The sequence below is a fragment of the Dioscorea cayenensis genome, chromosome 10 (assembly GCF_009730915.1).
Source record: "Dioscorea cayenensis subsp. rotundata cultivar TDr96_F1 chromosome 10, TDr96_F1_v2_PseudoChromosome.rev07_lg8_w22 25.fasta, whole genome shotgun sequence".
NCBI lineage: Eukaryota > Viridiplantae > Streptophyta > Magnoliopsida > Dioscoreales > Dioscoreaceae > Dioscorea > Dioscorea cayenensis.
Genome location: NC_052480.1, coordinates 1,204,948 through 1,277,036, shown reverse-complemented (window position 1 = coordinate 1,277,036; position 72,089 = coordinate 1,204,948). Strand labels below are relative to the sequence as shown.

The window sequence follows — 72,089 nt, the reverse complement described above, 5'->3', positions numbered from 1 at the left end:
AAGTATATATACATATATATACATGCAAATTTATACATGACTCTCTTTTACTAATCATAGTATTACACAAAACAATGTTATCTCACATACATCCAACTGCTCGCTAACATAGAGTATAAAATTCAAAGTCAGAACGAATTTTATAAGGAAATCAAGATTAAAACCAGCAACATTGCAGAGCGTAGGATTAACAGCTAATAACCACATTGCAAAAGATTGAATTAACAAGCATTTAGAATTATACTGGCAAATTAAACATATATTTTCTACATACCATTAAAACCAGAACCACATCTCTTTAATAAAAACTAACACGGGTGCCCTTTGCTTATCCATATGAGTTTATCACTTTAACATAAAATAGGACTAACTAAACACTAATATTATTAGATAAATTTAATAATATATATTATATACTACAATTAATTAATTAATTACTAATTAATTAATAAATATAGATATATATGATAAACAATCAAAAATTATTGAAATACACACACTTTCATATCTATATACGTGCAAAGAAAACAATAAAAACAAACATTAAAAAGAACAAAGAAAACAAAAACAAAAGAGTACTAAAATAGACAAAATGATGCCAACATCTGAGATATGTGTGTATTGGAAACCATTACATTAAATAGCTAAAATTTAGTAACACATGAAATCATGTCTAAAATCTATATCTTATAAAACTAAGTACAAATAAAGGACAATTAGATAATTACATATGTACAGAAAAGTTGAGTTCTGCGGGACCCACTGGTTAATGTACGGGTAATCGATGCACAAAATTACTACATATATATATATATATATATATATATATATAGTATATATACATATATATACAGGACACTCATGCAATTGGACAAGGAAAATAGCACGGGACCATTTTGCATGCAAAGTAAATTGACCAAATCGCCTAAATTTAGTCGTCGATTTCCATTTACATTTAAATAGCATTTCATAAATATTAGGGAAAACACAGGAGCAGTAATGGACAAGACATGTGGCGTGTAGTACATGCATGCATGTGACCAAGGAGTCGTTTCTACAAGTTTGATTTTTACAATGTCTTTGAGATGAACATATCATATTCAATGCTAGCATCTATCTCGTATGTGTTTATTCCGGATTTTATAAGGATTCTCGAGCACAAACAAAAACCTGCACTGGTTTCATTTCATTTTTATGTTTTTACTAAATTTTTTCAATAAAAAAGGCCACTTAGGCCATATGTGTATATGTGCTTTATAAACAGAAACAACAAGCAGTAGTCACCATATTATGTATAAATTTCCTCCGTCCACAAAAATAATCAAAAACTCTTATCCATAACCATCAAAAATAATATATATTTAAAAAATGAAGTGGCTAGAATAATTGCATCTCTACTCATTGAAATATATATGAAATATAATGAGAAACAAAGTTTTTTTTATTATTTGTTTGTCTCTGTCATAAACAACAATCTCTCATATACGATACAAGGACCATTTTTTTTTTTTTGTCTTTTTCAAAATCTTTATTCTAAGACCACATATATTTTAAATTATAAAAAAAATAAATATAAAAACTTAAATTGACAAGGAAAAATAGCACGGGACCAGTTTTTGCATTCAAATAAATTGACCAAATCACCCCTAAATTATTCGATTTCCATTTACAATTAAATAAAAATTTGTTAAATATTAGGGGAAAAAAAGGACAACCTCTCCATCTGACACCTTGTAATGGACAAGAAAAAAAAAAACATGTGACCAGTAGTACTGCATGCATGTGACCAAGAAGTCGTTTCTAGATGTTTGATTTTTACAATGTCTTGAATGAACATTCATTCAACAGCATGTCAGCATCTCTCTTATGTTTATTTCGATTTTATAGATTCTTTTACACAAACAAAAACTCATTTGTTTTATTTCATTTTATGTTTTTACTAAATTTTTTCAAAAAAAAAAGGGCACTTAAGCCATATGTGTACATGCTTTGCATGAACCTGAAACAACCTAAGCAGTAGTCACCGTATTGAGTATAAAATTTTCTCCATCACAAAAATAATCAAAACTCTTATCCATAAATCAAAAAATAATATATATTTAAAAAAATGAGCTAGAATAATTGCATCTACTCCATGTGAAATGTATATGAAATATAATGAGAAACAAACTTTTTTTATTATTTGTTTGTCTCTGCCATAAACAACAACCTCTCATGTGATACAAGGACCACTTTTTTTGTCTTTTTCAAAATCTTTATTCCAAGACCACATATATTTTAAATTATAAAAAAAATAAATATAAAAACTTGTATGAATCCAAATAAATCACGTGTGAATTATGTTAATAGAGATAGATATGAAATAGAGATCTAAGCCACTTGTTAACAAACTTATTCATGTTTTTTGTGATTATCAAAACAATTAATTATTCACAAAACCAACCATTCACTAAACATGAGTAATAAAAAACTTGGAAGAGTTAAGTTTATATAAAAGCAAGATTAAACTAACATTGCATGTGGATTAATAACTATTAATCAATATTAAAAGATTGGATTAATAACTATTTAATTATTTTATAATTAAATAGTTATTTCCCATATATAATTAAAAAATAACCGATGCGAAGCAAGGAAATTGGCCTACATCGTGTTATATATATTTTATGACTCAGCTCAAAGTCCTTTTTTTTAATTTTTTCTTCTTCTTCTCCAATTTACTCCTTTTCTCCCTTCAAGAACATATCACACACTCTCAAAGTTTGCTCCTTTTCTCCCTTCAAGAACATATCACACACTCTCAAAGTTTGCTCCGAGTACTTTGAATATTTTAATGCCAACTCATGACTATAACTAATCAAAGTTTAGGGAATCTAGCATAACAAGTTAAGTCATGTTTTTGTTACAGGGCGGCAAGTGCATCGCTGTAAGAGAAGGTGTCGAGGAATGACATGCGAGTGGTGTCACCAGTGCCATGATGAGCTACGATTCTACAGTGATTTAATTGATTGAACTTACGTATCAGTGACGGTTTAGAGTCCTCGTAATGCGGCTGACAGAAATATTCGGAGCTACGGGTGAGCGCGGAGAATGGAGCGATACTACATGGTATTTTAGCCAGATGGTGTATCTGCTGATGGCTACTGAGCCTAGGGTTTGCAGTGCCCTCTTTCATGGTTCCTCGCCATAGAGTTAAGCATATAATTATCCTCAAAATCATAATGCTCTTTCGTCTAGACAGAGCTCACAGCTCAATTTGTGCGATAAATTATCGCTCAGCCGTGGCATTTGCAATCTGCTTTTGATTAATAAGCTGACTGATTGTTTTATCGTTAAATAGTTATTTTCTATATATAATTTATAAAGCTGATCTTGCGAAAGCAGGGAAGTTAGCTACACGCAGTAGGTATTTGTCTTTTACGCTGACTCAGCTCGAAAATCTTTTGATTTTGTTTTTCTTCTTCTCCAATTTATTTCTTTTCTTCCTTCAAGAACATATCCACACACCTCTCAAAGTTTGCTATGAATACTTTGAATATTTTAATACTCCAACTCGCGAGCTATAACTAATCAAAGTTTTGGGAATCTAGCATAACAAGTTAAGTCTTTTTTTTTTTTTTTTTTTTTTGCAAAAGGCGGCAAATTGCAGCTTTATAAAGAGAGTGTCGAAGGAGACAGATTATACGGTGGTGTCTCCACGAACTGGAACTAATGCGATTATAGTGATTTAATTCGTAAAAGCGTCATATAGGCGATTAGAGTCTCTTATATGCGCACGCAAGAAAATATTTTAGAAGAAGTGAGCGGAAAATGAACAATCTACTATAGTATTTAAGCCGATAGTGTATACACAATATTACGAACTAGGGCTTCGGTATGCCCACTCACCATTCTCATAAAATTCATATATAATTATACTTAAAATCTATAATTCCTTTGTTCGATCTTCTAAAGGCGTCACCCACCCTTAATTTGTCGAAATTAATAGTACATTCTTATTGACTGCTCAAAATCTTTCTTTTGATTTTCCCGCTTTTCTTTATTTTTTCTTTTCCCCAGATGAGATCGCGTACTCACGATGTTTCGCCACTGAAGAATTTTCAGTTACTTTAACACCCACTCGCATCGTTAGTCAAAAGACTCAAACTTTGGGGATCTAACATCAAAGAGTTTAAGTCATACACAATCACAAAAAGAAACTGCAATATTTTCTAAAACCAAGCTGAATTTAATGGTGCCACCTTCGCCTTTCAGAGCCATAACAACGTCATAGCAAGGTTTACATATACTGTCCAAGTGAGACTAATTTGTTGGTTGATCGAAAGAGGACTTTGATGTCTTTGTCTCTAAATCTTAATTAGATGTGACGGTGCCAGATTATTAGTTTGGCGAGCTTTAATTAGACTTGCACTTTATGCCACGCTCTTCTTAACTGCTTGACCTCTTCTTACTCCCAGATTGTTCTTCTCACTATATTACAATCAGGACGCAAAGGTTTATGGTTTACAGTCGATGCATAGTAGTTTCAAGTTGGTTGATTGATATATGAAATTAAGGGAGAAGCTTTGCTGCGTCTGTCTTAGTTAGGTACAAGCGTGAGGAGATTGTTATTTATGGACTTAATGTTTGGCATTTATGATGGTTATGCTGCTTCTTCTTCTTCTTTTACTGTTGCTGAGAAAGATCAAGATGAGTGACTACTTCAGGGTTTAGCCCAGTAAACTGTATAAAAGCATGGACGTATGTTTGGCTCTGGAAGTGTCTTGTTGTGTTTTGTTTTGTCAGCATAATTATAGTGTACTAAATATAAACAGTCTAACGCTCTCACATATCTCTTAATTTGTATTGCTTGAATAAATGAATCCGCTCTTTTGGGGAGAAGCTATTTTCATTATCCTGGCTGTAAAGAGCTCACTTTTAATGTGTTTAAAATGACTAATGTTATTTTTACTAAGTATAGACGAAAACTTTCTACAATTCATTAATAATCATAATTTTTTTAAGAATATCAAGGTGAATAATTAGGACCATTAAAAAAATAAATGAAATAAAATAAATTAGTTTTTATTTTTAAGAGAATATCTATAAGTCAAAAATAAACATAAAGGGAGACGCTGTTGATTAATGTTCATTCAAAACATTGAAACTTGAGAGACAAACTTTAAGTTATGTGTATGTATGTGTACACATTCACATTGAATCATTGTGAGATGTGTTAGTTTTCAAAATACTCTACTTTTATATTTATTTACTTTGTGGATCTCCAGTTTGATGTGGTTTTAGTTGGGCGGTGTTCGGTTTTGGTTACTTTTTGTGTGAGTTTTGCGAATTTGTGAGATAGCATGGCCGTGATTTGTGGATCCGAGGAAGATAAGTAGAAATTCGGATGCTTGAGCGAGTTTGGTCAATTTCACAGCATGCGTTACTATTGGTCACATGCTTTTCTCTTATCCATTTGCAAGGGTGTCATATTGAGTTGAGGAAGTTGTCCTTTTTATGTTTTTCCTACTATTTTTGAAATATTTTATTTAATTGTATCGAATAATTCAGAGTGATTTAGATCAGTTACTTGCATGACAAATGGTTAACACGCTCCTGTCAGTTAAGTTGTCAGATGCAGATATATAACTACCTATTAATTTCTTCCCATTCAACCGAGCCCCTTCACTTTGATGGTTTTTGGCATTCAATGGCGCCCACACCATCGTTTTCCTCTCTCTCAATGCATATATATATATATATATATATATATATATATATATATATATATGTTATAATGCCGACTTGACCATGAGTTCGGTTTCTGTTCAAAACCAGTCGTTCTTCATAATAATTCAATTCTGATTAATTAAAAATATAAAATATATTATATTATATTTTACATTTGTTTTATTTATTATTTGAAAAATATGAGGCTAGGCCCAGATTTGGATTACGATTTTGAGTCATAGAATTAAAACCCGATAGTGTCGATTTTGATTTGATTATGAGGGTTTAAACCAAATCGAGAATATATTTAGTTTTAAGTGAATTAGCGTCATATAAGTTAAAAAATTCGATTAGAATTAGTTAATAATTTAAAATCTATAAAAATTTATATTAACTTATAAAGTTAACCTCCCCGTTCCTTTTAACAATAAAATCAATATATAAATTTATTACCTTTTATTTTAATATATAAAATAGTATAATGTAAATAATATCATATCGTATTATATTATAGGAGTATTATATACTTACCGATAACAACAACATAAATAAATAGATTTTTGTGCCTTTTATTTTTAATATATAACACTTATATGTACTGTGCATACTATAATATTATATATACATATATTATATACTTAGGAATAATAACATTTTTATAACAAATAATCAATAAAATAGATTTATTGATTTTTATTTTTAATATATTAAATAGTATAATACACATAATATCATATTATATATAATTTTTATACTCTAATAATAACATTATTATTTTATTTTTATGATTTTATCTATTTTAATTATATTTTTGTTAATTTTGTTTTTCATAAATACATAGTCAATAGATACAGTGATATAAACATGATTTGTGTATTTTAAAGTTGTTGTCTTCGTCTATTTTTATTGTTTAATTAAAATGAGTATCATATACATGTGTGTGTCAAGATAATATTTTTCTTTTCTTCTTTTCAATTTAATTGTTTGGATGGTCCCAAATCATGGATGTATGGATTGCCACATCAATGCCATAAATATTCTGTTTGAGAGATATACAAATGCATATATATCTTTTATCTAAACTTTTTAATAGGAAGGGACCAGCAAAAATTAAAATAGTCATGGTCCTCAATGGACCATTATTGTCAAGGCAATATTGTGTATGAACATACCAAGGAAACTCTAAAACTATGATTAAATAACTCCTTAAAAACAAAAAACATATTGCCATATCTTGGTTTTTAAAAATCTCATCGACATTTTATTACGTAAACAAATAAATATAATTAATTTTTAATCATTAATACTATATTTAATATAGATAAAAACTTAAATGTGAAAAACTATTTATATTTGTTCTTTAACACATTATAGAGCAGATGCTATTATATATATAGAATACATAGATATATAGGCTTGGTGTAGGAAAGGAGAAGGATTGGATTTTAAGTATAATTAAATTAACTTTTTTTTTTTTTGGAAGTTGAATTACTAGTTTTGGCCTTGCATTATGTGGTTTTTATTTTTATTTTTATTTTTATTTTTTTGACATTTTAAATCTATATATCGATCAAAATAAAATTAAAAATTACACCAAGATATCAGGCCACTAAGGTACCTTTCGTTCTATCCAATTGCATTAAATGGTGTTAAAAAAAACAAAGCATATGATTCATTTTTCTTATTTATTTTTCTCTTTAAAATATTATATTAAATATATATTTATCCAAGAAAATCCAAACTTTTATTCATAAATAAAAAAATAATATAAGTTTTTTAATAAATGCAATGAGTTGAAATGGTCTTATCTAACACATGTGAAAATGGACAAAATATTCAAAAAATAATGATTTATGTCGTATTTTTTGTCTTTTATATATTGATGAGTCTTGAATAAGAACCCCACTCGATACAATATATATGATGTAAAAAAATTATTATTCGTGGAATATTTATGTTTTGAATTATAAAACCAAAAACTTAATGCATAATAAATTTAATTAGCATAAGTCCAAGTTAATCAAGTATGAATTAAGTTAATAGAGGTATATTAAATATAGGGATCAAAAGCTACTCATCAACCTTCTAAATTGTCTCTCACCAAATATCAACAACATCTTTTTCTCTAAGTTTTAATAAAAAGAGCATTTTTGGTTACCTATTTCTTACTATTGTTTGGTAATTAACATTTTTTTGTGTTAGATTTGTTTTGAGTTGTCTTCTCTCATTCCAAATCATACAAGATGTTTTATTAATAATTTGAGATTGTCGGCAATGCACAATTCACATTATATGGGTTGGGCTCTTTTCGAGTGAATGCAAACAAATGTAATAAATAAAAAACTTTGAACTGAAGTGACAACTTTTTTTAAAAAAGTGAAACAAATAAAATTAATTATTTTAGAATTAAATAAATATATTTCTAAATGGAAAAACAAAGAAGGATCAGAAGTTTATGGAAACTAAATCCAATGACCAATAAAGACTTGCTAAGTAAATTTGAAAAATGTGAATAAGCCACAATATTTAAGCATGATCTTTGATTCTAATTAAAGCAGGGAGAGAAATAAAATATCAACTCTGCTAGACTAGTTTAAGGTCAAAAGTTCTATATTTTTTTAAAAGCATCAAATGAATAATGGATTTGGAGGATTTTGATATATTTTTAAAAGCATCAAAGTTCTATATATTTTTAAAATTCATATTTCTTAACTCTTTAAATAAGGAGGAGTCATATACTTATTTGCAGGGGCAGAGCGACAGGGGAGGGGCTCCCACACTGTCGCGAGAGGGTCTGTCGAGCCCGAATAGATTTTTAAAAGTTCGATGGCCAAAATGGAAATAGCTTTTAGTTTAAGTAACTATTTCGATTGGTTTTACCTTTAAAAATAATTTTAGGAAAAAGAAAACAAGAGTTCTTGAATTAAGTAAATTTATTTGTTTATTTTTCAAAATATGGATAAAATTGGAATTTTCATAACAAAACATGTTAAGGTTTTCCGCGCACAAGGAGTCAAGTACCCCATACTAAAACACTTGGGATGTACACACGTTTTCTTTTTTTAAAATTCCAACAGATTTGACAAAATTGCCAATCATTAATGTTGTGACATTCTTACTTTAAATTTATAATTTAAAAATCTAATTAATTGATATATATTATTTTTAGGAGGCAACTGCGGCTGCTTCATTCCTTGTATATCAATAATCTAAGGTAAATGATCTAATTAAATATATTCAAGCGGAAAAAGAAGAAGAAAGAAGCAACATATACGCATAATTATAATAGGAAGAAAGAAAGAAAGAACACATAATAAATAACAAGAGCAAATTAAATGCTTTTATTGAGGCTAGAGCAAGCTTAGCACTTCCTCCACATCCGAAGATTAAGAAGATGCACTAGCTAACTGATCATACAAGCATGCAAGCAAGGAAGAACAAAGAAGCACAGAACATACATAGTAGATAAACAAAGAAGCATAACTGCATGAGTAGAAGAAACTAGTCCTTAGTTATGTGAACATGCCTGGACCATGCATGTCCATCTAAGCAGAAGTGATCTAAGCAGTCACCATCTTGATGTTCTCAGTAACAGGACCAGAATAAGGAGGAATATTACGGACGTTAATCGAAACTCCATAAATATCAAGCCCACCATAATAACGAAGAACAAGAACGTAATATTTCTTCAATTCCGCAAGAGCTCCACCAGTCCACTGTGTATGAAGTTCGTTTGACTCATCATAATATAGAAGAGGAAGCACTCCTCTTCTCGTAAGATATAGAGAGCAGATACGTGGTTCAGCACTGCTACTGTTTGAATTCCATATATTTATTCCTGTCGTCATATGATTGACAGAGAGTGCACAGTAGCGAGTAATATAAACTGAAACATCCCCATTAATTGCAAGACTATTATTATCATTTGCATTGCCACTTTTATCATCAGGAGAATAAAGAACGATACTTGAGTGTGCTGCCCGGAGATTTTTATTTTTTTAGGGGGTCTGTGGGTCTTCAGGTTTGATTTTATTGTCCCATAAGCGAGGGGCTGAAGATCCCAATCCCATATTTTTGTGGTTAGCAAAGCGTATGTTCCATATTTGCCAGCAGTGCCCAAGGTAACAGGCTTCTTCCTCTCATTAGAATACTTGATAACGAGTTGGCCGAAATTGTTAATTGTGAGATAACAGCCTTCTTCGTCGGTGGGCGTGTTGAAGTCGATGACCTTGGAGGAGCCATTATCGTACTGATCGTAATAATAAAGTCCACAATCATGCGTCAGGGATAAAGTATGGTTACTGATGGTGATGTTATAATTGCTGCCGAGGTAACCGCTGGTATCCGAGAACAAGGCTGTTGGCTGTTGCTGGGCTTGGGAGGAAGATGGGAGGATCAGAAGAATTAGGGCAAGGAATGGAAGGAGATGATGGTGAGCCATTTTGGTTGGGTTTAATTTGGTTGCTTTGGAGTTTTTGTGTGTTTGAGATGTGAGGTTGTAGGGGGGTATTTATAGATGGGAGGAAATTAAAGGTGATTTAATTATAATAGCTAAATCACCGCCCCAAGTGTAGGAGATTGAATGATTGAGGGGTGATTTGGTCAATTTACTTGCATGCACTACTAATGGTCACGTGCTTTTATTTATTTATTTATTTATTTATTGTCAATTTATGGTGTTGTATTTTAATTGAAGTTAGTGGTCCTTTTTTGTTTTTTCCTCCTTTTATTTTAGAAAATATTTATTTAATTCTAAAACAATTAATTTTATTTGTATTCAATTTTTTGTTTAATTGTTATATATAGTCACATATATTGGTTCTAACAGTTGTTACATTTGTTGGTTGGATATTAAAATCTTAATTAACCCATATATATATATATATATATACATATGTTATAGATATATATATCATATATCCATACATTTTTAATTTTCTCCAACTATATCTTGTATCATTTAAAAATGAAAGAAGATCAGACAAGGCACATCTAAAAAGCAGTCATTAAATTACAAACAAAAATAATGGGCAACTAAAATAATTATTTATTAAAAATTACAAAAATAAATCTTGTTGATATTGTATCAATGTCATTTTAAATTTAATAGATGCAAAGTGGCTTCAATCCATACTTTATGACAGACAAAAAATAAAAAATGTGGTCCTTGTATTGGATAAATTGTTTGACAGACAAAAGTATAACAAAAAAAAACCTCACTATATTTTTTTAAAAAAAAAAAGAATTATATTTTTCAATGTATGGGTAAAAGTTTTGATTATTTTTTCAATGGAGAAAATTTTATGCTCAATATAAAAGAAAAAAAAAATTTGTATCATATGCTTTGAAGGTCATTGTAATTGAACAATTTAATGTGATTGGATGGAATGAAAGGTATTCAAGTGGCCATGTTTGCTCCTTTCATTTTTAATTTGTATTTTGATTGATATATGTACATATAGATTTAAAATTTACAAAAAAAAAAGAAAAAAATCTAAAAAAAAGAAAAAAAATCTAATAACCACAATGCAAAGCTAGAACTAGTAATTTAACTTCCTTTCTGGAAAAAAAAAATCATATTTAATTATAATTAAATTTTTTTCCAATTTTCTGAAAAAAACATTCTACTCCTAATTTGTGTTATTTATCTTTTATGGCTAACTCAAAATCTTTCTTTTGATTTTCCTTCACTTCTTCTTTTTTATTTTTCTTTAACTTTTTTTCCTTCAAAATTAAATCACATACTCCCAATATTTGCCCTGAATGTTTTGATTACTTTAATACCAACTCATCAATAATTAATCAAAATTTAGGGAATCTAACATAAAGAGTTAAGTAGTACACAATCACAAAAAAACTGAAATATTTTCTAAACCCAAGTTAATTTAATAGTGAGTTTTTTTTTGAAGGTATAATAATGATTCAAAGGTTTACACGTTTGTGAAGTGATTTGTTGGTTGATTGAAAGGAAAAGCTTTGTGTTTGTCTTCTTAGGTATAACACTGAGATTGTTATTTATGAACTTAGTTAGGCTTGGTTGGCTTTATGATGGTTCTTCTTCTTCTTTTGTTGAGCTTGTTCTTTAAAGTATAATAATGATACAAAGGTTTATACATATGTGAAGTAGTGTGTTGATTGAAAGAAGAATCTTCTTCTTCTCGTTCAATGAGCATTCTCAATATTTTGCCTTGAAGAGGATTCCAACCTCCACGCTCTTTAGCACGAGATTTTGAGTCTCACGTGTATCATTGATTGAGCATTCAAATAAAATATATATGTCTAATTTAGACTAGACACGAGTATATTCTTCTATTGAGCTTGTTCTTTAAAGTATAATAATGATACAAAGGTTTATATGTATGTGAAGTAGTTTGTTGGATGACTGAAAGAAGAAGCTTTATGTTTGTCTTCTTAGGTTATAAGGGTGATGAGCTTGTTATCTATTGACTTGAGACTTAGCTTTTATGATGGTTATGTTGCTACTTCTTTTTCTTCTTTTTTACTAAAGCTGAGAAGATTAAGATGGTGACTATTACTTGAGTTGTTTTATGTTGGTACAAAGCATGTATGTGTTTGGCTTAAGTAAATTGAAAAAATTGAGAAAAAATTAAACATCTAATTAATTTTAAATATCTATTAATTTGTATTGCTTGAATAAGTCAATCAGTCATTGGAAGCTCATGTTTATTATCTTACTTAAGAGCTCAAAAACCTTAATGTGTTTGTTATAAGTAATGTTATCTTTAACAACTATTACATGAAAGACTTCAGAACTAAGTTCATATTTATGACTTAATGTGTTTTTTGGTTACTTTTTTGTGTGAGTTTGCGCTGTATGATTGCATGAGTATTTGTAGATCCGAGGAAGATAAGAAGAAATTGAATGATTGAGGGGCGACTTGGTCAATTTCACATGCATACAGTACTACTGGCCACATGCTTTTCTCTTGTCCATTTCAAGGTGTCACACTGAGAGGTTGTCCTTTTGTTGAGCTTGTTCTTTAAAAGTATACTAATGATACAAAAGGTTTTACATGTATGTGAAGTAGTTTTGTTGGTTGATTGAAAGGGGAAGCTTTATATTTTGCCTTCTAGGTATAAAGGTGATGAGATTGTTATCTATAGACTTGAGACTTAGCTTTATGATGGTTATGTTGCTGCTTCTTCTTCTTTTACTAAAAGCTGAGAAGATTAAAATGGTGATTATTGCTTGAGTTGTTTCATGTTCGTGCAAAAGCATGTATGTGTTTTGGCTTAAGTGGTTTTTTTAATGGAAGAAATTGATTAAAAATTAAACATCTAATTAGTTTTAAATATCTATTAATTTGTATTGCTTGAATAAGTCAATCAGTCATTGGAAACTATTTTTATTATCACACTTAAGAGCTCAAAAAACTTAATGTGTTTGTTATAAGTAATGTTATCTTTAACAACTATTACATGAAAGACTTCAGAACTAAGTTCATATTTATGACTTAATGTGTTTTTTGGTTACTTTTTTTGTGTGAGTTTGTGCTGTATGATTGCATGAGTATTTGTAGGTCCGAGGAAGATAAGTAGAAATTGAATGATTGAGGGGTGACTTGGTCAATTTCACATGCATACAGTACTACTGGCCACATGCTTTTCTCTTGTCCATTTCAAGGTGTCACACTAAGAGGCTGTCCTTTTGTTTTTTTTCTAGTATTTATGAAATATTTATTTAATTGTAAATGGGCTACATTGATTTTTGTGGTGTCAAATGACCCCACAAAAATTTTGGAAATATTTAAAATATTATATATGTATTAATTATTTTTGTGAAAATTTGTAAATTGACCAATAAGAATAGAAATTTAGGGGTTAATGTGCATTATGAAAAACTTATGGGTTATTATATAAAAATTAAAATTAAAAAGACCCATATAACAACTTTAGAAAAATATAAAAACTGAAATCATTTTGTCTTCATTATTATCAATATTTTTCAATCTGCTCTCATATCATATTGCTTTAAATAATTCAAAAAATTAAACTCTTGATCTTTGATATGGGTTTTTAACCATCCAAACTACATCAAATAGTTTGATTAAGTTCGATATGAGTTTTAAATTTTTAGACTTTTGAATTAATTTTTTTAATATAAGTTTTTAAAACAAAAATGTTTTTATTATTTAAAAAATTTTATATTGTTTTAACGTAATAATTTTATATATCTTTGTACAGTTTTACGTGTTTCTTTTATATCATACGTGAGTGATATTATACTTATAAATTGAGACGATTTAATAAATTGTCATGCCTGCCACTGCATGCTTGATGGTTCTGACCACCTCGTCTTACGGAGATCTTAAATATCTTTCTTCGGGTTTTTGTCTATTTTTAACTAATTTATATAAATTAAAAATTAATTAAAATTAATTAGTAATATAAAATTTATAAAAATTATATTCACTTTTTCAATAATTTTTTTAAATTTAAAAATATAATTTAAAAAATATGTAATTCAATATAATTTATATTAAAAATTATAAAAAGTATATTAAATATAAAAATAAATTTGATATCTAATACTTCATAAATGTTTAAAAATAAACCAGTAAAAAATGATTACATGAGGGAGTATATTATATTGTATATACATATATTATGTAATTGCGAATAATAACATTTTTATTTATTTATTGTTTATTTATTTTTTTTTTAACAATAAAATCAATAAATAGATTTATTGATTTTTATTGAAATTTTACAAAAATAGTATATTATTCAGAATATCATATATATATATATATATATAATATATAATATATATATATATATATATATATATACTTACTAATAATAACATTTTTCTGCATTATTTTGTCTATTTTAATTATATTTTTTGTTATTTTTATTTTTCCATACATATATAGATATAGACATGATTTTTGTGTATTTTTAATTTTAATTTTATTGTTTATTGTTTTCCATATATATATATATATATATATATATATATATATATATATATATTGTTTGTATGTTATATCATTAGTTATTATTTTATTAAATTTATCTAATAATATTAGTGTTTGGTTATTTTTCAATTTTGTTTTTTCTTTTTGTTAATTCTTTGTTATAGTCACATATATTGGTTCAGCACTTGTTACATTTGTTGGCATTGACATGAAAAGATCTTAATTAACCCATACATACATTAATGTGATTGAATTTTTCTTTCCTGATAGTCTCCAACTATGTTGAAAAAAAATTACATAATTTAGAATAAGAAAAGATCATTCAAAACACATCCAAAAAAAAAAGTGCCATTAAATTAAAAAATAATAATAATAATAATAATAATAATAATAATAATAATAGACAACTAAAAATGCTCTTTTATTAAAAAAATTAGAGAAAAATCTTGTTGATATTTTTATCGGTGACATTTTAGATGGAGGACAAGTGGCTATGGTTTGTTAGTTTCATTTTTTTAATTTTTTTATTTTTGATTGATATATAAATTTAAAAATTTACAAAATTTAAAAATCACAATGCAAAAGTTTAGAACTAGTAATTTAGCTTCTGGAGAAAAATCATATTTAATTATACTTAAAATTATTGATGTCTCTACACCTAATTTGTGTCATTTTATCTTTTCGTGACTAACTCAAAAATCCTTCATATTTTTCTTCGTTTTTCCTCTTCAAGATGAGATCACATGCTCCCAATGTTAAAAATTTTAATTACTTCAATATCAACTCATCATTAATCACAATGTAGGGGATTTAATGTGATTGGATGGAATAGAAAAGGTATCCAAGTGGCCATGGTTTGTTACTTTTCATTTTTAATTTTTTTATTTTGACTGATATATAGATTTAAAATTTACTATATTTGATTGAGGGGCGGTTTGGTCCAATTTACTTGCATGCACTACTAATGTTCACGTGCTTTTTATTTATTTATTTTTTTCTTGTCAATTTATGGTGTTTGTATTTTTCATTAGAGTTGTGTTCCTTTTTTTAGTTTTTTCTCCCTTTTATATGTTTAGAAAGTATTTATTTAATTTTAAAACAGTTAATTTTATTTGTATTCAATTCTTTGTTTAATTATTATAGTCACATATACTGGTTATGTAGTTGTTACATTTGTTGGCACTGACTGGGAAATTAAAATCCTAATTAACCCATACATACATTGTGTTTAAATTCTCTCTCCAACTATTTTTTTTTTAAATTTTGTACATATAATTCAGAATGAGAGAAGACCAGACAAAGAATATCTAAAACAAATTAAGGTACTGTCATTAAATAAAAAAATAAAAAATTAATGGGCAACTAAAATGCTCATTTATTAAAAATTAGTGAAAAAAAAAATCTTGTTGGTATTTTATCAGTGCCATTTTAAATTGGTGCCAAGTGGCTTCAATTCAATCTATAGTTTATGATAGACAAAACATAAAAAATGTGGTCCTTGTATTGGGTGGGTTATCTTGCTTTGTGACAAATAAAAAATACCTTAAAAAAGAATTTTATTTCTCATTATATTCCATGTATATTTCACATGGATTAGATGTAGTCTTTCTACCTCACTACATTTTAAAAAACAAAAAAATATTTTCAATGTATGGATAAAAGTTTTTATTATTTTTTAAATGGAGAAAATTTTATACTCAATGTAAAAGAAAGAAAAGAAAAAAAAAAACGTATCATATGCTTTGAAGGTCACTGTAGCACAATTTAATAAGAGTGTGAATGAGTATAATATTCATACCAGAATTTGGAGTAAGACTGAAAAATATTTCAAACCAAAAGTAGTTGACCAAACCGAAAAATTAATTTAAAAACATTTTTATAAAATTTCGGTTAAATAACAAATTTCGGTTAATAACCGAACCGAACCGAAAAATTTTGGTTTGGTTAATTTCGGTTTTTCCTCTTATTCGGTTCGGTTCTCATTTTTAACGAAAATTTGGTTCGGTTAACCGATAATTCGGTCCGGTTCGGTAACCGAACCGACCGATGCTCTGCCCTAGTTTTCCCCCTTTTATTTAGAAAATATTTATTTAAATCTAAAACAATTAATTTTATTTGTATTAAATTTTTTGTTTAATTGTTATAGTCACATATATTGGTTCAAACAATTGTTACATTTGTTGGCACTGGGAAATTAAAATCCTAATTAACCCATACATACATACATTGTGTTTGAATTTTCTCTCCAACTATTTTTTTTAAAAAAATCTTGTACTTATCATTTAGAATGAGAGAAGATCAGTCAAAGCACATCTAAAATAAATCAAAATACTGTCATTAAATAAAAAAAACAAGAAATTAATGGACAACTAAAATGCTCATTTATTAAAAATTAGAGAAAATAATCTTGTTGGTATTTTATCAGTGCCATTTTAAATGGATGGCAAGTGACTTCAATACATATTTTATGATAGACAAATGAAAAAATGTGGTCCTTGTATTGGGTGAGTTGTCTTGCTTTGTGACAGACAAAAATATAACAAAAAAAAAACCTTACTACATTTAAAAAAAGAATTATATTTTTTTCATTTATGGATAAAAGAAAAAAAATCGTATTATATGCAAAGGTCACTGTAATTGCACAATTTAATGTGATTGGATGAAATGAAAGGTATTCAAGTGGCCATGTTTGTTACGTAAGCATGTATGTGTTCGGCTTATGTGTTTTATTTTTATTTATTGAAGAAATTGAGTAAAAATTAAACATCTAATTAGTTTTAAATATCTACTAATTTGTATTGCTTGAATAACTCAATCAATCATTAGGAAGTTGTTTTTATTATCTCACTTAAGAGCTCAAAAACACTTAGGTGGTGTTTGTTTCACCGGATTTGGAACTTCATGCAGTTAGAATTACAAAATCATTGAAAATTCTTTGTTTGTTTAGATGGATTTGAAAAAGTTAAACGAGTTTGAACTACAATGAAGTAAGGATTTGATGGATTTTGAACTACGTCCAATTTGGGCGTAGTTCCAAGTGCAGGAGTTTAATTTATAAAATATGTCTCACATGATTGTCACGTGAGGTTTAGATGTTGATTATTTGATCATTATTATAGCCACTTATCAAATATATATGGTAGTAAATATTCTGATTTTGTTAACAGTTTAAATATATTTAAAAGTGTTATTTTAAATTTGAATCCTCTATAAATAATATCCAAACAATTATTTTAATTTTAAATTTAAAAAATATATAGTTTTTTTATCCTAAATTAGATAATTTATCATTTTTAATTATTTAATTATTTTATTTTTTTAATGAAAATATGTTATGGGTTATTCCAAAGAAGAAATTTATTAATTTAATATATTATTTTTATCATAAAACTATACAATATATGCTTATAAATATTTTTTAGGGCTAAACTAAATTAGAGGGATAAACATAATATATTTAACATAAATATTAGACAAATGAAATATAATTACTGAAAGATACTCATTTCTTTATGGTTTGATATTTTTAAAAATTATTTTATTGATTATAAAAATATTTATATAAATTAAACTAATACAACCAAAATTTAATAATAATAATATATATAATTGTTTATTTTATAATTAATAAATACTAATGATCATTGAATATAAGATAATCTTATATTAGATGACCATATATCAAATCCATATATATAAATCCCTCCAACCAAACACAAAATTTTATAATTCAGTATTTCAACTACATCAAACCAAACACTAGATTTAACACTCCTTATATTTTTAAATACAATAATTACAACTACATTATAATTTGAAATCCATTGCATTTTCAACTATATCTAACCAAACATTACTTTAATGTGCTTGTTATAAGTAATGTTATTTTTAACAACTATTACATGGAATTGACTTCAGGACTAATTTCATATTTATGACTTAATGTGTTTTTTGGTTACTTTTTGCTGTGAGTTTGCGCTGTATGATTGCATGAGTATTTGTATATCCGAGGAAGATAAGTAGAAATTGAATGATTGAGGGGCGACTTGGTCAATTTAACATGCATGCAGTACTACTGATCACATGCTTTTTTCTTGTCCATTTCAAGGTGTCACACTGAGCGGTTGTCCTTTTTTTTCCTAGTATTTATGAAATATTTAATTATTTATTTAATTGTAAATGGAAATCGAATAATTCAGGGGTGATTTGGTCAATTTACTTGCATGCACAAATGGTCACGTTCTTTTTTCCTTCCCTTGTCAATTTAAAGGCCAAGGTTCTGTTCGGTTTGGTCTAGGTTCAAAACCGCTAGTTCCGTTTTATAAACTATAGAACCGGAATCTAACCGTAGTTTTAAAGTTACGGTTCTAAGTTCGGTTCCAATATAGTTCTGATTCCGGTTTGGTTCCAAATAATTTGGTTCCGATTAATTAAAAAATATAAAAAATTATAGTATATATACTTTAATTTTAAAAAATAAAAATAGAATCGGAACTGACGGTTTGGTTCCGGTTCGATTCGGGTTTCGGTTTTCAACTCATAAGAACCTTAACCGGAACCTTAAAGTTCCGGTTCAAGGTTTCGGTTTGGAACCGAAATCGTTATTACGGTTCCCGTTCAGTTCCAATAGTGGCTGTTATGGTTTGATTCTACGCTTCAAACCGAACCGGAATCAGGTCTAGTCATATATATATATATATTAATGGCTTTTTGTTTTTTTCGCATTCTGTGGCTCCCACACCTAGATCTAACCACGGTTCAGTTCCGGTTTAGTTTAGGTTTGAAACCGCCAGTTCCGGTTTTATAAACTATAAAACTGAAACCGAACCGTAGTCTTAAGGTTCTAGTTCTAGGTTCGGTTCCAATACAGTTCTGGTTCTTGTTCTGCTCTAAATAATTTGGTTCCGATTAATTAAAATATATAAAAAAATTATATTATATATACTTTTTTATTTAAAAATAAAAATAGAACCGGGATTGGCAGTTCGGTTCCGGTTCGGCTCGGGTTTCGATTTTCAATTCATAAGAACCTTAACCGTAAACCTTAAAGTTCTGGTTCAAAGTTTCGGTTTGGAACCGAAACCGTTTTTATGGTTCCAGTTCAATTTCAATAGTGCCGGTTCTGGTTTGATTATATGGTTTGAAGTGAACTGAGGTCTTGTCTACCCACAACACCACCCATTTTCCACTCTCTCTCTCTCTCTCTCTCTCTCTCTCAATATATATATATTATAATGTCTTGAGTGGTTCCCAGGCCACCACATCTTCTGGATATACTAATGTCTTCTCTATGTTTTTTTTCCATTTTAACTAATTTATATTTCTATTTTAACTAATTTATATGAATTAAAAATAATTAAAAATTAATTAGTAATATATAATTTATAAAAAATAATATTAATTTTTTTCAATATAACCCTAGTTTAAAAATATAATTTAATAAAATGTGCAATTGAATATAATTTATATTAAAAAAATTATAAAAAAATATATTAAATATAAGAAAATAAATTATCTAATGCTTCATAAATTTTTCTAAATAAACCAGTAAAAATTATTAACAAAAAGCCAAAAGGAAGTATATTATATTGTACATATATATATTATATATTTACTAATAATAACATTTTTATTTATTTATTATTTACTTATTTTTTTAACAATTAAATCAATAAATAGATTTATTGCTTTTATTTAAATTTATAAAATAGTATATTATTCAGAATATCATATATATATATATATATATATTATACTTGTTAATAATAACAATTTTTCTGTATTATTTTGTCTATTTTAATTATATTTTGTTTTTTTTTCCCATACATATATAAATATAGACATGATTTTGTGTATTTTAATTTTAATTTTAATTTTTATTATTTTCCATACATACATGCAATATATATATATATATATATATGTGTGTGCTTGCGCCTGCCTATGTATATAATATTGTTTGTATGTTTTTATCATTAGTTATTATTTTATTAAATTTATCTAATAATATTATTGTTTTGGTTAGTTTTTTTCTTTCTAATTCTTTGTTATGGTCACATATATTGGTTCAACACTTGTTACATTTGTTGGCAATGCCATGAAAAGATCTTATAATTAATTAACCTATACATACATTGTGATTGAATTGTTCTTTTGCTGATAGTCTCCAACTATGTTGAAAAAATTTACATCATTTAAAAATGAGAAAAGATCACACAAAACACATCCAAAAACAAAAAGTGTCATTAAATAAATAATAGAGCAACTAAAAATGATCTTTTATTAAAAAATTAGAAGAAAAAATCTTGTTAATATTTTATCAGTGACACTTTTGATGGATGACAAGTGGTTATGGTTTGTTAGTTTAATTTTTAATTTTTATTTTGATTGATATATAGATTTAAAATTAAAAAAAAAATCTAAAAAAACACAATGCAAAGCTAGAACTAGTAATTCAGCTTCTGCGGAAAAATCATATTTAATTATACTCAAAATTAATGATGTCCTACATCTAATTTGTGTCATTTATCTTTCATAACTAACTCAAAATCTTTTTTTAAAAAAAAAAAAAAATTTTCCTTCACTTTTTCTTTTTTTATTTTTCTTCTTTTTCCTCTTCCAGATGAGATCACATGCTCCCAATGTTTGCCCCAAAAATTTTAATTACTTCAATACCAACTCATCATTAATCAAAATTTAGGGGATCTAACATAAGGAGTTAATTCATACACAATGACAAAAAAACTGTAATATTTTCTAAAACCAAGTTAATTTAATAGTTAGCTTCTTCTTCAAAGTAATAATAATGATGATGCAAAGGTCTATATACTTCTGTGAAGTGGTTTATTGGTTGATTGAAAGGAAAAGTTTTGTGTTTGTCTTCTTAGGTAGTATAAGGGTGAGATTGTTATATACTAACTTAATTAAGCTGGCTTTTATGATTATTCTTCTCTCTTCGATCTTCTTCTTCTTGGGATTGTTCTTCAAAAAGTATAATAATGATGTAAAGGTTTATTATACATCTGTGAAGTGGTTTGTTGGTTGATTGAAATTAAGGAGAAGCTTTATGTTTGTCTTTTTAGGTATAAGGGTGATGAGATTGTTATTTATGGACTTAAGACTTGGCTTTTATGATGGTTATACTTCTTCTTCTTCTGAGAAGATCAAGATGGTGACTCACGGTTTGAGCTATTTCATGTTCATGCAAAAGCATATAAGTGTTTGGCTTTAAGTGTCTTATTCTTTTTGTTTATTGGAGAAATTTAGTAAACATTAAACATGTAACTGGTTTTACATATCTATTAATTTATATTGCTTGAATAAATGAATCAGTGTTGGAGAAGTTGTTTTCATTACCTCACATAAAAAAGCTCAAAAATTTTTATATGTTTAATATGAGTAATGTTATCTTTTTAAAAAACTAAGTTTACATGAAATACTTCAGAATTCATTAATCATCACTAATTTATTTTTAAGAATTTTTAAATTACACTTATGTCTGTTTAATTAGGACCATTAAAAATAAAATGAAAATGAAATAAAAATGAGTTTTTGCTTGTGTAAGGGAATCTATAAAAATCAAAAATACAAACTCTAAGTTATGTGTACTTATTCATTGTGAATGTGTTACTTTTCAAATTAATTCCTTTTTTTTTAATTTTTTTAAATTTATTTACATGGATGTCCCAAGTTGACGTGGTTTTTTAGTTGGACGGTGTTCGGTTTTTGGTTACTTTTTTGTGTGAGTTTGCGCTGTAGGATTGCATGGGTATCATTTGTAGATCCGAGAAATTGAATGCTTGAGGGGTGATTTGGTCAATTTCACATGCATACATTACTATTGGTCACATGCTTTTCTCTTTCTCTTATTCATTGCAAGGCGTAAGATTGATGGAGAAGTTGTCCATTTTTTTTCCTGGCATTTATAAAATTTTTATTTAATTGTAAATGACAATCGAATAATTCAGGGGTGTTTTTTTTTCAGTCGCTTTCACACCACCCATTTTCTCCCTCTTTCTCAATATCAAATACTATTTTATATATATATATCTTATAATGCTTTCAGTGGATCCACCACCACCTCTCCTGGAGATATGCTAAAAATCCTCTTTCTCTCATAATTTTTTTTATTGTCTATTTTAATTAATTTATAATGAGTTATTTATTAAAATTAGTTAATATTTAAAATTAAAAAATTATATTAATTTTTAAAATTATTCTCATGTAAAATATAATTTATTAAAATATATAGTGAGTAGCTTTCTAATTTTTTTTACTTGTCCATTTAAAAAATTTAAACAATTTAGAAGAATTCTCACTTTCTCTTGTGTGAATGTATCCGCATTTTTTGCTTCTCTCATGTTAAGAAGTCCAATGCATGGGGCTGGTTACTCTTTTAAATGTATATCATCAATAAATTGTAGACAATAACAATTATAAGTGAACCATTCTTTAGAACCATATATGCTAAACTGCATTGCAAAAATTTATTCTGAAAAATGTAAAAGAATTCCTATTTTATTGTTTCGGTGCAACTGGTGTCTCTGAGTGATAATTAAACACCATATATATGAAAACCTAAGAATTTGTCAAGATGTCGTCAGAAGGAGCGCTTGTGTGAGGTAACATAACTTGATCAACTAACAAGGACACTAACAGTCTGCAAGAAAGATATTTCCTTCAGTGTTTGTTTATACAATGGTAAACTTAATTATTAGTCCTTTCATAAAACTATTTGTGATGCAGATCAAAAATGCCTTTCAAATACAAATAACTGAAAAAGGCTTGAATATCAATATATTCAAAGAATAAAAGTTATTATGTGAATAATGATTTATGCTAAACCTCAGGTAATATATTCAAGTTGTCCATACCTTCATAATCTCCATAAAGCAGGAGTACCATCTTAAAGCCTGTATATCACATCCATACCTTGTCACTTAAAGATGATAAATACCTTCAAATCCTTTTTGATATTCCGTGAAAGCACAAAACAAAATCAGACTAAAACACCCCAAAACAGCAAAACTACGTTAGAGAAGCAGATAAGATGACTAACTAACAATAGCCATAAAAACAAGCAGGTACACTGGTGTTTATTGGTTCATAAAAAATAACCCCTGAGATACTCAACCCATCAATTTACATAAAACTTAATTTTATGAAAAGATGTTTAATGTATGCTTGCCTTTGTGTGTTCAAAACGCATTGGTATATACACACATATAAACCACTAGTCAACAAAAAGTACAGTCTGAACATCAAAACACTCAAATCTCAGATAATTTTAGCTACACTTTTATATCAGCATAAATGAACACTGGAAACCTTAAAAAACAAGCTCCTGCCAAGAAGAAAAGATTTACAGGCCACAATCTTGTAACTCGTGAGGTACTACTTATCTTGAACAACTATCAAGAAAAATACAATGTTGCTTTTCTAGAATGTACTAACTCATGTCAACCTCCAAATTGTAGCCAGAAACATGGATGAGAATCATAATTAGTATAGTGGAATTCACAAGACGTTGAATTGCCTCATCTTTTTTCTTCAAGAAAATACAGGGGGAGAGAACCACACCTAATCACTAATCAAGAGAGTGAAACCTAGAATGAGACCACTCTGAACTCTGAGAATGAAATGAGACATAGTCCAATGAAAAGTGTCCGTATAATTTAAATAAAAAAATTATCCAAACCCAAATAAACCACAAAATCATCACTTGTTATAAGAACAGAATTCCAATACTAACAAATATAAAATTTAAACATATGACCTCAATAAAATTAAGAAAAATAAAAACTTAATGGGGTAATATATATATATATATATATATAAATTGATGTGTCATGTAGTTAAATCCCCTAAATTGAACAATACTAGAATTGGAGTATTAAAAAAATAATACAAACTTAACGCTTTTAGGTATACCATAAATTAAAGCATTCATTAGCAATTAGTTGCAGGACACAAATACATAAAGCCATGGAAATGTGGTAAAGAGCACACAAACTGGCTAAAATACTTCAGACTTATCTTAGAATATTCTGATAAATGTGGATGATAGACTTAAAACGCATGCATGCATGCAACATCATGATCATTGCCTGATAAACGGGTTTATCTACAAAATATGATTGACCTGATAAATGCGGTCATTTACAATCACCCAAAAATATGAATGGAACTAAGATTCGTGATCATGGAAACATGCACACACTGCATGCACGCACAAACTACTCATGATCACTGTAACGGGGTTATCTACAATTATTCACATAAAAAATAAAAATAAAAAAATAAAAATAAAAATAAATAAATTTGTGGGAACAAAAACAAAGGTTCAGGATGAAGGAAAAACGGTCATGCACATGACAAACAATATTCATGTTCCACGTGCAATAAATGGTGGGTTATTATTATTCACAATTTCTCAAAAAGTAGAAATGAAAACAAAAGAATCATGATGGAATGCATTAAAAAATGAAGGAGAAAGCCCCAGTAATATATCAAGCAACATAGACCAGCATTAGCTAATTAAAAAGACAAAAAGAACAAACTACATAGCAGGATAGTGGGAAGTTCTCAACTCTTGATTCTTGAGTCAAGATACCACATAATTTAACATGATAAAATCACAAACCTGTACACTGCTGTTGACCGGACGGCCACAAAAGCGTGCAGACCTTGTTGTGTTCTCATTTAAGACAAAGCTAACCGCCTCCTCGCCCTCTGAGTATAAAATGCACCGTCACCAAATCAAGAACCAAGGCTATGCAATTCCATGAGAATAAAAGAAGCAGCAAAAACATAAATAAATACATAAAGGAAGGTGTAAACAGTTCACCCTTGAAGAAGGCATCCCAGACCAAGTCCAGGGGAGTCGATTCTGCTCTATGAAAAAAATACATACTTGATGCAAAACTGCAAAACCATTGAATCAAAACCAAACTCGTGATGCAGAAGCTCAGCAAGAGCATTGCCAAAGATATTCCTCAACACTCACAAGAACTCCTCCCCTTCATGTCTCCTTCCCACTGTCGATCAAACCTAAAACCACTCATTCTCCTAAAGAATTAACACAGATCTTTAAGTAACATTCAAAGATGAAAACCCAAAATAAAATTAAAAACAAATAAATAAATAAAAAGGAAATCCGATCATTTCAAGTTAAACATAAATCCGGGAATCAAAGAAACGAGTTCAAGAAGGAAACCCTTAAACCCAAGAGCATCATAGTGTTAAGATTTGATTGCAGGTATGTGCGACAGGAGCATTGGAGGCAACAGCTGGCGAAGGTCATCAAGTATGGAGTGCAAGGCCTTAGTCTCATACAAACTAGGAGACCTTGTGTGTTATAGTTGGAGAAAATAGAAAAAGCTGTAAATTAGGAGGTTGTAAATTAAAAAAGTTATTTTTGGTAGTTATTCAAAATTAGGATGATTTTTTTGATTTGTTAGAATAATTTTCTGATTTGTTTGGATCCCATAAATTGTGGGATTAATTTAGGGTTAATGTGTGTATATATTCGCTGCCCATTGTACTCCAAAAATCAAGAAATCAATTCCAATTCTTCTCACACTTTCTATTATGGTACTGTAGCTTTAGGCTCTTCTCTTTCTTGGGATTCTTTTTCTTCTTTCGAGTAGCCTTCATTGTTGCAGTTTCTCGCCTAACAAGTCCCTTCATCGCTGCACTGTGTTTTCCAAATTTCTAATTTGAATTCATGGCAATATCAGAGATGTCTCGAATCTTATGTTTTTGAATAACCGGAAGAATCTGTCCGATCCCAGACCAAGGAGAACTTTGTAGTATTCGGGGCAGCATATCGACTTAATGGAAGGAAGTATCTTAAGTGGTCTCAATTGGTTCGAACCATTCTCAAAGGCAGAGGAAAAATCAGCCACACCAACCTGGATAGGAATGATCCACTTTTTGAAGCATGGGATGAAGAAGACTCAATGATTATGGCGTGGCTATGGAACTCGATGATCCCAGAAATCAGCGATACATGCATGTTTTTGTCAACCGCAAAAGAGATTTGGGATGCAATTCAGCAAACCTACTCCAAGGCAAAGGATGCTGCCCAAGTTTATGATGTGAAGGTGAAAACAATGGCTGCAAAGCAAGGGAACAAGAATGTTACAAAATATGCAAATCAATTGAAGTCTCTTTGGCAGGAGCTCGATCACTATAGGGTGATTAAAACTAAATGTCCAGATGATGCTGCAATTCTCAAAGAATTCATTGAACAAGACCGGATCTATGATTTTTTGGTAGGACTCAATCCTGATTTTGATCAAGTTAGGATTCAAATTCTTGGAAAACCAGAAATTCCCTGCTTTAATGAAGTTGTTGCAAAAATCCGGAGTGAGGAAAGTAGAAGGGGACTAATGCTTGATTCCCCGAGCAATGATGTCTCGGTCATGGTGGCAGATGGTAATAGCAATCTCACCAGAGAAGTACTGAAGAACAAAAATTCAGAAAATGGGAAGTTAGGATAAGGAGGACCTCAAAATCGTGATAACTTGTGGTGCAGCTATTGTAAAAAGTCACGGCATACCAAGGATAGGTGTTGGAAACTCCATGGCAAGCCACCAAGTCATGAATGGACACCAAGAGAGGAACAAACAAGGGCTAGAAGACATGCAAATGTTGCTGCAAGTCAAGAAACAATAGCATTTCCACAAGAATCTAGTGGATTCAACCATGAAGATATTGAAAGATTAAAGACTGTCATCAATAGCCTGGAAAAATCCTCAGGTACTTGTTCCTTGGTGTCTTCAGGTGAGTCTCCTTTTTCTACTCTTGGGTCATGGAACCAGGTGCACCAGACCATATGACCAACTCACCTAGTTTCTTCCTAAATTACACCGCATGTCCAAGTAATAGAAAAATTGCCACAGCAAATGGTTCCTTAATAACCGTGGCTAGTGTAGGAGATATTAGAATAAATTCATCACTCACCTTAAAAAATGTTCTTCATGTTCCAACTCTGTCTACCAATCTTATCTCTATCCAAAAATTTACCCAAGACTCAAGATGTAATGTGATTTTTCATCATGATTGTTGTGTATTTCAGGACAAGAATTCAAGGAGGATGAATGGACGTGCTAGAGAAAGGAACGGCCTCTACTACCTTGACATATCATCCCGATCCGACATTAACAAGGGCAGCAGTCTACCTTATTCTCTAATAACCAACCGTTCTTCCTCTAACAAAGGAAAATTTTGGCCTTATCATCATCGCCTTGGCCATCCCTTATTTAGAGTTTTACAAATCTTGTTTCCTTCTTTGTTTCAAGGTCTTGATGTAGGACAATTTCATTGTGAGATGTGTGAACTAGCTAAACACAAGCATGTCTCATTTCCAATCAGCAATAAAATAAGTATTTTTCCTTTCCATCTTATTCATAGTGATATTTGGGGGTCTTCTAATATTCCAAATGTTTCTGGGGCAAGATGATTTGCTTCATTCATTGATGATTGTACTCGTGTTACATGGGTGTTCTTGCTTAAACAAAAGTCTGATGTCAGTCGTGTACTTCCTAATTTCTTTTCCTTGATAGAAAACCAATTTGGCGTCAAAATCAAGAGACTTAGGCATCCAATGCCAGGGATTATTTCAATCGAATTAGTCCCTACTTTGAGGAAAAAGGAATAGTGCATGAGTCCTCTTGTGTTAACACCCCTCAGCAAAACGGAGTGGCAAAAAGGAAAATGGGTCACCTACTCGAGACAACTAGGGTCTTGTTATTTCAAAAACAAGTACCAAAGTCTTTTTGGGGGGAAGCAGTCCTTATTTCCACACATTTAATCAATCGATTGCCAACTAGAGTCCTAAAATTTCAAAGTCCCATGAAGAAACTTTCCACCTTTTACCCTCACCTACAAATCACAAATAACTTTGTTCATCGGATATTTGGTTGTGTGTCCTATGTTCACATTAATAGTCACAATAGGGGAAAACTAGACCCAAGGGCTCTTAAATGCATCTTCGTCGGATATTCCTCCACACAAAAAGGGTACAAATGTTATCATCCTCCCTCCAAGAGATTTTATGTTTCCATGGATGTGACTTTTCATGAACAAGAGTCTTATTTCCCTCATTCTTATCTTCAGGGGGAGAGTTCAAAAAGAGAATATAAGGATAGTTGGGGATTTGAAGATTTTCCTAGTACCATCACTCAATCAAAAGACAACGCCACTACCATCACACCTGAACCTCAACCTACAAAACCAATACACAAGTCAAGCCTAACCGAGAGTCCAAGTCCAATCCTTCCTTCACCAATTGAACCTAAACCAGTCCAAGACCAATCTGTCCTTGAAGATGTAAGATTTGGGAAGAACAAAGTGTTTACAAGGCAGAAGATGGCTGCTCCTGGACCTAGGCACAATCAAGTAGCCAATCCGAAACCCAACAATAATGAGGTCACATCTTCTGACTCACTCTGAATTCTACTTACCAACCAAAATAGACCATCAAAAGGATGATCAAAACCTTCCCATAGCAATTAGGAAATGAACCAGAGAATGTACCAAATGCCAATTGTACCCTCTTGCAAATTACATTTCATTCAAACACTTCTCACCCACAAATAAAGCCTTCTTTGTCAACCTAAACATTCTTGTCATTCCACTCAATCTATCCGAGGCATTATCCAATGTAAAATGGAAACAAGCCATGAATGAAGAAATGGAGGCCCTTGAGAAGAATAGAACATGGGAGTTAGTAAAGCTACACGAAGGAAAAAAAGGCGGTGGGATATAAGTGGGTATATACGATCAAATATAAAGCGGATGGGTTAATTGAAAGACATAAAAGGCGAGACTCGTGGCTAAGGGTTATACTCGGACTCTACAATATAGATTATCTTGAGACATTTGCTCCAGTTGCAAAGATGAATACAGCGAGAATCTTATTATCATTGGCAGCAAATTATGGCTGGGCTTTGGAGCAATTTGATGTGAAAAATGCTTTTCTTCAGGGAGATTTGTCGGAGGAGATCTACATGGATGTTCCACCAGGTTATGAGAAAAAATTGACTGGACATACAGTATGTAAGCTGAAGAAAGCCTTGTATAGGCTCAAGCAATCCCCACAAGCGTGGTTTGGAAGATTTGCAAAAGTCATGATTGCTATGGGTTATAAAAGCAGTCGAAAAGGATCACACTACATTCATTAAACATTCAACTTCAAGAGGAGTCACGAGCACTTCTAGTCTATGTGGATGATATAATTGTGACGGTGATGACGATAAAAGAAAAACTGACTTCTAAATCACTGCTTGGCTAAAGAGTTCGAGATCAAAGCCCTTAGAAAACTAAAATACTTCCTTAGAATTGAGGTTGCTCATTCCAGGAAGGGTATCTTCATTCTCCCAACGCAGTATGTGTTGGATTTACTAAAGGAAAGCTGGTAAGATAGCGTGCAAACTGCTGCCACTCCCATTGATCCGAATCTCAAGCTTGGTCTAGCTAAGGAAGATCTTTGCGGTGAGCGAGAAAGATGTATCAATGTCTAGTAGGGAAGTGCTGCTGCGTTTGCTCTCATCCCTCACAAAAAACACCACAAGATAGATGAAAAAGTTAGAGAAGTGCGTGTTTGTAGGCTATTGTGCGAGAGGCCAAGGCTTACAAGCTCTACAATCCAATCACCAGCAAAGTAATAACTAGTAGAGATGTGTTTCATGAGGGATCTCATTGGAAGTAGGAGACAAGTGTTCAAAGTGGGCCAGTGATTGCTGTTGAAGATGCAAGTAATTATCTTGCTGAAACTATTATCAATTCAACGTCAAATTTAGACAACAATGGAGCAGCTCGTGACAGGGTTTGGAATTGTCAAAGAGAGTTGAAGATTACAAACTACACCCACTGATGGGTCCCCTCCAAGAAAAGGCAAGTTGTTGATAGATGTGTATAGCACTTGCACATTTGTGTGTGATCCAATTAAATATGCAAAAGCAGTGAAGCATGAGGCTGGCAGAAGGCCATGGATGCAGAGATATCGGTAATCACAACAAACACCACCTGGGAGCTATCCGAGTTACCACACTGGGAAGAGAAGCGTTGGGTCTCTCATATGGGTCTATAAAAGCGAAATGCATTGATGATGGTCAAGTACAAAAGCTAAAAGCCAGACTCGTAGCAAAGAGGTATTCTCATCAATAAGGAGTTGATTACAACAAGGTTTTCTCACCGGTTGCCGAACTACAAACTGTGAGGATTGTGCTTGCATTGGCGGCACATGTAGGCTAGCTTGTATTCCATTTCAATGTGAAGTCAGCCTTCCTGAATGGGAAAATTGAGGAGAAAGTATTCATTATTCAACAGGAGGGCTATACAATCAAGGGAGAAGAACATCTGGTCTACAATTAAGAGTAAGAACGAGCATACTCTTTACAAGAAAGGACTTGAAAATGGAGAGATCCTGCTTATAAGTTTGTATGTTGACGACATAATCTATACAAGCTATTCCTCGGTTCTTCTTGAGCAATTCAAATCCGACATGATGAACATCTTATTAGGGTTATTAGAACACCTGCACATGTTACATGTATTAGTGATGTTACTCCTTTTCCCACACCTTCTAATATATAACTATTGATCATCAATAAGCAACAACCTTCTTCTTCTACATGGTAACAGAGCCTTAAAGGGTAACACCAATTCACTCACGATCCTTAACGCCGCATGCAGGCCGGATTCTGCCCAAAGCTCCTCCTTCGACATCGGCAACATCATCAACAATGCCGACGTCGCTATCATCAACCAAGATTCGGCCACCTACAAGCTAGATCCAGCAATCTTCTCCTTGCCTTCAATCATCTCTAGATCCGGTCATCTCTTCCTAGATCCGGCCTAATTCTTGTATTCTCTCAAGATCTGGCTATCTCCTCATAAATCTGGCCATCCTCATTCTTGTCTTTCCCACTATAATCCTCTCAAGATCCGACCACCCACAACCTAGATCCGGTCATTTACAAACAAGATCCGATCATCCATTCCGGTGCCATCAATCTTCACAACCGGTAGACATAAGGTTTGAAGTCTCCTAAAAAAACAAACAAAAAAAACAACAATAAACAAAAACAAAAACAAACAAAAATATCAATTTTCTTTCTTCCTCTATTCCGGTCATATATATATTTCTATATATAATTTTGTTTCTTCTTTTCATGTTTGTTTTTCTCCTTGTTCAAAATATTAAGGTTTTCTTTAAGGAAACAAATATATATTAAGTTGTTGTACTTCAGTGTATCTTACTAGATATTGTACTCATCATGTCTAATATTAAAAAACATAGTGTTTCTACTACTGTCTCTTCAATTTCTCCTATCTTCTCCACTTCACAGGATCAGCGGCATTCCATCATTACCATCAATGTCAGTGCTCAGGCTCCTCTCAAACTTACTTTTACAAATTATGTTGCATGACGTGCTCAATTTAACTCTTTGTTAATTGGGTATGGTCTGTTGGGCTTTGTTGATGGCACACATCCATGTCCATCTACTACTGTTACAAGTACTGATTCCACTTCATCTGTACCTAATCCAGCCTTTGCACTCTGGGTTGGTCGAGTTCAATTATTTTTTAATACCATCATTGAATTAGTCTGTCCTACTTAGTACCATTTATTGCATCCTCTTCCTCTGCATGTGATGCTTGGAAAATCTTGGAAAAAACTTATGCCTCCCCGTCTCGTGGTCGTATCATGGAACTTCGCAGTCGTCTTGCTAACCTCTCACAGGGCACTTAGACGATCACTGCCTATATGCAGGACATCAGAACCTAGGCAGGACATCAGAACCTGTATCGACTTCTTCACTCTTATGAACAAGCCCGTTGACTTTGATGATCTCTTAATCCACATTCTAAATTGGCTTGGTCCAGCATACTCCAATCTATCTCATGCTCTTCAAGTTTGAGATTCACCTATTGAGATCGAGGAACTGTTTGAAATCCTACTCAACTATGAAGCTCAATTACGACTTCTGAATTCACACCAAGTTACTCCTGCCACAGCTTTCACTACTTCTACTAGGCCCTCTGGATTCCAATATCAGCCCACTCATACTCCTAGACCTCAGTTTCATGGGTCATCGCCGCTAGGTCTGACTTCATCATTTCACTCACCCGTGCAGTGGGGGACTCGTCCTCCTACTGCATCACCTTGGTCAACACCACAGAGATATCTTGGTAAGTATCAGATATGTGGCACTGTTGATCACTCTGCAGTCTCAGTCACAAGCTAACATGGCTACTTATTATTTGCACGTTACTTCATCCGACTGGGTACTTGACTCTGGTGCTTCACACCACATCACCAATGATCTAAGCACTCTCTCTTTGCATTCCCTTATTCTGATTCTGACAGCATTGTTCTTGGTGATGGTACATGTCTTTACATCGCTTACTCTGGCACTATATATTTACCCATCTCTTTTACAACACTTATTTTAGATAAATTTTTACATGTCCCAGCTATGTCTATAAATCTACTCCTGCCTTGTGTGCTACTTATGATGTGACTGTTGCATTTGTTGATGATTGCTTTCAAGTGCAAGACTGTTGCACGGGGACAGTTATGGTTACGAGTCAGTGCCATGATGGTGTTTATCTTTTGGCCAAATTATCTTCTCAATCATCCACCACCCACGATGTTAAGCTTTATCATCTGTCGTGTCATCTTCTCTTTTGCAATGGCACAACCGTTTAGGCCATCCTTCCATTAAACTTCTTAAAAAAATGTTGTCTTCGTTTAATGTTTCTTTTCTTCAATCTGCTTTCAAAACTTCTCTTGTTCTTCTTGCAATATTAATGAAAGTCACAAGCTTCCATTTCCTTCGTCTTCTATTACCTCTTTTGCTCCTCTTGATGTTATTTATTCTGATGTTTGGACTTCACCTATTCTTTCTGTTGATAGCTATAAATACTAAGTTATATTTGTGAATCACGTTACCAAATATATTTGGTTTTATCCCCTTCAAAATAAATTTGATATTTACTCTGTTTTATTACCTTTAAAGCTCTTGTTAAAAATTATTTCTCTTCCACTATCAAAACCTTGTTTACAGACAATGGCGGAGAATATGTTGCTCATCGCTCACTCCTTTCCACTAGTGGCATCACACATCTCACCACTCCACCACATACACGATACACCTAAACATAATGGCTTCTCTGAACGTCGCCACCGACACATTGTTGAAACCAGCCATGCACTATTACATCGTGCCTCTCTCCCAACAACATTTTGGTCCTATGCATTTGCCACAGCTATATATCTCATTAATTGAATGCCAAAGAAGAACCTCTCTTTTTTGTCCCTTCCAAAAGCTCTTCAACAAACAGGAGTTGTCCGCTAAATTTTGTGTTTTTGGTTATCTTTGTTTTCCATGGTTACACCCTTACAGTTCTCACAAACTATCTCCTCGATCTCATCCTTGTCTCTTTCTTAGTTATTCTCTCACTCAGAGTGCTTTTTCTATGCTTTGATCTTTTTTATCATCATGTTTTCGTTTCGAGACATGTTCAGTTTGTTGAACATGAGTTTCCATATCCATCTTACCAATCCTCCACCCCGGACTCCCTACTCAATACTACCTCATAGCTTCCCGTACCACAATTATCTTCGTCTGACTGTTTGGCGCCAAGTGATCCGACACTTCCTTCTCCATTTACATCACAAGTGGCCCCAGCCCTGGGTGTTGAGCGTGCCTTATCCGATGCTTCGCCAAACACCGTCACTATTCCTCTGGCTTCTCCTACTCTTGATACCTCTAACTTGGAGCCCACACCTTAATCTCGTGGGAATTCTCATCCTATGATCACTAGGCTCAAGAATTCCATCGTAAAAACTAACCCCAAATATGGTCTTTATACTGTAGTTTTTGGTGACATTGAGCCTTTCACTGTCTCCCAAGCAATGCAGAATCCACTGTGGGCACAGGCCATGCAGGATGAGTATCACGCTTTTCTTCGGAATAACACTTCGGACCTTGTTTCTCCGGATCCAACACAAAATGTTGTTGGCAACAAGTGGTTTTTCCGCATCAAATGTCATCCTGATGGCTCTATTAACAAATACAAGGCCCGACTAGTTGCAAAAGATTTCATCAGCGTCCTGGCATCGATTTTCATGAGACCTTTAGTCCGGTTATCAATCCTAATACCATCCATACACTATCAGTGGCCTCTTAAACAACTGGATGTCCATAATGCCTTTCTTAATGGGCATCTTACTGAAGAGGTGTTTATGGAACAACCACAGGGTATGATTGATCCTCAAATCCCTCACCATGTCTGTCGCTTACGCAAAGCTTTCTATGGTCTTAAACAGGCTCCGCGTGCTTGGTATAATGAACTGACGGGCTTTCTGCATTCTTGGTTTTGTTACGTCTCGAGCTGATATCTCACTATTTATTCTTATCCAGAATCATCACATAATCTACTTTATGGTATATGTGGATGATGTTATTATTATAGCCAGTGATTTATTCTTGGTCAACCATATCATTCATCACTGCTTGCCAAGTTTTTGTATAAAAAGACCTTGGCACTCTTACTACTTTTTGTGGTATTAAAGTTCTTCCAACTTCTCCTGGTTTTACTTCTTACTTAGCACAAGTACCTTATTGATCTCCTTTTGCGACATAACATGCTTGATTCCAAACCATTTCCTACACCTATTACTGTTGGTGCCTCATTATCCATATCTGATGGATCTCTAGCTACTAATCCCACTCATTTTTGACAGGTCATTAGTGGTCTTCAATATCTTCGCATGACTCGCTCGGATATTTCTTATGCTGTGTAAACTTTCTCAGTTCATGCATGCCCCATCTAAAACTCATTTGTGTGTTGTTAAGCGTCTTCTTCAATATCTTAATGGCACTCGAAATCTTGGGATTCACTTGTTATCTGACACGCCTCTTACACTTCATGGTTACTCGGATGCTGATTAGGTTGGTGATCCTAATGACCGTACTTCTACTGGAACTTATGTTATGTTTCTTTGTTTCAATCTAGTTTCTTGGCGTTCCACCAAACAACACATCGTTGCCCGCTCTTCTACTTAAGCTGAGTATCATGCTATTGCTATTGCTGCTGCTGAGTTACAATGGATTCTATCCTTACTGAGCTTAAGATCCTTGTGTTACATGTGCCTATTATCTACTTAGATAATCTTGGGGCTACTTATTTGTGTGCTAATCCAGTCTTCCACACTCGGATGAAACATTTGGCTGTTGATTACCACTTTGTTCGTGATCTTGTTCAGTCTTCAACACTTTTCATTGTTTATGTCTCTTTTGCTGATCAACTTGCAGATGCTCTCACCAAGCTTCCCCCATGGCCTAAACTATGTGTTGTCACAAGATTGGTGTTACAGAAAGTACACCATCTTGAGGGGGTATATTAGGGTTATTAGAACACATGTACATGTTACATGTCTGAGTGATATTATTCCTTTACCCACACCTTGTAATATATAACTATTGATTACCAATAAACAACAACCTTCTTCCTCTACACACCTTTGAAATATCTGATCTTGGTGTAATGAATTACTTCTTAAGCTTAGAAGTGAAGCAAGAACCTAAAGGGATATTCATTGGGCAGAAAGGTTATGTGAGGGAGCTGTTGTCTTTACTCAATATGAAGGATTGCAAACCCGAGAGGGAGGGAATGTATAAAGACATGCCCCTGCTTGATAGTATTCACTATCAGTTGGTTCCCCCATTTTTCGCACGTAGGAGATCAAGACACAGCCTCATGGCTATGAAGGATTGCAAACCTGTGAAGACTCCAATAGGAGTAAATGAAAAAGTGGAAGCTGATGTCTGTGATGAGTTCATTAATGCAAGAATGTATAGAAGTTTAATAGGCAAGCTACTCTATCTCACCCACACTTGACTTGGCATAGGTTATGTTGTGAATTTCTTGTCAAGATTCATAAGCAAACCTATGAAGACACATCTGGTGGCAACTAAGCATGTAGTGAGATACCTTACAGGATCAGCTGGGCTGGGTTTATGGTATTCAAAGGGAGATAAAATGGAACTGGAAAGCTTCTCGGACAGTGATCGGGGAGGATGTTTATCTGATCGCAAGAGCACCTCTGGTTTGTGTTTCAAGCTGGGTTCTAGTGTGATTTCCTAGGGTTCAAAGAAGCAAGAGATCGTTGCTCTCTCCACCACTGAAGCCGAGTACGTTGCTGCTACTTCTGCTACTACTTCTGCTGCCTGCCAGATCACGTGGATTAGAAGAATTTTGCAAGATTGTGGTATTGTTATTACATCCCCCACTACACTGTGGTGTGATAATCAGTTGGCAATAGCCATTGCAAAAACCTAACGCATCATGAAAGGACCAAACATATAGATGTTCGTTTCCATTTTATTCAGGGGTTAATTACATATGGAGTGATGTCACTACGCAATTGCACAACCAATTAGCAGCTAGCAGATATCTTCACCAAGGCTCTTCTAGTTGAATCTAACGTTGCTTCAGGAAGCAGCTTGATTGAAGGTATGTGCGACAGGAGCGCCGGCGGCAGCAGCTGAAGGTCATCAAGTATGGAGTGCATGGCCTTAGTCTCGTACAAGCTAGGAGAGCTTGTGTGTTATCTTAGTATTAATGTTTTGGTGTACTGTTTGCTTTATTATGTTAGCCTTTCAATAGAGGGAAAGCATTAAATACTTAGAAAATCTCTGTACTCCATAACCAACCAATAGGCAGATAGTTTGAGTATGCGAAGTTATTGAATGGTTACTTTTTGAATATATATAATGATGAGTTATAAGCTCAGTGGTTGGTTGGTTCAACTTTACAAGATCCTCTCCTCTACTTTGTTCCTTTGACTGAGAACCAAAAAAAAAACCCTAAGCTTCTTTGTATCTTTTACTGAAAATCCAATTCAGGTGTTGATTTGTTTCCTTGCGCCTCATCATATAGATCAGCGAAAAAAACCTTGAGATCTAACCTATTTTTCAGAGAAGAAGGAATCCATGAGACCATAAAGATCATTTTAGCCTCGAAATCTTGGAAGGGAGTAGTAGCACCACTAGGGTTCATGGAGAACAAAAAAGAACAAAAAGCCTTGGTGTCGAAGAAAAAGAAGCAAAGCTTGAGAGCAAGAACGAAGTGTGGCTTCTTCTGGACGGTAATCAAAAAGCGCGCGGGCGATGTGGAGATTATATATAGATGAAGCGCCATGGAGATGAATCAAACGACCAGCAGTTCATCTCTTTCTAGTGGCAAATGATGTAATTACCCCTCATATTATTCAATGAAGAACTTGAATTTCTTATATTAATCGGCATGTAATTTGTTAGTCTGGTAAATGTTAATGATACCTTATTGTGATCCACCAATTGGTAACTAACCATTTGCAAAGCTTATCACCTCTATATATACATATATAATGATATATATATATAATGTTGTGTTTCTATCTAAGGTGGACAATCTTGGTTGGAAACCACCAATCAATTTATTAGAGAACTACATTGTAAGTGTAGGGATGGCAACGGGTCGGGTCGGGTTGGGTATTACCATACCCGTACCCGTACCCGATACCCCGCTAGTATTCCCGAACCCGAACCTGACGGGTTTTAAAAACCCCAACCCACACCCGCACCCGATGGGTAATCGGGTACCCGCGGGTATACCCGCCCCCGCCCAAATATTAAAAAAATTAATAAAAAATATATTATTTTTATAAAAAAATATCTTAAAAGTAATTATAATTTTTTTATAAAATAAAATTATTATAAAATTACAAGATTAAACAAAGAGGAAAAATAAAAAACCCTAAATTGTTAAGTTGTAGAACATATTAGTATATATATATATATGTATATATATATATATATAAATATTTTAGTAATTTTAATTTCGGGTCAGGTATGGGTTCGGGTATTAGAATTCCCATACCCGCACCCGCACCCGTTTCATACAAGTCGGGTTTTACCCGAACCCGACCCGAAACCCGGTCAAATCGGGTTTTACCCGTCAAACTCGGGCCAGGTCGGGTCGGGTCAGGTATGGGTATTATTGCCATCCCTAGGTAAGTGCATAGGTTTCAGTAAAAAAAATAAATAAATACTATATTAGTCATTTCATAAAACTATTTGTGATGCAGACCAAAAAAATACTTTCTTGATTCAATCTACTGAAAGGCTTGAATATGTACAAATTCAAAGAATAAAAGTTATAGTGTGAATACCTTCGATAATTTCCATAAGAGCAGGAGTACCATCTCAAAGCCTGTATATCACACCTATCCCTTCCAAGTACTCTTCGCTGATAAGTGAAAACACAAAACAAAGCCAGACAATGGGAAAAAAAATTGGCTAGACAAGATTATGAGAAGCATATAAGATGACAAACTAACAAATAACAAGAGCTATCAAATAACCAATATTCCTCATGGAATTAGCCCTGCCCCGCTCAACCCATCAATTTACGTAAAGCTTAATTTTATGAATAGATGTTTAATGCATGCTTGCCTTTGTGTATTCAAAATGCCTTGGTATAAGCAGCACCAAATTGCACATGTATACACACATATAAACCACTAGTCACCATGAGTCTGCATATTAAAAACCTTATATTAAGACCAAATCTCAGATAATTTCAGCTTATAACTTCTTTATATCAACATAAGTAAACACTGAAAACCTTAAAAACAAGCCTCGACAAAAAAAAAAAGATCTACAAACTACAATTTGTTAAGGCATTACACACCTTAAGCTACTACCAAAAAAATACAATGTTCCCTTTCTAGAATGTACTAATGCAAATTTAAATTGTACAAAAGTACGGATAAAAATCACAATTAGTATAGTCGAATTCATTGGATGTCGAATTGACTAAGCCATGCCAGTGGGCCTATCTTTCTCTTCAAAAAAGTTCAAGAGAGAACCATACCTTATAAAGAGAAAACCCTTATGAAAATTGAAAGTGCAAATGTAGGGGCCTGTTTGTTTTGAAATGATTTTTCAAAAACTCATTTTATGCTTTTATTTATGAAAAAAACATGATTTATAAAACAAATTTTTTAAAATAAAAACAAGAAAAAATGTTTGTACAAAATAGTTGAACTGTTTTCATATTTTATTCCCAAACCCAAATGCAAATATTGGTCTCATAAGAATGGGGGCATAAAAAGTATTAATTCTTAGTAAATATATAATGAACTATCAACGTTTGTGTTAAGTATATATTTACATAAATACTGTAAATATAGTCCAATGAAAAACTGTCTGTAAAAATTTAAATAAAAACTATCTAAACTCAAATAAACCATAAAATCAACACATGTTGTAAGATAGATTTTCAATACTAACAAATATAAAATTTAAGCATGACCTTAATAAAATTAAGAAAAAAATAAAAAAACTTAATGAGGGCATATATATATATATATATATATATACATATATAAATTGTTGTCTCTTGTAACAAATCCTACTAAATTGAACAATACCAGAATAGGACTAATTAAAAACACAAACTTATGTTTGTCAGTATTTTTTTCTAAACAAGCTAAAAAAATGAAATATTTTTCTTAAAAACCAATTTTTTTAGAATGAACTCAATAAACAATTTTTTTAAAGATTTTTATTTTTTTAATGGGTCGAAAACAAAAATAAATAGGTGGTAATAAATAAGGCCCAAGTTGTATATAAAAAAATGAATAAAGCACAAATCGGATATTTTTACATGTCTAATCACAAAAAGAAATCTTACATGAAAAAAATAAGTAGACAAATTTACAATTATTTGAACTAATTTAAAATGTAACAAAATAGGCTATAATGTGCATAGCAAGCAACATATGAATCTTGAATTAAAATAAATTTTCTTCATCTAACCTTAATGTAACAAGAGATTCAAGGTGAGTGGTTCAATGAAAAACAAATACTTACAATAAGATGATGCTGTGAAAACTTTGGTGGTGATCTCCTATCATAATTCAGAAACAAATGGCCATTAGAAAACAACAGCTAAGCCAATAGCCAATCAAGATAAAACCATTATTAGCTTGGATAAAACCTAGAGACAACCTCTATATAAATGCCAATCATCAACTTCATACATAGTTGTACATTTCAAAGTCCCTAAGATGGATAATATATATATATATATATATATTTACGGTATAAGGTTAAACAAGTAAATGTCAGAAACATCTCAACACCATGAAACAACAATTACTCTGCGGCGCACAACCAACAACCAACACACAACCAACTAGAGGTTTAGACACATGCATTCAAGAATAACCCATATCAAGGATTTTTTTTTTATAGCATATAAAAGCAGAAATACTACCTCAGACATTTTCCCCACTTACAGGATTAATACATTCATTTTTTTCTTTTACAGAAAATAGAACTAAAACTATGAAGTTCAACAATTCCTTTAAGGCATTTCAAAAAAAAAAAATCAACAAATATTTTGCTGAAAAGAGGCACTGTGACAAATAGAAGAATTTGCAAATAAGCATGCCATGTAACTGAAATATGATGAATTCGTGCTTCAATAAAACTGCAGTTAATAATCTGAATGGTTTAGCATGATTACTGAAAGGGAAAAAAGAACATCTACCATTTCTGATGAAGATAACACACCTATCATATACAAAAGCAAATCTATCATCAAATGGATCCTTTAGTGTATTTCTAAGCAAAATATGCTCTGCTTCAATCATGCTGGTACCACCTCATTATATCTGTCCAGAGATTAAAATAAGTTTAAAAGGAAACATTAGTCAGAAAGGACAATGTAATATGCCACAAAGCATTCATTGGCAACAAGTTGCAGGACACCAACACATCAAGCCATGAAATTGTTAGTAAAGAGCTCACAAATTGGCTAAAAAATTTCCACTTATCTTTGAATATTCTAACAGATATAGATAATAGACTTAAGACACACCCAAAGGCAATATCATGATCATCGCCTGATAAACGTGGTTATCTGCAATTACCCAAAAAAAAAATGAATGACCTGATAAATGAGGTCATCTACAATTACTCAAAAAAAAATATGAATGGAACTATGATTTGTCATCAAGGAAAACATGCACATGTATGCACGCGCAAGCACAAACACACTAATCATGATCACTATAATAGGGTTATCTACAATTATTCAAAAAAAAAAAGGAACAAATCAAAGGTTCACGATCAAGGAAAGAACGATCATGCACATGACACAAACAATATTCATGTTCAATGCATAGACCAACATTAGCTAATTGAAACGAAGAATTATGATGGAAGGCATTAAGAATGACGGCAGAAAGCCGCAGTAATATATCAGGCAACATAGACCAACATTAGCTAATTGAAAAGACAAAAAGGAAAACTACATGGCAGGGTAGCAGGATGCTCTCGACTGTTGATTCTTGAGTTAAGATACCACATAATTTAACATGATAAAATCACAACCCTGTACAATGTTGTTGACCGGACACCATAAAAGCATGCAGACCTTGTAGTGTTCTTATTTAAGACAAAGCTAACTCCTTTTCGCCAAATCAAGTACCAAGGCTTTGCAATTCCACGAGAACAAAAGAAGAAGCGAAAACAAAGATAAATACAGAAAGGAAGGTGTGAACGGTTCAAGACATCCCAGACCAAGACTAGGGGAGCCGATTCCGCTCTATGAAACGAAACGCAAATCCATACCTGATGCGAAACTGTAAATCCCTTGGATCAAAACCAAACTCGCGATGCAGAAGCTTAGCAAGAGCATCGACAAAGATTTTCCTCCGCTTCATGTCTCCTTCCCACTCTTGATCAAACCCTACAACCACTCATTCTCCTCAAGAAAAATCACAGATCTTCAAGTAACCATCAAAGATGAAAACCCAAAATAAAATTAAAAACAAAAAAACGAAAAGGAAATCGGATCATTTCAAGAAAACCAAACATAAATCCGGGAATCAAAGAAACGAGTTCAAGAAAACCCTTAAAACAATGAACATTATAGATCTAGCGAGAAAACCCTGAGATAATCTGACCTGATTTTCGGAGAAGAAGGAATCCGTGAGGCCATGAAGATCATTTCAGCCTCGATACCTCGGAAGGGACTAGGGTTCATGGAGAACGAAAAGGGACGAAGAGCCTTGATGCCGGAGAAAAAGAAGCGAAGCTTGAGAGTTGAGAGCAAGAACGAAGTGAGGCTTCTTCTGGACGGAAACCAAAGAACGTGCGGGCGATGTGGAGACTATTTATAGATGAAACTCCAAAGAGATGAATCCAACGGCCAGCAGCCCATCTCTTTCTTTTATTACCAAGTGACGTAATTACCCCTCATGTTTCTCGATGATGAATTTAAATTTTAAACGGGATTTATAAGTGTTAATGTTATTATTATATTAATCAGCATGTGATTTGTTAGTCTGGTAAATGTTAATGATACCTTTAACATTTGCGATGCTTATCACCTATATATATATATATATATATATATTAATCAGCATGTGGATATATATGTCGGAAACCATCAATAAATTTATAACAGAAATATATAGTAAATGCATAGATTTCAGTCAAACAAAACAACCTACATGCTCTTGTATGCAAAGTTGTATAGTAAAACCATGGATGCAATTGAAAACATTCCCATTAAATATCCCAAAAAATATGATGAAAGCTTTGATTTTTCGCCAAAAACATTGGCATTATCTTAAATGCCTTTATGAACATCCAGACTATCAAAATACAACCTCAAACATTACCCAATGTCCTTAATAATGGACTCTCTCTGTCCATGACTCCATACCAATCATTCAGTCCTATATAGTATATACTCCTCCACCAACTCATCACTCAAACCCATTCTAAAAACCAGAAAAACCAATAAATCTTTTATCCACTCACATCCATCACGGGAACACCAAAAAAAAACGACAACTTCACGTGACCACATCTCTGCGCTGGATCTTGACCCAAAGTCCACGTCCAGGAACCCCTGCATGTAATACAAACATCATGTAGTACCCCGGCGGCGCCACCTCCGGCGATGGGGGCGCTTTAACCATCACCTCATAAACGTACGGCGCCACCTGCTCATCCCTTTCTCCTTCCAACACCACCACTCTTTGGTTCATCCCAAACGAGTGCGTGCCAAAGCGTCAGCACCACCACCACCACCTCCACTACCTCTCCTCCCACCTTCCTCTCCTTCACTGTAAACCCTCACCCCCATCTCCTCCCCATACCCCACCACCGTCGCCGGAACCTGTCCGGACCCCTCCCTTTCTCCGGCCCACACTGCCACCACCTCCGGCCGGAGACCATCAAGACTCGCACTCAAATACGGCGGGTGAAACGCCTCCAAGCTCAACTCCGTCGGGAACATCACGTTGGTGAAGTTATAGCACACGTGCGGGTTGCTCCCGCCGACGAGCACCCGTCCGTACGCGTCCAGAACCGCCGACAGAGTGATACAGCCTCGGTATCGGAGACCGGTTCATGAGCCCGAACCGGTTTCCGGCCGGTTTGTTTGGGTTGTAAAGAACCGGGACGGTGACCGGGTCTCTAGCCAGCTCCCACCCGGCCGTCCCCGCCTCCGCGCCATTCACCAAGAGCACATCGCCTGTCGGAAGGACAACCATGTCGCCCATCACACGTGCGGTCGGCATTTCCTCCATGGCCCACGTGGGGTTCTGATCCAGCGGATAGATCCTCTCGCACGTGCGCGCCGCCGGATAGAACGTGCCGTTCAGCACTGCTTGGAAGGACCCGCGAGGAGCGCCGCCGCAGATAAGGATCTCCGGGGAGTGAGAAGGTGGACGGAGAGGGAGCAAGACGGATGAGCCGGAGCTTGGGTAGTTTCTTGGCACAGTGTCGGGGATCGCCGGAAGGTGGCGGAGAGGGTAACCATTGTGGGAGAGGTCGAGGAGGACAGCGCGCGTGTTGGCGAAGACGAAGAGAGTACCGTCCGGGAGGAGATGGACGAAAGGATAGAGGTTGTTCTCGGCGTCGGCGTCGCGGGTTTCGTCCAAGAAAGGGAAGGACGTTAATGGCCGGATGTGATCTTTAGGGAAGAACTCGTAGTTGAACTGGCGGCGGCCGCCGACGATGATGACTCGGCCGTCAGGGAGGAGTTGGTTGGTGGAGTACCAGCGGCGGGCGGAGAGATAGGCGGAGGTTTCGGACCAGTCGGAGTCGGAGGTGAAGAGACGAATGGTGTGGTCGCCGTCGTTGAAGCCACCGGACTGGAAGAAGGAGGAGTTGGGGAGGAGGGAGCCGGAGGAACACCAGGTGTCGGTAAGGATGGAGAGAGGATGGAGAGAAAGGGAAGGGAGGTCGAGGAGGATGGAGTGGGCGGTGCAGTCGGTGGTGAGAGCGAGGTCGGAAGGGTCTTGCCGGCAGTGGCCGGCGGGTAAGAAAGATGTTGGAAGGGCCGAAGTCGGTGCGGTCAAAAACGAGGAGCTTGTCGCCGGGGAGGACCTGCATGTGCATGGCTGAGATGCCGAGGCTTGACTGGAGTAGCTTCCAGTTGCCGGCGATGGACGGAGGGTATTGAGAGTAGGAAATGGATGGGAATGTGGAGAGAAAGATGAGGGAGGAGAAGAGAGGAGATGGTGGTCGCCATTGGAGGAGGGGGAGGGGAGTTCAAAGTATGATATAGTCCATTGTTGGTCCTAGATGGAATTCACCTATTCGGTAAATAGGGGGCACTTTGTTGGGTACAACCAATGTTTTGAAACCCGGACCGGACCGACCGGTCGGACCGGTAGAACCGGGAACCGGCCAGCAGCCCGGTCCGGTTCAATATAAATCATTGACCGGGTGTTGACCCGGTCAAACTCGGTCAAACCCGCCGAACCGGCCGGGTTGACCCGAACCGGGTTGACCCCGGTTCTAATTTTTTTTATTTTTAAACTTTTAAGTTTAAGTTCTTTTTTATTCTTTTGAGTTTTGACACAGCCTCCTCAGAGCTCCTCCTTCACAGCCTCAGCAGCATCCCTGCATCTAGTGATCACAACCCACTCCATATTACAGCTTCACTTGGATATACTGACTTAACAAATGAGCTCATCATTAGGAACCCTCATCTTGCTTTAGAGCTCAACCCCAGAGGTCTTTCAGCACTGCACTTGGCTTCATCTAATGGCCACCTCGAAATAGTTAAGCTTTTGATCATAAAGATTGGCTCTTATCTTTGTTTTCTGAAAGACAAAGATGGAAGTTACCAATCCACACCATAGCCATGGAAGCCAGAATTGACATTTTGGAAGAACTCTCAAGGTATGTCTAGAGTCAACAACAACACTCACATACCAAAATTAAAGCATCCTCCACCTCGCCGTTCAGTCCAACTCCTTTGAAACACTTGAGTTCTTAATGAAGAAGCTAGAGGTTGATGATGATTTTATGAGATTTTGAATCTCCAAGATGACAAAGGCAACACCATCTTACACCATGCTATAGCCAGAAGACAACTCTATGTATATATATATATATATAATTATATTGATGCTTAATTAGTTAATTGGTTCATGGATTCATGGCTTTCTTACAGAGTCTATTCAACAAAGAAGGGATAGAAGTGAATGCAAGAAACCATACAGGTTTGACGGCGCTGGACATGCTGCTGGAGTCACCGAGCGAGCACGGGGACTTGGCACTCGGAGAACTGATCCATGCCGCCGATTGTAACACATCATGGGAACACCTGGTCTATTGTTTTACCATTTTGTTTTTATTTATTTGATATCATGTTATAAAAGATGTAGTTATTTTCATTTGTTTGAATTACCCTTGAAATAATGGAATACATGTGAGCTTGGATAATTGATACTTGTATTAATATATATATATATTACGTCATCCGGTTTAACCAAACCGGATCATCCGGTCCAACCGATTGACCCATGACCCAGTTGTTTGGCCGGTTCACTTTCCGGTCCGGTTCTGAAAACATTGGTCAATGTTTTGAAACCCGGACCGGACCGGCTGGTCGGACCGGTAGAACCGGGAACCGGCCAGCAGCCCGGTCCGGTTCAATATAAATCATTGACCGGGTGTTGACCCGGTCAAACTCGGTCAAACCCTGCCGAACCGTCGGAGTTGACTCGAACCGGTCAATTTCCCCGGTTCTAATTTTTTTATTTTTTTAAACTTTTAAGTTTAAGTTCTTTTTATTCTTTTTGAGTTTTGACACGGCCTCCCTCGGAGCTCCTCCTTCACAGACCCTCAAGAACATCCCCCGCATCTAGTGATCACAACCCACTCCATATTACAACTTCACTTGGATATACTCGACTTAACAAATGAGCTCATCATTAGGAACCCTCATCTTGCTTTTAGAGCTCAACCCCGGAGGTCTTTCAAAGACCGCACTTGGCTTCATCTAATGGCCACCTCGAAATAGTTAAGCTTTTTGATCATAAAGATTGGCTCTTATCTTTGTTTTCCGAAAGACAAAGATGGAAGTTACCAATCCACACCATAGCCATGGAAGCCGTAATTGACATTTTGGAAGAACTCTCAAGGTATGTCTAGAGTCAACAACAACACTCACATACCAAAAATTAAAGCATCCTCCACCTCGCCGTTCAGTCCAACTCCTTTGAAACACTTGAGTTCTTAATGAAGAAGCTAGAGGTTGATGATGATTTTAATGAGATTTTGAATCTCCAAGATGACAAAGGCAACACCATCTTACACCATGCTATAGCCAGAAGACAACTCTATGTATATATATATATATATATAATTATATTGATGCTTAATTAGTTAATTGGTTCATGGATTCATGGCTTTCTTACAGAGTCTATTCAACAAAGAAGGGATAGAAGTGAATGCAAGAAACCATACAGGGTTTGACGTGCTTTGGACATCGTCTGCTGGAGTCACCGAGCGAGCACGGGGACTTGGCACTCGGAGAACTGATCCATGCCGCCGATTGTAACACATCATGGGAACACCTGGTCTATTGTTTTACCATTTTGTTTTTATTTATTTGATATCATGTTATAAAAGATGTAGTTATTTTCATTTGTTTGAATTACCCTTGAAATAATGGAATACATGTGAGCTTGGATAATTGATACTTGTATTAATATATATATATATATATATTACGTCATCCGGTTTAACCAAACCGGATCATCCGGTCCAACCGATTGACCCATGACCCAGTTGTTTGGCCGGTTCACTTTCCGGTCCGGTTCTGAAAACATTGAAAATTATCATCAATCCACTCCTAAGTATTGTGGGAGATAAACTCTCTTGGATACCCTAACTAGAGGAATGCCCACTATCCTCTCGAATTGCGGCAAGTCTATTCTAGGTGGGAATTTCTTCTCGTCATGTAGCAATACAAGATATGATAGCTAGGGCTTTCACCTCGTTACCAATCAAGGATTCAATCATATAATTAAACTCAAATAGATATGATTCCAAATAAGAAATCAATTAAACAATAAATATCTAACAACTAAATTCAAAGATAATAAACCCTAGAGTTTAACTATGCCCAAACATCTACAAATTAGCCCTCCATTAATAGAGGTCAAGCATTCAAGATACAAGAATTAGAGGAAAACATGAGATCCATGAAAACCCCTTATTTCAATTCCTAGGATGAAGAATCACTAAGGAAGCTTCAACGCATGCCGTCAAGATGAGCTTGACCGGTACGATCTTCAATCCCCTTGATTGTAGGACTAAATTTCTCTCCAAATCGCACCTTAAGTGTTGGAGATTCAACCCTTTTCTTCCTCAACCTCGCCTCCAAGAATCATCCCCAAAAGAATAGAAAGATAGAATAGAGAATGCCCTAGAAATCCTCATAAGTTCTATTTATACCCAACTGCTTACGGGCTGCTTACGGGTGTAAAAACTAGGCTGTAAGGGAGCTGGAGAAGATAGTCGCAAGCCTTACAGGAATGCTTACAGTTGTAAGCCCCATCCGTAAAGTCTTCTATTTGTGTTTTGGTCCAGCTTATAGCAATATGTGCTGGACCTTAAGCTTTACTGTTCTACTTCTTGTGATTGCCCTTATAGGCGTATGCTAAACTCTTTTGGATAGTCTTTACAGGGATCCTTACGGGTGTAAGCCTTGCCTGTAAGATCCTTTGAATTGGTTATGAATCCCTCTTACAGGCATAAGCATGCCCGCAATGTCTTCTAGAATTGACTTATGGCTGTAAGGCCGACCGTAAGCTGCTCGTAAGCCACCCAGTTTGTCTTGTCCTTGTTCTAATGATGCTAAGAGAGCTCTAATTTATCGTTTGAGGTCTAAAATTCTTCTATTGGCTTTCTCCTATCTTTAAGCACTACCCTAAGCCTGTTAATAGAAAACATATTGTATTTAGCATCAAATTCCACAATATTGTTCTAATACATATCAATTAAGTGTACAAATTGATATGAAATACATGAACATTGTACACTCATCAAATTCCCCCACACTTAATATTTTTTCTTGTCCTTAAGCAAAATGGAATATTACAAACCAAGTGGAGGAAGTGCACGAAAAAAGTCCACAAATAGTGAATATTCTATTCACGATTATCATTGTGTGTGTTACAATTATCTACATCACTTTTTTTGACCTAGAATACTTTTAAAAGCAAATAATCACATAAAAAACACTTCTTATGCACAAGGTGGTAGTTTCACACATCTCCCAAGGTAACCCTTTCACGTGAACATTAACGAGCGGTTTTCACACTTAAGAGAGGTAGCTCTTTCCACATCTTTTACTAAAAAAAATACCGTAGCTTTCACTCACCTAAAGAGGTAGCTCTTTCTCTCATTAGGGCATATATAGTATTTGTAAAAAAATTTCTCCACAATAAGTGCAATGAATAAAACTAGAAAAAGCCTAACATGGTCTAAGTTGCTACAATAGAAAAGTTGTGTGCTCTAATTAGGTGAATAGCCAAGAATAAAATGCACATTAAAAAAATATAGAACTTAAAATGGAACAAACTCGCAAGTGTCCACCTTAATACTAAGAAACTCCTCTACATTTCAAATACACCATCATAAGTCACACTTGGCATGTAATAGAGTCAGCAATGAAACTTAGGGGGTAGTGAAATTTGTTTCCTCCCCCGGTTTACAAATTTGAAATCATTGAAGCTTGGAACTGGCATAGTGTGTCCATTGTTGTGACCAAGTAGTTTAGGGAGTCACTCAAGGTCAAGAATTGACCAAGTGAGCATCCCCTCTATAATTGAGGATGGTCAGTGTTGAAAATAAGTATTAAAGCTTTGATGGTCAGTGTTGAAAATAAGTCCTGCGAGGCATAAGGGAAGAACATTAAAGCTCAACAAAAATAAAATAACAAAACAAAAAATAAAATCCACTAATAGTCTCAAAATAAGTTCAAATTAGGCAGGACCAAACATTGCCAGAAATGAATACAATGTCTGAGATGAAAATACAAAATGAAATAAAAATTAGTGCTCAGCTACGTCAGATGGTGCTGAAAACAAAATGTAGGCTTGCAGGCTTCTTTGAGGTTTATAAGGGCTTAGGGGTTAGCAATACCCGAGAGCAACTGGCCGTTGAGAGAGTCCCTGACGAGGACATTAAGGACCTCAGCGGCTGGTGATCACTAGTGGAGAAAGAGTGGCAGACTGCAAAGAAGGTCGAGGAAGTCCGGGAATCTGTTTTACTACCCATCAAGATTAACAATGTTAGCATATTGGCTTTATTTATTAATTATCTAATTTTATGGGTATTATAGTCTTTTTATATTTCTTGTTTAGTTTGGCTTTATATACTCTTTATTTTGTACTCATTATGATTTTCTCACCTTGCAATATAAAAACCCTAATTTTTTTTCTCCTCTTCTTCCCTTTGATCTCTTTGCACAAATTCTTCTTCTAGGTTTGATTTATTTATCATGGTATTAGAGAATCTAATCCATTACACAACTTTCAATGATCCATTGCAAATTTGATTTTTTGACGTACCTGATTCGGTCTCACGAGGTTCTCATCAATCTAATTTGCATTTACATAGTCTAGTTTCTGTCTTTGCGTCAATCGATTTATATTCCTTTAGACTATGTTTCTCTGTTTGATTGGTAAATAATATCCTATCTCTATTTGATTGGTTGGTATATTTGGTGTATTATTGCAATGGCTGGTGAAAAAGATGATTCGCTTCAGTCAATTAGTGTGTAATTGAATGGGCATAATTATTCATATCAGAGTTATGTGATGAGAAGTTTTTTGAAAGGAAAATGTATATGGGGATATGTTTCTGGCACTTTTTCTAAACCTTAGGGGATGAGAAATATGCAGATCATATAGATATTTAGGATGCTTGTAATTCAAAAATCATCACTTGGATAAACAATTCTATATTGCAATCAATCAATAGGCATCCAACTTGCAAAGTATGAGATAGCTAAAGAGGTTTGGGATCATTTAGAAGGATTGTATACTCAGTCTAATTTTGCAAAGCAATATCAATTGGAGATAGATATCCATGCTTTTTAATAGAATAACATGAGTATTCAAGAGTTTTATTCTGCAATGTCTAATCCTTGGGACCAATTATGTTTGACAGAGTCTGCTCAATTGTGAGATTTATACCATATATTGCTGGTTATGAAGAGCAACGTTTTGGTCCGTTTCTAATGGCTCTTCGAGATGATTTTGAAGGTCTTCATGGCACTATTTTGTATCACAATCCACTTCTGTTTGTTGACTCTGTAGTGAATGAGTTATTGGCTGAAGAGATCCGCTTGAAGTCATGAGTTGATAAAGGAATTCTTCCTTCTCCTAATTCATTAGTGTTTGTCATTTCTCCTAGGGCTCCTTCGAATAACCAAAGCAAGCCTCAAGCAAAAGTCGGATATGATGAATGTAGTTTTTGCAAGCAAAAGGGTCATTGGAAAGCATAGTGATCTAAGCTACTGAACATAACACAAAAAATGAAGCAATCTGCCCTTATAAATTTGGTAATCAGTCACATCAATGATTTTTTAGACCTTCATCACCGAATATGGCAACAATTGTTCTATAGATTTAGGAAGCACCCAAACTTCTAATACTATAGTCACCAACCTGAATGAGCAGTTTCAAAAGTTTCTTGCCTCACAGCCACAAGTCTTGTCAATCTCTTCTAATATAGGTTTGCCCTCCAGTAGCAAATCAGGTATATCTTCTCATATATGGGTCCTTGATTTTGGAGCTTCACATCATATGTCACCTAATTTCAATTCTTTTGTATTTGTAAATTTTCCTCCATGTGTGTCTATCATGATTGCTGATGGTACTCCTTTGCCATTAGCGAGTGTTCGTTCAATTTGCAAGCCTAACTTGTCTCTTTCAGATGTTTATCATATTCCTAATCTTTCCTTGAATCTCATCTCTGCTGGTCAATTATGTGATTCAAGTTTCTCAGTTTCATTTACTACTTCTCCTTGCTTTGTGCAGGATTCACTTTCCAAGAAGATGATTGGAATGGGCCATAGGCAAAAGGGATTATACATCTTAGATGAGTTGAGAGTTTCTGATATTGTAACTTTGATTGTTGACCTATCTTCCTTTCGTTTAAGTTCTTCTTCTTTTTCTTCTTCTTCTTCTTCTTCTTCTTCTTCTTCTTCTTCTTCTTCTAGTTTTTACTTATGGCATTCTCGCCTTGGACATGTTTCTACTTCTCATTTAAAGTACCTGGTTTCTATGGGTGCTTTAAAAAAAGTGAAAACTCGTGATATTTCAGACTATTGTGGTTTTAAATTAGCTAAATTTTCTGGTTTACCTTTTTCTAAAAGCATTTTTGTTTTTAGTGCACCATTTGATTTAATTCATTCTAATGTGTGGGGACCTGCACTGATTCCTACAAAAGGTGGATCATGATATTATGTTTCTTTCATTGATGATTATTCTCATTATTGTTGTGTTTATCTTATGAAACATCATTCATACTTTCTATGAATTTACCATTTAATATGTGCTTTTGTCAAAACCTAACATAATGATGTTATCAAATGTTTTTGATATGACTTAGGTGGTGAATATGCCTCTAATAGATTTTCTGAATTGCTTGCTTCGAATGGGACTTTTCATCAAACCTCTTGTACCAATACCCAAGAACAAAATGATGTTGCAGAAAGAAACATTGACATATTGTTGAAACTGTAGGCTCTCTCTTATTATCTGCCAGCGTTCCTAGGGAATTTTGGGGAGAAGCCATCCTTACTACTATGCATTTAATCAATAGAATTCGCTCTTCCATTACTTCAAGTTTATCACCCTTTGAACAATTGTATTATCATGTTCCTGATTACTTTGCCTTGAGAGTTTTTCGTTCTACTTGTTTCATTCTTCAACCTCACGTTGAACATAGCAAACTTACTTCTCGTTATTCTCTTTTTTTTTTCTTGGTTATGGTGAGGGTCAAAAGGGATACCGATGTTATGATCCTGTTAGTCCCAAACTCTACATTTATCATCATGTTGTATTTCTTAAGCATATACCATTCTATTATATTCTGACTCTTTTATTGTTCCAAAGTCTAATCTCACTTATCAATCCTTTATGTGACATAGATATTTCTAATGCTTCTATTCCTAATGATAATTCTTGCAGGGCCGATTCTTTTAACTCTTCAGACATTTATGCTCAACTTGTTGATGCTCCCTTTGTTCCTATTACTTCCTAAGATGCTCCTATGGTGGTGGATTGTTCCTCTTATTATCCTTAACGAACTTGTAAGTTCACTCAATTACCTGATTTTGTCTACTCTACTTGTTCAGTTTCATTTTCTTCCTTTTTGGCTTCTATTCACCAACTCTCAGAGCCTTTTTCCTATAAAGAGGTTCTACTTAACCCCTCCGTGGTAGTAGCGATGAGTGAAAAACTATCACGCTTTTATATAAGATGGTTACTTGGGATATTGTTAGCCTTTCTTTGTGGAAGGCTGTGATTGGCTCTCGTTGGGTGTATAAGATCAAAACTAAATTTGATGAAATAGTTGAGTGATATAAAACTCCCTTAGTTAATAAAGGATTTTCTCAACAATATGGTATGGATTATGAGGAGACGTTTACCCTAATATCTAAGCATGTTATAATTCGTACTCTTATTGCAGTTGTTTCAGTCCGTCAATGGCCTATTTCTCAAATGGATGTCAAAAATGCATTCTTACATGGGAATCTTCAAGAAAAATTTTGCAAGCTAAGAAGGCTCTGTATGGCTTTAAACAAGCTCCTTGATCTTGGTTTGAAATGTTTTCTCTTATACTTATATCTCTTGGATTTTATCCCAGTCCACATGGCTCTATTTTATTTGTCAGATGTACTTCTTCTAGTCGCATTCTAGTCTCTTTATATATTGATGACATTATTATTAATAGAGATGATGTGGATGGAATCACTGAGTTAAAACTGCAATTGGCCCATGATAGATGAAAGATTTGGGTCTCCTACGACATTTTTTGGGAATTGAAGTAGATGCTCTCCTCGTAGCTATCTTCTATCTCAATCCAAGTACATTACTGAGATTCTTGAACAAGCTCGCCTCTCTAACACTCACATAGTTGATATAACTCTTGAACTTAATGTTTGGTATTCTCCTTTAGATAGTGTTCCATTTCCATATCATTCTCTGTACTATATTTTGGCGGGTTGTCTCATGTACCTCACTATCACTAGGCTTGATATTGCTTACGCAGTTCATATTGTTAGCCAGTTTGTTGCTTCTCCTTCTACGATTCATTTGGTGGCTGTGCTTCGTATTCTTTGGTATCTTAAACGAACACAATTTAAGAGTCTACTTTCTCCTTCCACATATACTCTAGAACTATGGACCTACTTGGATGCAGATTGGGATGGTGATTCTTTCAATCACAAGTCTACTGCAGGTTTCTGCATATTTTTAGGTAATTCTCTTATCTCATGCAAAAGCAAAAAAACAAAATGTTGTCTCTCACTCATCTACTAAAGTAGAATACAATGCAATGGCATCCACTACTGTTGAAATTGTTAGGTTGTGTTGGTTACTTGCTGATATAGGTGTTTCTCTGTCGAATCCCACTCCCATGTATTGTGACAATACTAGTGCTATTCAAATTACACATAACTTTATTTTTTATGAGCGCACCAAACATATCGAGATTGATTGTCATTTCACTTGTCATCATTATCAGAGTAACACCATCACATTACTGTTTGTCTCTATTTCTATGTAGCTCGCAAACTTGTACACCAAGGCACATCCCATATTTCTATTACATCGTGAGTTTGAGGTGTATGTTAGCATATTGGGTTTATTTATTAATTATCTAATTTTTAATGAGTGTACAATGTTCATGTATGTCATATCATTTTCTTCACTCATTTGGCTTGTATTAGAGTATGTTGTGGAATTTAATGCTAAATCCAGTGTGTTTCTTATTCTTAAACTTATGGCAGCACCTCAAGATGAGAGAGAGCCATAAGAAGCACTCCATACTTTCAACAAAGAATTTGGAGCACTCTCGGCATCATTTGAACAAGGACAAAGTAAAATGGGTGGCTTGTGGGAGGCTTACAACCTATCTTATGGCCATAAACACTTTCCAAGGAACCTTGCGAGCATGCTTATCCCCATAATGAGAATTCTGAGCTAAATCAAAAGACCTTACGGGCAAGACTTACACCCATAAGGATGCCCGTAAGAATCATTTAGAGGAGCTTATGACCATAGCATACGCCCATAAGGATGGTCGTAAGAAGAACCACAAAGGAGCTTATGGTCCAACACTTACAACCATAAGCTAGACCATAATACGGATAGAAGACTTTACGGACAGGACTTCTAGCCATAAGTGTTCCTATAAGGCTCGCAACATTTTTATAGCCATAAGTGTTCCTATAAACAACCTATAAGCAGACATTTATAAATAGATTTGTATGAGGATATTTAGGGTTATCTTTGCTTTTCTTTTGGAAGATTCTTTTAGGCGAAGTTAGGGAAGAAAGTAGATGAATCTCTAGTACTCAAGGGCTAATCCAAGGGAGATTTGGATACACATTTAAAGGGATTGAAGATCATAGCCGTCAAGTTTACCTTGGCAGCATGTGTGGAAGCTTTCTTAGGGCTTCTTCAGCGATCCTTCTTTGTCACGATGGAAAAAGGGATTTTATGTTTTCTATGTTTCCTCCTATATCTTCTATCTTAAATGCTTGCCCTCCTTTAATGGAGGCCTAATTTGTAGATGTTGTGACATAGTTGAACTCTAGAGTTTATCTTTTGACATTGGTTGTGGATCTTTGATGCTTTAATTGTTTTTCTAATTGTAATCATTTCTATTTAATCTAATTGCGTATTTGAATGCTTGGTTGCTAATGAGGAGAAATCCCTAGCTATCATATTTGATGTGCTTTTGTGATGAGTAAAAATACCCACCTAGCATAGGCATGTGTGATTAGAGGAATTGTGAATAAGCTTAAGTATAGGGTACTTTGGAGACTTCGTCTCCCTCAATTCTCCTGAGTGAGTTAGTGATACTCTCCGTACTCTTTGTAATAATGTAGCGTAGATTTTAGGAGAAATCGTATCTCTACTATGTATTCGGATTAGGGGTAATCTCTCTCTCTCTCTCTCTCTCTCTCTCTCTCTCTCACTGTGAGAGAGATTGTCATTAACTCACAATGAGGTTTCATAGAATGTTAATGCAATTGTGTGAATGTCTGTATCACCTCTGCACCTATTCAGTTACTCTTCACCTGAGAAATTTAGATTTATTATAATTATGGAAACCTCTCTATTCAAATCGGATTGCATGCTTAAAACAACATTTGTCCTGCACTTTATAACCCTAGAGGGATGTTATACCTGAACATCATTTCTTCCCTTGGTTTCTCTCCTACTTTATTTCTGTATTTCTTGCTTTAGTTTTCTATTGTTCACACATGTATATCTTTATCACTTAAGCTATTTTTCAGAATTAGGGTTATTACTAATATTCACTTTCTTCCTTGTGGACTGAGACTTTGCATTCACAAACACTTTATTACACGATTGGTACACTTGTGTTCCTATCAATTTTATATGGGTATTATAGTCATTTTATATTTTTTGTTTAGTTTGGCTTTATATACTCTTATTTTGTACTCGTTATGATTTTCTCCCCTTGTAATAGAAAAATTCTAATTTTTTCTTCCCTTCTTCCATATGGTCTCTTTGCACAAATTCTTCTTCCAGGTTTGATTTATTTATCAAACAAATTATGGCATATTTTGGCTACTCATCCATGAGGATTTATGAAAACCAAAAGTAGCTAACTCACCTTTTGGCACTCCAACTAACCTTGGAAACATGTAAGTTTTTAGCTGAGTTATTTATTCAACTCCATACTAGGCAAAGAGGGGCCAAAAAATATGGGGTAACCAATCGGTGTAATTAAATCGAAGATAGGAGACCAAATTGATTCAAATTAAAGTTTGATGATTGATTTGAAAATAAAATAAAGTTGAGTGACTCCTCAAAATATTTACTCGTTTGAGAGATATACAAATGCAAATATATCTTTTTATCTAAATTTTTGAATCGGAATGGATCAACAAAAATAAAAATGGTCCTCAATAGACTATTGTCATTTGTGAGAATGGTCCTCAATAGACCATTATTGTCATTATTATTGGCTCACAATGACCTTTCACTTGAGGCTTGACAAAATTATCTTTAAAAGTAAAATACTTTTACTTTCTGGTTGGACCAAGGATGTGTTATTGATCATCAAGTAACAAAATATGGCGATGCCATTGCACCATGATATTGAGATCATATATATATATTTATGTAGTATCAATGGAATTTATCAAATAAATATGCATGTCAAACATCGATATAATTAAATTATACAAAAACTATTAAGATAATGATCAAAGTCCTTGTCACACTAGAGCAATTTAGTATAAAGAATTGTTCACAATATTATAAAGAGCATAAACTTTATTTTAAGAATATGCATAATAATAAAAATAATAACAAATTGGTATCTTCTTATTTAAGCAGTTAAGATATATGAGTGTTTTTAAAACACAAAATATTTTGTTCAGTCAACCATTGGATAGCCCAATGGTATGACACCAAAGTATAAGGGGGAGGTTATGGGTTCAAATCCCTCTCCCGACAGTACTGTTCACCATACTGTTTATTCATGATTTTTATACTATTCTCATACTGTACATATACTGTACATCCGGGGTTCCAGTACTGTTTAGTACTGTTTATATTCATATAAAAAGGGCGCTTGTCGTCTATTATTCAAAAAAAAAAAAAAATAGTTTGTTCAAAATTTTTTATATGTTATCCAAATTCATTATCCATTTGATGCTTTCAAAAATATATAGAACTTTGACAATAAACCAGTCCAGCTAGCAGAGTTAATATTTTCTGTATCTCTTTAGAATCAAAGATCAAGGATTTGATATTGTGGCTTATTCACTTTTTTCCAAATTTACTTGGCAAGTCCTTATTGTTCATTGGATTTAGTTTCCCTACACTCGGTGATCCTTCTTTGTTTTTCCTACATTTAAAATATATTTATTTAATTTTAAAATAATTAAAAAAAATTTCTTCACTCCTTTAAAACGTTTTCACTTTAGTTCAACGCTTTTTGCTTATTACATTTGTTTGCATTAACTTGAAAAGATCTAAACCCATATAATGCGAATTGTCCATTGCTGACAATCTTAAAATATCGATAAAACTTTCTATATGATTTGGAATGAGAGAAGATAACTCAAAATAAATCTAACACAGAAATGTTAATTACCAAACAAAAATAAGAAATAGTCAACCAAAATGCTCTTTTGTTAAAAGTTAGAGAAAATACCTAACTGGTATTTTGTCAGTGATAATTTTGAAGATTGATGAGTAGCTTTGATCAATATATTTTATATAGCTCTATTAACTTAATTCCTACATGATTAACTTGGACTTATGCTAATTAAATGTAATATGCGTTAAGTTTATATATATATATATATAATTCAAAACATATAGCAGGGTCTACGAATAATGATTTTGACAGCATATAGTTTGTTTGGTGTGGGGTTCCTATCCATACTCATTACCAATGTTTTGAAACCCGGACCGGACCGGCCGGTCGGACCGGTAAAACCGGGAACCGGTCAGCAGTCCGGTCCGGTTCTACACAAATTATTGACCAGGTGTTGACCCGGTCAAACTCGGTCAAACCCGCCGAACCGGCCGGGTTGACCTGAACCGGGTCGACCCCGGTTCTAATTTTTTTTAAAAAAAATTTTTGTTAAGCAAAAACTAGATGGATTCAAACATTAATAAAAAAAGAAAAATAAGTAAAACAAAAAACATGAATGGATTTTGCTCAAAACTTCTTAGAGGGTTTGTGTAACCATCACCAGTGGATTTGTAAAAGAATTACATATCAAGCACAATGATCATTCATTATCTCAAATTCAACCTTTAAAATATTAAGAAAAAAACAAAACACGAGAGAGAGATAGAGAGCGTGAGAGAGATGGCGGAGAAGGTGAATTCAAAAACAAAAGAGAGAAACAAAAACATAGAGAGAGATAGAGAGCGTGAGAGAGATGGCGAGAGAAGGTGAATTCAAAAAGAGAGAGAGAGAGCAAGATCGGCAAAGAACGGCTAGGGTTTATTTATCATGAGGAGGATGACATGATGGAAACCCTAATCTCTAAAGACCATCCGATCATATATTGTGGGATCTGACGGTTGTTAAAGCTTTGAGAATTAAGGATTTTTGAGATAGTAAGTGGGTTGGGCCTTTGTATCTTAGTCCAAAGACTCCAAACCAACCAGTTTTTGGCCCAAACTTATAATTTTGCTAATTTTATTTTTCATATATATTCATTCTAATTCCCTGGATGTTCTCTTTTTACCATTTATTTTTTTATTTGACATCATCTTACATCATCTTATAAAAATATAGTATTCTCATTAGTTTGAATTAGCTTGGGAATATATGTGAGTTTGGATAATTGATATCTATCTATCTATATATATATATTACGTCATCCGGTTCGACCAAACCGGGTCATCCAGTCCAATCGATTGACCCATGATCCGGTTACTTCGCCGGTTCACTTCCCGGTCCGGTTTTGAAAACATTGCTCATTACTATATAAAACATAGGAGGATACAACAAAAACTTTTATTTTCTGGATATTTTGTCAATTTTCACATGGGTCAGATGCGACCATTCCAACTCATTACATTTAATACAAAAATTAGATTATTTTTTATTTATTGTTAAAAGATTGGATTTTTTTTTTGGATAGACATTTAATACAATAAAAGAGAAAATAAATTAGAAAATTGAATTATATGCTTTGTTTTTTTCATCATTTAATGCATTTGGATAGAATTAAAAGATACCTTTGTGGCCTAGGTAATTCTATCGATATATAGATTTAAACTATATATATATATATATAATTATGCTTAAAATCCAGTCCTTCCTTTCCGGCCTTAATTTCAAATTAAAATCTCTTTTTAATTTTTGGCGTTTGAAAAAATTTGCTAACTCGTTATGACTTTGACTTTGAAACTTTTTTTAAACCTTTGATATCTTTTGGATCTTGGAACTTCCAATTTTTATTTGGCGTTTCAATTGAGTTTACTATGCCAAGATTCTTTCACATGGTTAAGTTATTATTTTGGTTTCTTTGAGATGTTTAAAATTCTTCTTCTTTTTTTATTTTTTATTTTTATTTTTTTGTGGTATCCATTGACTAATACATGTAGGGGGATAATTACATTGGTAGCAACAAATGTTTTTAAGTTATAATACAATGGTCACAAGTCTCTTTTTTTTTTTTACCCGAGCAACCACAAATATTTCGTGTGAGAATATGAGAGACCATAAGAGCCTCTTTTTGGGATGATTCCGGTGATAGTGCTAATGTGGCTACCATGTCAATATATTAAATTCAGATAAATGTCTTACATGGCAGTCCAGCACAGCACACCTCAAGTTAAGTAGCGGCCATGTCATCGCCAACTCAGCTAGAGTCTTCTTCACCTCATCCCAATCCCGACCAGCAATTCTAGGTTTCCCAAAACCCTTCTTGTTGTAAAGATCGCCAAAGGTCTCTACGATACTCACAAAGTCAAACAATCAAGACAACCAACCAATTAAACAATTCAATCAACCCATAATAAATCACACAAACAGCACACACCAATTTATACGTGGAAAACCCCTTCGATGTGAAGGATAAAAACCACGGGACCGTTCAAGGAGTCCACCCTTTACTTCTCTTATTGATAAATTGAGGGCAAAAGAACCCCAAATCAGTCAACAAAGGATTCACAACCCACCAACAAACTCAAAGAACAATAAGAGATGAAGATAGAGCAAAAAAGTGTAGAAATCACCCAAAAACTGTTGGTCTGTTAAAGCTGCGTTTCTGATTAAACCGGAGCACCTGAGGACGATCCGACCGTTCAAAATGAAGCCCTTCTTGTCAGGAAAAAGCTGGCCAAGTTTGAGCAAAATCGGACTAAGGTAATACCTCCGATCGTAGAGTTGATCAAAACTGCGCACATAAAACTGAGAATAACAAACCCCTCTTAAGCTCTCTCTTTTCTTCTTTGATTGCCGTCCGCCTTTCTGATGTTGTACAACCAAAACCAAAGAATACAATCCCACAATAGAAAATTCTCTTGGAAACCCTAATATCAATGTCAAATGGACCCAAGAAATAAGACATAACAAGTCCAACATAAAGTCCCAACATAAACAACAAAAGCAATATGAAAGCTTGCTTCCTGGAACCACTTTGGTTAACATGTCTGCACCATTCTTATTTGTATGAACTTTCTTCAGTTTCATCATCTTTTCTTCAATAATATTCCACAACCAATGATATCGAACATCAATATGCTTGGTGCGGGCGTGATACATGGAATTCTTGCTCAAATCTATAGCACTCTGACTATCACAGAATACCACATACTCACCATGTTCCAAACCCAACTCTTGAAGAAACCTCTTCAACCAAAGCATTTCCTTACTTGCTTCCACAGCTGCTATATACTCTGCCTCAGTAGTCGATAAGGCCACACACTTTTGTAATTTAGATTGCAAAGAAATGGCTTCCCCTGAAAGTGTGAACACATAACCTGAGGTAGACTTTCTACTATCAAGATCACCGGTCATATCTGCATCTGTATATCCCTCAAGAACAGGTTTGCCACCTCCATAACACAAACAAAGTTTGGAAGTGCCACGCAAGTATCTGAAGATCCACTTCACTGCATCCCAGTGAGTCTTACCTGGATTGGATAAGTATCTGCTCACCAAACCAATAGAATGTACAATATCGGGCCTTGTACACACCATAGCATACATCAAGGAACCAACAACAAAAGAATAAGGAATAGATGATATACTTGCTTTCTTCTTCTCTGTTGTAGGACAAGATCTCTTACTCAGGTTAAAATGTAATGCGAGTGGTGTGCTAACAGGCTTAGCATGCTTCATATTGAACCTTTCAAGCACTACGCTCAATATACTTTTGTTGAGATAGCCATAACTTTCTAGCCTTGCGGTCACGAGCAATCTCCATGCCTAAGATTTGCTTTGCAGGGACCCAAATCTTTCATGTCAGAATGACTTGGACAAATCTTTCTTCAAGTTGATAATCATCATCGAATCTTGCCCAACTATCGACGATATCATCTACATACAAAAAGAAGGATAATGAAGTTGTCACCGAGGGAACTTTCCGAAAATACACACAAGGATCTGCGAAGTCCGCTTATAACTATTACTTGTCATAAACGAATCAAATTTCCGATACCACTGCCTTGGTGCCTGTTTAAGCCCATAAAGACTCTTCTTCAACTTGCAAACAAGTTTTTCCTTCCCTTTTTCTTCAAAGCCTTCAGGTTGTTCCATGTAAATTTCTTCATGCAAGTCACCATGTAGAAAAGTAGTCTTTACATCAAGCAGCTCCAACTCAAGATCAAGACTTGCAACATACCCTAAAAAGCAGCTCGATAGAAGTTATCTTGACAACGGGAGAAAAAAATTTCATCATAGTCAGCGCCCTTTTTTCGGTTGCATCCTTTCGACCACCAATCGAGCTTTCCGCTTCACTATCTTCTCACCATCTTTCTTGTTCTTGAAAACCTATCTATTTTTCAAGACTTTCTTGCCTCTAGGAAGATTCACTAACTCATAGGTCTGTTCTTCAAAGAATCCATCTCCTCTTTCATAGCCTCGAGCCAAAAATCTTTATCTTCACTAGACAACGCTTCTTGGAAACTCTCGGGCTCCCCTCATTAGTGACTAAGATGTAACTCGTGCTTGGATACTTTGTAGAAGGTTTATGATCTCACGGTTGACCTCCTAATCGAACATCATCCATCTGGCGAAGTAGGTTGTTCCACCCGCTCATGAACCTCTTCATCATCCGGGTTGAGCATCATTAGGGAGCATCATCAAACCGTGGTACATCATCATCAACATCGGGTTGTACCTCCTCAACACCATCATGTGTCTGCATCAAGATCGCCATGTGTTGGATGTTCAGACGAAAATGCAGTAGGAACAAAAAGAGTCATTAGTAGTATCAATAAACGAATCGAGTTAGAATGATACCTTGCCCTTAAAAAGTTTTTGCTCCCATCTCACGCTCAAAGAACACTACATCTCCGCTTCTCGTTACCTTACGCTTCTCGGGATCATAGAGCCTGAACCCATACTCTTCATCGCCATAGCCAACAAACACACATGGAGTAGTCTTCGAATCAAGCTTCAATCTCTGACCTTTCGGCACATGCATGTATGCCTTGCATCCAAAGACTCTAAGATGTGAATATGTGGGATCACATCCCTTCCATGCTCTCTCGGGAATGTCAAGACCCAAAGGAATAGATGGAGAACGGTTGATCAAATAAACTGCAGTTTTCACTGTCTCTGCCCAAAATGATTTAGGTAGATCAGACATCTTCAACATACATCTCACTTTCTCCACAATGGTTCTGTTCATCCTCTCTGCAACATCATTATGTTGTGGGGTGCCGGGAACTGTCTTCACATGTCGAATACCTTGCTGTGAACAATAATTCCCGAACTCATGTGAAGTATACTCACCACCATTATCAGAACTGAGGCACTTCAATTTTTTTTCCGTCTCCCTTTCCACCATAGCATGAAATTTCTGGAATGTCTCAAATACTTGGCTCTTGGTCTTCAACATGTAAACCCAAATTTTTCTACTAGCATCATCAATTAAGGTAACAAAATATTTGTTGCCACCATTTGACTCCACCTCAATGGGAACACAGACATCGGAGTGCACAAGCTCCAGCTTAGCTTGCCTCCCTAGTAGACTTCCTAGCAAAAGAAGCTCTATCTCTGCTTTTCCTCGCCGAATCAATGATCACAAGGGTCAAGAGCAACGTAGTATCAGCAGGAATGAGAGATTTACACGCTAGACATTTTAAACCCTTGTCACTCATGTGTCCCAATCTTCGTGCCACAAATTAGGAGAATTCTTATCTTCCACTGCATTAATTTCATCGAACATACACTCAAATATGTCTTGTACAAAGAGCAACACAACTCGCCTCGCATAAATCGTTATAGAACCTTTGGACAGCTTCCACTTGCCATTTTCAAAGGTGTGTCGGAAGCCTTCTTGATCAAGCACATTATCGAGAGCAAATTAAAGGCGTAGATCGTGAATACTGGCGCTACACCTTTCAATGTAAGTATGCATCTAAGACTAGTCTTCACACGAATATCACCTAAACCAACAATGCTTGTTGAGCTCTGGTTACCCATCTTAACACTACCAAAAATCACCCGACTGGTAGTTCATGAAGTACTCCCTTCTAGGAACACAATGGTATGAAGCACCCATATCTACAAAACCACTGCAGTCCGAACTATCAACATGATAACACTCAAAAGTCAGCATAAATCAAAGTAACATCATCATCACTCTTAGAAAGTCTGTCATGCAGTTGTTTTTGTCATCTTCCTTTTTATGTGAGTCATTCTTCTTCCTCTATTGTAATACCCTGAACCTTTGGATAATTACTGGAAAAATATATTTAGGGTATTACTACAGTTGCAGTAAGATTTTTCTACAGAGTAATCTTGTTGAGAAACCCCAAGTGGAAAGAATAAGGACCTAAGTGTAAAACTTTTTAAAAGATTTTGGGTTAAAGAATAAATGAAAAGGATGGACATGAAATGTTTATGGAAACCGAGGACTGAAAAGTAAGATGGAAGGGATCTTTTAAAAAATGTTGTGTTATAACCTGGGGACCGTTGGGTAATTTGAAAGGACCTTTTGAGAATACTATTTCATAATTCAGGGATCATTGGTGAGTTTTTTTCAGGGACTGTTTTGTAAGAAAAATATATTTGAGGGATTGAAAGTGAATTTCGGCTGAAAAATGTAATTTAGAGGAAAAAAATCTAGGGTTTGAGAAATTGTTCATCTTCTTCTCCATCTTTGTGCTACAAAGAACCCTTAGGAAGAAAAAAATAAAATAAAAAAATGAAGAAATGAGGAGAAAAAAATGGGAGATTCGAGATGGGGGATGGGAGATCGCTGGGAGGGAGCTCATGGGAGGGATGGTTTTAGTTGGTAAGAGCTTTTTCTTGGTGTATTTTTGATGAATGAGTGTATGTATGCATGTATATATGTGTATTTGATGGATTTGATGAAGATAATGATGGATTTGAGTAGGAAAAAAACATGTTTAATGGTTATAGATGATTATTGCTTCAATTTGTGTTGAAAAAAATCATCGTATTTGTGATGAATCTAGCTTGAATGAAGGATGAGATTTTTTTGGTTTCTATCGTAGTAATTCATGTAGCACCGAGATTAGGGTTTGGTTTAGTTAATTAAGTTGATGATTATGATGATTAAGATGTTAATGATGATGGTTAGATTGGAATTGGTTGAGTTAGCCAGAGTTGATTTGGTTGGATCAAACCAAGTTATAATTGATTTGGTTGAGTTGAATTGAATTGAATTGATTGAGTTGAGTTTGATTTGGTTTAACCAAAGTTCATTTAATTGAATTGGAATTGGGTTTGGATGAGAATTGAATTGGTTGGGTTTGATTGAATTGATCCGAGTCGGGGTTTGATTAAATCAAGTTGAGTGTGGTTGGACTTGAATGGTTTGGTTGAATTGAATTAGTTGAAGTTGATTTGGGTTTTGGTTTGGATGTTGGGCTAAGGGTTTTTGGGCTGAACCAAGTTGGTTCAATATATTTTGTATAAGAATTGAGTTGGTTCAAGGCTGATTGGTTTAATTAAACCTGGTTCAGTGAAATTGAGTTTGGTTCAGTGAATTTGAGCTTGGTTCAGTGGAATTGAGGATGGTTCAGGTCTGGGTCCGGAATGGTTCAGTCCAAATCGAGTTGAGCTTAAGTGCAATCGAGACCAATTTGATTATCGCATGTGCTTTGAACCGATCGAGTGAGTGCCCAATAGAGTTGATTATTATTTTTTTGTATTTTCTTTTGAGTTTAAATATGTTATTTTATTTTTATTATTATTCTATTAGGTGTTGTTCGGGCCTTGGGAGGGAGTTCCAGTGTCTAGAAGGAACCCAGGACACCGGAGTGAGTTGGTAGTGGCTATTATTTTAAATAAATAAATTATTATTATTATTTTGAAATAATTGTTTAATGGCTAGTATTTTGGAAATAAATGTTTAAGTATTTCATTTTATCATGTTTAATTACATGATAAGGTGAAATATACTTTATATTTATTTTCCTACGATATGCTATGATAACCGTATTGACACATCGGGCTTTAGTATAATTATACATGATTTTGTGAATAGTGAAAAATACATGTATATGTGATTTAATTATTCAATTCTTTTCGTATTTATTTTTGATGGGTATATACGCTTTTGATTTGGAGTGATTTGCGAAACCATGTGAGCATATTAAAGATGTTTTATCGGCATCGTTAGTAGAATTGGTTTTCATTCTCGTATAGGAATGGTATCATGGATCTTTACTCGGTATCATGCATGGTTATACTTTTTGGCATCGGGCTTTGTGGAAAATAATGGTTATTTCCGTGATGTGAATACTTGTCCCTGAAAAGGATCCCGTGTTATGATTTATACTGATGGTATTATTACGATGATTTACTGATGGTTTTTGATGGCGACGGGCTAAGGCCCGACTATCTGCAGAGTGGGTCCCCACCCGGCCACCCTTTAGAGGTGGCGCGGTGGACCCGGGTGTTGATTACTACGAGGGGCCGCCTGGTGGGAGCGTAGAGCCCTCGGATCGATATTCATCGGTAGCCTGGGGTCACCGACCGGTGAACCGACGGGTCAACGCTAGGACGTGAGTTCCTTGACGCTCTCGAACCCAGCCTGCACCACTGCGAGGGGTTTAGAGAGTTTTCTGAACCATGTTATCGTTTGGGTGAGTGTTGGGTATGCGTTATTTTGAATTTGAAATTTATGTTATTTTTGAATTGTGACGAGGCAGTATCTTTCACAAAAATTTGTGTTTTCTCGAGAAAATCAATCGACGTTGATCTATGTCGAATTTATGTTTCAAAAAGTTCTTTAAAGATCTGTATTTTTGCTAAAAATTCGGTATTTTTGGAAAAGTTGGAAAAATTATTTGAGAAGTTGGTATTTATATACTATATATATAATCGTATTTAAGTATTTGAAAATTATTAAGCCACTACCGACCAACCCGAATGTGTCTGTAGGCTGCAGGGAGCAGTGACCCTAGATCGCCCTCGATCGACTATAGAGCTAGTCAGTTGAGTCCAGACTCGCAGTGGGTCCCCACTTTCTTTATTTCTCTGTCATTGGTGTTGTGATCTCAGAGCTGGTGATCCCAGCAAATTTCGAGCTTATCAGTATTCATGATATTAATGTATTCGAACCCTCAGTAGCTGGTGTAAAGTCAGAAATCAGGATTCGTAGGTCCGATTTTGTTTAAAAATGCAGGTGTCGAGCTTCCAGCTAAAAGGGAATTTTAACCCGACGGGCCACATTTACCTCAAGATAGGGCGTCGGTGACATCTTTTGGATCGTAGCAGTAGGTCGAGATATCCCTTGGTCAGAGATCACCCGGGTCGTGATCCGAGCCTAAGTTTAGAAGTCAGCTGCCTAGACTTAAAGGTTTAGTAGCGATTGTACTGAAAAGTTAAGGGCCCAATAGAAGTATTTAGAGTCTCCAATCGAGTTAAAACCTAAGTCAGCATATCGATCGAGGGACCGATAGTAGGTTTTCGACATTTCGAGACAAAAGAGATGAGTAGTCGCATCGCGATCGTGATCACGGGTCGAGATATTCGACTTTTCAATTGTTTTTATCCAAAAATGAGTTGACTCAAGACGCCAAAGAAGTGTGTTTCGCATGTTGTTTGTCGATCGATATATAGTGATTTGCAGACAGTGATTATTTACTATTAAGCATATTTGTAGCAAGAGAAATGCGATCTCGAACCAAGAAATGAAATTCAGATGATATCGATTGACGATGCTAAGAAATTTCGAGGACGTAAAATTTTTCTTAAGGGAAGGATCAGTAATATCCCTCAACCTTTGGATAATTACTCTGAAAAATATATTTAGGTATTACTACAACTAGCAGAAGATTTTTCTACAGTAGTAATCTTGTTGAGAAACCCCAAGTGGAAAGAATACGACCTAGTGTAAAACTTTTTAAAAAGATTTTGGGTTAAAGAATAAAACGAAAAGGATGGACATGAAATGTTTATGGAAACCGAGGACTGAAAAAGTAAGATGAAGGGATCTTTTAAAAAATGTTGTGTTATAACCTGGGGACCGTTGGGTAATTTGAAAGGACCTTTTGAGAATACTATTTCATAATTCAGGGATCATTGGTGAGTTTTTTCAGGGACTGTTTTTGTAAGAAAAATATATTTGAGGGATTGAAAGTGAATTTCGGCTGAAAATGTAATTTAGAGGAAAAAAATCTAGTGTTTGAGAATTGTTCATCTTCTTCTCCATCTTTTGCGCTACAAGAACCCGAGAAGAAAAAATAAAATAAAAATGAAGAAACGAGGAGAAAAATGGGAGATTCGAGCAGTGGATGTGAGATCGATGTGACGGAGTCATCGGCTTTAGCATTTGCAGTTTATAAGAGCTTTTCTCGTGATTATGAACGAGTGTATGTATGTACGTATATATGCGTATTTGACTGGACTTTGATGAAGATAATGATGGATTTGAGTAGGAAAAAACATGTTTAATGGTTATGTATGATCTGTTGCTCAATTTGCTAGTCGAAAAAATCATCGATTTGTGACTTAATCCACTGAACGAAGGATGAGATTTCTGGCTTTCATCGTAGTAATTACCCGTAGCACCGAGATTAGGGTCTGGTTTAGTTAATTAAGTTGATGATTATGATGATTAAGATGTTAATGATGATGGTTAGATTGGAATCGTCGAGTTAGCCAAGTTGATTTTGGCTCGGATCAAAACCAAGTTATAAATCGATTCTAGTTGAGCCGAATCAATCGAATCGATTGAGTTGAGTTTCGATTTGGTTTAACCAAGTTCATTTAATTGAACTCGAATCGGGTCGATGAGAATCGAATCGGTTGGGCTTGATTGAATCTGATCCGGTCGTGGCTTTGATTAAACTGATTGAGCGTGGTCTGACTCGAAATCGGTTCTGGTCGAATCGAATTAGTTGAAGTTGATTCTGGGTTTGGTTTTGGATGTCGGGATATGGTGTTTTGGGCTGAACCAAGTTGGTTCAATATATTTTGTATAAAGAATTGAGTTGGTCTCAAGGCTCGATTGGTTTAATTAAACCCTGGTTCAGTGAAATCGAGTTTGGTCTCAGTGAATTCTGAGCTCGGTTCAATGGAATCGATGACTCGTACTGGGTCCCGTGAACTGGTCTAGTCCAAATTGAGTCTGGCTTAAGTGCAATCGGAGACCAATTTGATTACGCAAGGTCGGCTTTGAACCCGATCGGAGTGAGTGGGCCCAATGAGAGTTGATTATTATTTTTTGTATTTTTCTTTTCGAGTTTAAATATGTTATTTATTTTTATTATTATTCTATTAGGTGTTGTTCGATCTTTGGGAGGGAGTTCCGGTCTAGCGAGGAACCCAAGGACACTCGAGTGAGTTAGTAGTGGCTATTATTTTAAATAAATAAATTATTATTATTATTTTGAAATAATTGTTTAATGGCTAGTATTTTGGAAATAAATGTTTAAGTATTTCATTTTATCATGTTTAATTGCGTATAAGGTCGAAATATACTTATATTTATTTTCCTACGATGTGCCATGATAACCGTATTGATACATCGGTTTTTGTATAATTATAAGTGATTATGAATAGTGAAAAATACATGTATATGTGATTTAATTATTCAATTCTTGTATTTATTTTTTTGATGGGTATATATGCTTTGATTTGGAGTGATTTATGAAACCATGTGAGCATATTAAAGATGTTTTATCGACGATTGTTAGTAGAATTGGTTTTCATTCTTGGTATAGGAATGGTATCATGGATCTTTACTGGTATTATGCATGGTTATACTTTTTGGCATTGGCTTTGTGGAAAAATAATGGTTATTTCCGTGATGTGAATACTTGTCCCGGAAAAAGGATCCCGTAGTTATGATTTATACTGGGATGGTATTATTCATGTATTTACTTGATGGTTTTTGATGGTGACGGGCCAAGGCCCGACTCATGCAGATAGTGGGTCCCCACAGGCCGCCTTTAGAGGTGGCGTGGTGGACCCGGTGTTGATTACTACGAGGGCCGCTTCGGTGGGAGTGTAGAGCCCTCGACCGGATATTCATCGGCAAAGCTGGGTCACCGACCGCTGAACCAAATGGGTCAACGTCAGGGACGTGAGTTCCTCGACGGCTCGAACCTCAGCTGCGCCACGGCGAGGGTTTAGAGAGTTTTTCTAGACCATGTTATCGTCTGAGTGAGTGTTGGGTATTAGCGTTATTTTTCAATTTTGAAATTTATGTTATTTTTTTGAATTGTGATGAGGGCAAAGATCTTTACAAAATTTGTGTTTTTCCGAGAAAAATCAATTGATGTTGATCTATGTTGAATTTATGTTTCAAAAGTTCTTTAAAGATTGTATTTTGCTAAAATTCTGGTATTTTGGAAAAGTTGGAAAATTATTTGAGAAGTTGGTATTTATATACTATATATATCCGTATTTAAGTATTTGAAATTATTAAGCCACTCACCGACCAACCCGAATGTGTCTGTAGAATCTGCAGGAGCGGGACCCTAGATTGCTCGATCGACTATAGAGCTAGTCGAGTTGAGTCCAGACCGCAGTGGGTCCCCACTTTCTTTTATTTCTTATCATTGGTGTTGTGATCTTGTAGCGGTTGTACTCGCAAATTTGAGTTATCAGTATTCATGATATTAATGTATTTGAACCTGTAGTTGGTGTAAAGTTGTAAATTGTGATTTGTAGGGTCCCGATTTTTGTTTAAAAGCAGAGTGTCGGGCTTTCCAGCTAAAAGGGAATTTTAACTGATGGGTGCCACATTTACCTCAGTAGAAGGGGTGGGTGTGACATGTTCCCTTTTTCAGACAAAAACAATACTTCTTGATATGACTAGGCTTCTTGTAATAATGGCATGTAGTCACATTCTTCCCATCACTGGACTTGGACCTGCTCCTTGGGTTATTGTGGCTTTTGAAACCCCTACTCTTGCTTCTTCCTCTGTTCTCAACAACAAGAGCCCACTGAATTATCAACTCCCATCTCCTTTCTTCCGATTTCCTCATTAAACATGCTTTCTTTGATGACATCCAAAGATAGAACACCATCCCGGAGCAGTAGTTACTAATAGTCACAACCAAGGTGTCCCAACCGTCTCGGCAAAGAACTCAATAGAAACAAAGCCTGAAACTCATCATCAGGACAAATTTTCATGGTAGTCAACTTGTTAATAATATCCTGGAAGTCACTAAGATGCTCAGAAACGGACTTCCCACCTTTCAATTTCAAATTAACAAGTTTCTTAATCAAAGAAGCTTTATTATGAGCCGTCTTCCGCTCATAAATACCTCCCAATTTCTTCCACAAATCATATGGGTCAGACTCTTGTGACACATGGTTGAAAATGCTGATATCAACCTATTGCCTAATAGTCCCCAAAGCCTTTCTTTTCAACTTTATCCATTCTTTCTCTTCCATCTTATCTGGTTTAGATGGTTTAGAAACACTACCATCAGAATTGGTGACAATTTCAATTGGGTCATACAAGTCCTTGCAATATAACAAGTCTTCCATCATAGGTCTCCAAATAGAATAATTAGTTGATGTCAATTTTACCATCGAATGGCTACTACTCGACTCCATAATGTGACAAATTAAACCTTTCTCTGATACCAAGTTGTAAACATCGCCAGAGGTCTCTACGACACTCACAAATTCAAACAATCAA

General features: G+C 34.4%; 2 protein-coding genes across 10 annotated transcripts; both read right to left on the bottom strand.

Annotated features, from left to right (window-relative positions):
* Nucleotides 1-23,226: 23,226 nt before the first annotated feature.
* Nucleotides 23,227-42,858, bottom strand: LOC120270537 (glycosyltransferase BC10-like). Of its 9 annotated transcripts, none has more exons than XM_039277564.1 (10): nucleotides 42,691-42,858; nucleotides 42,356-42,473; nucleotides 41,294-41,642; nucleotides 40,589-40,625; nucleotides 38,884-39,249; nucleotides 25,657-25,687; nucleotides 25,498-25,574; nucleotides 25,294-25,382; nucleotides 23,525-23,563; nucleotides 23,227-23,310 (listed from the first exon to the last, which is right to left on the bottom strand). In XM_039277564.1, exons 5-10 carry the CDS (start codon nucleotides 38,897-38,899, stop codon nucleotides 23,287-23,289), a joined length of 276 nt encoding a protein of 91 aa, XP_039133498.1. In that variant the 5' UTR covers nucleotides 38,900-39,249; nucleotides 40,589-40,625; nucleotides 41,294-41,642; nucleotides 42,356-42,473; nucleotides 42,691-42,858; the 3' UTR covers nucleotides 23,227-23,286. The 9 variants fall into 9 exon arrangements, 3 of the variants coding, with proteins under 3 accessions (XP_039133498.1, XP_039133499.1, XP_039133497.1); XM_039277565.1 differs by having other exon boundaries at nucleotides 38,884-38,960; XR_005539622.1 differs by lacking the exon at nucleotides 23,227-23,310 and having other exon boundaries at nucleotides 23,534-23,618; nucleotides 25,657-25,718; nucleotides 38,884-38,960; nucleotides 41,294-41,394; nucleotides 41,601-41,642.
* Nucleotides 42,859-43,331: 473 nt separating this feature from the next.
* On the bottom strand, nucleotides 43,332-45,235 carry LOC120270751 (aldehyde oxidase GLOX-like; the record flags this gene model as incomplete). Its single annotated transcript, XM_039277824.1, is given in 4 exon segments — nucleotides 43,332-43,790; nucleotides 43,835-44,111; nucleotides 44,113-45,066; nucleotides 45,068-45,235. Coding segments are annotated over 4 exon segments (1,602 nt in total), but the record flags the coding sequence as incomplete, so codon positions are not given.
* Nucleotides 45,236-72,089: the final 26,854 nt, after the last annotated feature.

What these genes read in the sequence shown, in the direction of transcription:
- LOC120270537 (XM_039277563.1), bottom strand. Translation starts at nt 41,373, where the DNA reads ATGATTGAAGCAGAGCATATTTTGCTTAGAAATACACTAAAGGATCCA. An exon ending in TTTGCTTTTGTATATGATAG is followed by an intron (nt 40,626 to 41,293) that starts GTGTGTTATCTT and finishes GAATTATGATAG; the next exon opens with GAGATCACCACCAAAGTTTT. An exon ending in TCTTATGGAAATTATCGAAG is followed by an intron (nt 25,719 to 38,883) that starts GTATTCACACTA and finishes TTAATTCTTTAG; the next exon opens with GAGAATGAGTGGTTTTAGGT.